This window comes from Scyliorhinus torazame, chromosome 5 (genome assembly GCF_047496885.1).
Source record: "Scyliorhinus torazame isolate Kashiwa2021f chromosome 5, sScyTor2.1, whole genome shotgun sequence".
NCBI classification, from domain to species: domain Eukaryota; kingdom Metazoa; phylum Chordata; class Chondrichthyes; order Carcharhiniformes; family Scyliorhinidae; genus Scyliorhinus; species Scyliorhinus torazame.
In genome coordinates this window covers 165,075,949-165,147,448 of record NC_092711.1, presented here as the reverse complement: position 1 = coordinate 165,147,448, position 71,500 = coordinate 165,075,949, and the positions used below count along the sequence as shown (strand labels likewise).

General features: G+C 46.7%; 2 protein-coding genes and 2 long non-coding RNA genes across 8 annotated transcripts; 2 read left to right on the top strand and 2 right to left on the bottom strand.

Moving 5' to 3' along the window:
• Positions 1-16,994: 16,994 nt before the first annotated feature.
• Positions 16,995-26,432, bottom strand: LOC140420454 (uncharacterized). Its single transcript, XR_011946378.1, has 2 exons — positions 26,240-26,432; positions 16,995-18,330 (listed from the first exon to the last, which is right to left on the bottom strand). It is a non-coding gene; the product is annotated as an uncharacterized lncRNA (long non-coding RNA).
• A 312-nt stretch (positions 26,433-26,744) lies between these two features.
• LOC140420448 (uncharacterized) lies at positions 26,745-43,900 on the top strand. 3 transcript variants are annotated; one of them, XM_072504453.1, is made up of 2 exons: positions 26,745-26,924; positions 37,854-43,900. In XM_072504453.1, the coding sequence occupies exon 2, from the start codon at positions 38,221-38,223 to the stop codon at positions 39,142-39,144; it is 924 nt and encodes a 307-aa protein (XP_072360554.1). In that variant the 5' UTR covers positions 26,745-26,924; positions 37,854-38,220; the 3' UTR covers positions 39,145-43,900. The 3 variants fall into 3 exon arrangements, with proteins under 3 accessions (XP_072360554.1, XP_072360555.1, XP_072360553.1); XM_072504454.1 differs by lacking the exon at positions 37,854-43,900 and adding an exon at positions 30,294-31,837; XM_072504452.1 differs by lacking the exon at positions 26,745-26,924 and adding an exon at positions 33,624-37,005.
• Positions 43,901-52,275: 8,375 nt separating this feature from the next.
• LOC140420443 (uncharacterized) lies at positions 52,276-55,356 on the top strand. Its single transcript, XR_011946375.1, has 2 exons — positions 52,276-52,371; positions 53,033-55,356. It is a non-coding gene; the product is annotated as an uncharacterized lncRNA (long non-coding RNA).
• A 1,696-nt stretch (positions 55,357-57,052) lies between these two features.
• On the bottom strand, positions 57,053-68,815 carry LOC140420441 (uncharacterized). 3 transcript variants are annotated; one of them, XM_072504440.1, is made up of 2 exons: positions 68,622-68,815; positions 57,053-65,762 (listed from the first exon to the last, which is right to left on the bottom strand). In XM_072504440.1, exon 2 carries the CDS (start codon positions 65,404-65,406, stop codon positions 64,393-64,395), a length of 1,014 nt encoding a protein of 337 aa, XP_072360541.1. In that variant the 5' UTR covers positions 65,407-65,762; positions 68,622-68,815; the 3' UTR covers positions 57,053-64,392. The 3 variants fall into 3 exon arrangements, with proteins under 3 accessions (XP_072360541.1, XP_072360540.1, XP_072360542.1); XM_072504439.1 differs by lacking the exon at positions 68,622-68,815 and adding an exon at positions 68,372-68,610; XM_072504441.1 differs by lacking the exon at positions 68,622-68,815 and adding an exon at positions 66,089-66,393.
• Positions 68,816-71,500: the final 2,685 nt, after the last annotated feature.

Sequence of the window (71,500 nt, the reverse complement as noted above, 5' to 3'; positions counted from 1 at the left end):
GAGCTGACTGGTGGTGATTTAACCTGAGGATCACCACACCCCAGGCGAGGGGCAATGTTGAGAAGGCGGGGCTTTCATAGATGACCTCAGCCAGTACGAGAGTTGAACCCGCACTGTTGGTGTCGCTCCACATCATGAAGCAGTTGTCCAGCCAACTGAGCAAATTGGCCCCCTGGTAAATATGTAATAATTCCGTAAATATTAGCTATTCTTTGTCTCCCATCAGTTTCCCAGTTCACCTCAGACAACTTGCCCCTCATCCTCTGATTGTTTCTCACAGCCGAAAACACTTAAATGTGTTAAAGAAATAAACCATGTAACGACCATATCAGATCTTCATGGCAAGGCGGCATAATTTTAGGGGTTCCCAAACAGAAATGGGAATGAAATATCTTCTACTTCCAAACACCCCTTCACTCTGTGATCTTTGTGAAATCTGAAACCAGGTTTTCTCAACAAGACAAAGAGCATCAGCCCATTGGAGGCAAAGTTGTGAGACCGGCCAGTCCAGCAGAAAGAAACCCTCCAACCCTCCCCATTCATCAACTGACAGAATGAACACAATGCAGTCCTGGATGTAATTCAGAACAGAAACAATAACAGCAGAATCCAACCCCTGTAGTCACTTGTGAATATGTTGGTGTCCCAGCAGGCGCCATGAATCACTGAATCCCTTCCCACATGGAGAGCAGGTGAATGGCCTCTACCCAGTGTGAAGTTGCCAGTGTCTCTGCAGGTGGGATGGATCAGTGAATCCCTTCCCCTACTCAGAGCAGGTGAATGGTATCTCCAAGATGTGAACTCGCTGGTGTTTCCGCAGGTTGCGTTCATGCATGAATCCCTTCCCACATTCAGGGCAGATGAATGGTCTCTCCCCGGTGTGAACTCTATGGTGTGTCAGCAGGATGGATGAAAGAGTGAATCCTTTCCCACACACTGAGCATAGAAATGGCCTCTCCCCAGTGTGAATTCGCTGGTGTCTCAACAGGTGCGATGAATCACTGAATAGCTTCCCACACTGAGAGCAGCTGAATGGCCTCTCCCCAGTGTGAACTCGGCGGTGTACCCGCAGGTGGGATAAGTGAGTGAATCCCTTCCCACACTGAGAGCAGGTGAACGGTCTCTCCCCAGTGTGAACTCGCAGATGTGCCTGCAGGTGGGCTAACTGAGTGAATCCCTTCCCACACTGAGAGCAAGTGAACGGCTTCTCTACAGTGTGAACTTGATGTGCCTCAACAGATGGGATGAATCACTGAATCCCTTCCCACACTGAGTGCAAATGAACGGCCTCTCGCCAGTGTGACTGCGCCGATGAGCTTCCAGCTCTGATGGGGCCCTGTATCCCTTCCCACAGTCCCCACATTTCCAAGGTTTCTCCATGCTTTGAGTTTCCTTGTATCTCTCCGTGTTGGACAATCAGTTGAACCCTTAACCACATACAGAACACGTGTACAGTCTCTCCCCGCTGTGAATGGTGTGATGTTTTTCAGGCTGTGTAACTGGTTAACAGTCAGTGCTCTGGAACACTCTCACTAGTGTGTGTGTTGTCTCGGTGATTTTCAAGTCGCACGAATGTTTAAAATGTTTTGAAGCCTACAGAGCAGTCAAACATTTCTTCAGGATTCAAAGGCGATGATATTCTGGTCCCAAGGAATCAAGAGATCTAGACATGATGTTTTGAGATTTCAGTCTGTAATTCCTCCTCTTCTACTATCCTGTAAAAACATTTTGGAAAGGACATCACTGTCAGTACAGGATAGAAATTCAGAACAGACATTTCTAGTTTGTATGGAACATTTTTCCCCCTCTCATTCCCAAAAACTGTAAGTCTCCATCCCACACACTCTCCCTCCATTCTCACTCTGCTGTATCTAATATTCACCCTCCCAATTGTCCTGAAAGTGCTGATTCAGGCTGATTGACAGATCCATGCTTCCTCTCCAGGATAGGGAGATCATAACAAATAGGCGCTGCAGTCGGCCATTAGGCCCATCGAACCTCGTCAACCATTTCATGAGATCATTGGCTGATTTACGTCAGCACCATTTTCCCACACTGTCCTCCACATCCCTTGATATCCTCAATATTTAGAAACCTATCAATCTCAGTCTTGAAAATACTTGGATGATGAAGCTCCACAGTCCTCTGGGGTAGAGAATTCCAAAGCTTCACCACATCCTTGAGTGAAGAAATCCCTCCTCCTGCCTGTTCCCCATAAACCTTAACTCCCTTGTCAATCAGAAATCTGTCCAACTCATTCTTGAATATATTCAATGACTCCCAGACTCCTCTCGGAGTTAAGCATTGCGGATAGCACAATTACTTCACAGCTCCAGGGTCCCAGGTTCGATTCCGGCTTGGGTCACTGTCTGTGTGGAGTCTGCACATCCTCCCCGTGTGTGCGTGGGTTTACTCCGGGTGCTCCGGTTTCCTCCCACAGTCCAAAGATGTGCAGGTTAGGTGGATTGGCCATGATAAATTGCCCTTCGTATCCAAAATCGCCCTTAGTGTTGGGTGGAGGTGTTGACTATGGGTAGGGTGCTCTTTCCAAGAGCCGGTGCAGACTCAATGGGCCAAATGGCCTCCTTCTGCACTGTAAATTCTATGATAATCTATGATTAATCTAGGACAAAGGTTCGGCACAACATCGTGGGCCGAAGGGCCTGTTCTGTGCTGTATTTTTCTATGTTCTATGTTCTAGTCCCTGAGGAAGTGAATTCCAGAGACCAACAACCCCCTGAGGAAAGAGAGGAAAGCAAATATATAATGTAGCTACAGTACAATGTTACACAACTGGAAATATCAATGTACTTTATTACAGAACCATAAATAATATTTGTAATCTGCACCTTATAACTAGACATATATCTCTGACCGATATTCATTTATTGTCCCCTTAAATGTCAGCCATCTCCTGGGGAAACCAGCCCATTAATTGGGAACATTAGGTAAGAGACCATCCTTTTCGCCAAATAAATGTGTCAAGCTAAGAGCAAAGGCTATCATTGTCTTTGATATGGAGATGCCGGCATTGGACTGGGGTGAGCGCAGTAAGAAGTCTTACAACACCAGGTTAAAGTCCAACATGTTTGTTTCAAACACTAGCTTTCGGAGCACATGTTGGACTTTAGCCTGGTGTTGTAAGACTTCTTACTATCATTGTCTTTAAGAGAGAGAGAAAGGGACCTGGGCCAAGTTTTCCAGAGTCTGCACCCTCCCTGGATTCACTTCCTTTCCTTTCAGTTGCTGCAAGTAACCAATTGAAGGTGAGAATGAGAAAAGAAATAGAAAGGGCGAGAAAAGAAAGTGTTTTACTCACAGATGTTGGAGACAGGAGGAGGTTTCAGTCTGTGTGAGCTCAATCTTCATTCACACAAAGCCCGCGGTCTGATTGGATAGAGGACCAGAGTCCTTCCGGTCTTAACTCTTCCCATTGCTCAACACCTCAGCAGGAAGGTCAGGGGGTGGGCCTTTTCTCGCACATGCGCAGCCTCTCCTCTCTTTCCTGCAGTCTTTCCATTGGTTATTTGGCGCCTGATGACAATGGACAACGGAAGTCACTGTTGACATCTGAAACGTCAGCTATTTGGCCAATACGAAATGCGTTGCTCCTCATGCGCAGCTTACCCTCTCCAGTGGACATGCGCAGTCCTGCACTTGCCGCGGGGAGTTGTGGGAGCTGTGAACCCAATTACTCGTCAGGAGCCCAGTCTCCAAACTCTTGGGACTTGGATGATGGGTGGGGGGATGGGGTTGGGGGGGCAGTGGATTGGATTGTGACGTCCCTCTTAACAAAATAGTTTGTTAACGTCAGGTGTAAAGATTTAGACACCTGGGTGACATATTGGGAAGGGCAATAGGTGAGAATGAAACAACCAGAGAGTCAGCACCTTCAGGGGAGGAGAATTGAGGGGAAAGCAGGAGGAGAATAGTGGGATGAATTAGTGTTAAAATAACTAGGTAGGAGGGAGTGTGTATGAGGCAGCACATTGCAGTAGTTAGCACTGCTGCCTCAGTGCCAGGGACCCGGGTTCAATTCTGACTGGAGTTTGCACTTTCTTCCCGTGTCTGCGTGGGTTTCCTCCGGCTGCTCCGGTTTCCTCCCACAATCCAAAGACATGCAGGTTAGGTGGATTGGCCATTCTAAATTGCCGCTTATTATTCAAAGATGTGTAGGTGAGGTTAAGGGGTTATTGGGATGTGGTTTGAGTGTGGGCTTGGGTGGATGCTCTTTCAGAGAGTCAGTGCAGACTCAGTGGGCTGAATGGCTCCCTTCTGCACTGTAGGGATTCTATAACAGAGATTTATAGTTTGAGAGAGAGAATGATTCTGATGTTGCTCCTGTGTAGGACAAAACCATATTGAGGTTTTAAAAATATAATTTGAGTACCAATTTTTTTTTTCCAATTATGGGGCAATTTAGCATGGCCAACCCACTTACCCTGCACATGTTTGGGATGTGAGCGGGAGACCCACGCAGACATGGGGAGAATGTGCAATCTCCACATGGACAGTGACCCAGGGCCGGGATCTAACCTGGATCGTCAGCGCCGTGAGGCAGCAGTGCTAAGCACTGCAAAACCTTGCCGCCTATATTGATTTTGACCCTTGGAGTTTAATTCTGCTGATGTTGGAGCCCCCTGTAACTGGGCTGGAATAAATTCTGGGTTTAGATCAACTGAACCAGGTTTGAATTGAACATCCTGTGAAATTTGCAGAAAGGAATAGAGGAGCAGGTGTAGGCCATTCAGCCCATCGAGCCTTCTACTCCATTCTTTAAGATCATGGATGATCTGGTTGTGATCTCAACTCCACTTTTTTGTCTGGCCCCCATAACCCTCCACTCCACTATCCAAACTCTGTCAACCCTGCCCTGAATATATTCAATGATCCAGCCCCCACTGCTCTCTGGGTTACAGAATTCCACAGACTAAACACCATCTGAGAGGAAAACATTCTCCTCAATATCGGTCTTAACTGTGGACTGCATATTGATAACCTGTGTCCCCTGGTTCTAATCTCTCCCACAATTGGACACATCCTCCTGATTTTTAACTTATCAATCACCTCAGGATGATAGAATCCCTACGGTGGAGGAGGAGTTAATTCGGCCCATCGGGTTTGCGCCAACCCTCTGAAAGAGCACCCTACCTAGGACCACTCCCCCAATCTATCTCCATAACCCAGTAACCCCACCTAACCTTTTTGTGGACAACAAGGGGAAAATGTACATGGCGAATCCACCTAAGCTGCACATCTTTGGACTGTGGGAGGAAACCTGAGCACCCAGAGGAAACTCACGCAGACACGGGGAGAACGCGCAGACTTCACACACAAGACAAGACAGACAAGATTGTACATGTTTCAATAAGATCACCTCTAAATTCCAGTGGGTACAGACCCAACATGTTCAACCTTTCTTCATGAGAAGCCTTTCAGCCCAAGAATGTATTAAGTGAACCTTCTCTGAACTGCAGCCAACACAATTCTATCTTTGTTTTTCAAACAAGGTGAAGGAACAGTGCACAATATTCCAATGTGGTCTCACAGAGGCCCTGCACCTCTGTAGATTCCTTTCCCCTTGTGAGAAACACCAATATTCCAGTTGCTTTTCTAATTAAATGCTGGAGCAGCACACTAACGTTTAGTGATTCCTGCAGCACACATTCATCTGTGACACTGAGTATTGCAATCTCTCATGTTTTGGGCATGTCCGAAGCTGAAGGGGGTTCTGGCACGGGTTCGCGGACGTAATGTCTGAGGTGTTGAAGGTGAAGGTGGCCCCGGGTCCGGAGGTGACGATATTTGGACGTCGGAAGACCTGGGAGCCCAGGGGGTGAAAGAGGCCGACGTCTTGGCTTTTGCCTCCCTGGTAGCCTGGAGACAGATTTTGTTGGGAGTGGAGGGACTCGGGGCGCCGAAAAAGGGTGTGTGTGTCAGCAACCTGGCAGAGTTCCTTAGGCTGGAAAAAATTAAGTTCGCCTTGAGGGTCAGTTGGTGGATTTACCCGGAGGTGGAAGCCGTTTATTGGCTTCTTCGGGGGGGGGGGGGGGGAGAGTTAAAGGGTTAGAATGGGGAAGACAGGATGGGTGCATGGGTACGGCAGGGAGGGTGGGGCAGTCGGGTATTATTTATTTGAGGTTTTTGTTCTGTTTAATGTATATACAAATGCTTTAATAAAACATTTTTAAAAAACTATTGCAATCTCTCTCCATTTAAATATGGTTTTGCTTCCCGATTCCTCCTGCCAAAGTAAACACTTTAATTTTGACATGAGCAATAGAGAGACAGGAAGGTGCCCGAGGCTCAAATGGGAAGTCGAAACTTGTGGCTCGAAACCAACACCTCAACATTTGTCAGTCAAATCCATGTTATTTATACTGGGGTTTTTATTATTAGATTTAGGCACTGGAGGGAAAGGGTGGGGGTTTTTAAAGGGTAACTTTCCCTTTCTAACTTTGTATTGTTATAGTGCTAGCCGTGCCTCAGTGGGTAGCTCTCTCACCTCTGGGTCAGAAGGTTGTGGGTTCAAATCCCAGTCCAGGGACTTGAAGACAAAAATCACATCCAACGTTCCTTGTCCCAGCACTGAGGGAGTGCTGCACTTTCAGAACAGCCTTCTTTCAAATAAGATGTTGAACTGAGGCCCTGTCTGCCCCTTTCAGGTGGATGTGAAAGTTCCCACAGCCACTATTTCTTGGTCAATATTTATCCCTCAATCAACATCACTAAAAACACATCATCTGTTCATTATCACGTTGCTGTGTGTGGGATCTTGCTGTGTGTAAATTGGCAGCTGTGTTTCCGACATTACAACCGTGACTATACTTCAAAAGTACTTCATTGGTTGTAAAGCACTTTGGGACGTCCGGTGGTTGTGAAAGGCGCTATAGAAATGCAAGTTTTTAAATTGAAGATTTATGTTATCTGATCTTGTTATCTGGAACTTAATTGTTTTCAGCCACACCCAACCTACCATTTAATAAATTCACTTTGGTTCAGACAAGACTTTAACCAATTAAAGCAGTCAGAATTCTCTGAATGGTAAATTTAAAAAGCTTATTAAATGAAAAAGGTTTACTGAATAACTTTAAGACATTGACTTTTACAACTTCATGCGGGTGATCAGTCTGTAGAAGTGTAACCCTCTCTGGCTCCTTTGACAGTAATTCTTGTGGAATTCAGCCTCGGGAGTCTGGCTCCTTCTTTGACAGTAATTTCCTTGGAACTCAGCCTCGGGAATCTTCAGTACTTAGCCTGCAAGGAAGACCTTCAGAACCTCTACTTTTATCCCCAAAGTGGCCATTACCTCACATCAGAGTTGGGCCTGTTGTAACATGACAATTGGTCAATTTGGCACCAGATTAATTTAATTGGATCCCCAATTACTGACTCCACCTTCTCTCATTATCTTAGACAGGAATACAATAAAACTGTTTCTTACTATCCCTTTATCTGATTCTATACTATCCCTTATTCAGACAGTTTCAAATGTTGAGGCAAATCAGAGTTTGAAGGTTTCTCTTACCAGTATATTTATCCTCCCTGCACTTTCTTTACATGCACAGCAATTAAGCTTTTACAATTTTTACAGCAAATGAAAATCAGGGCACGATCTAATGCCCTCGATGCGCAAGGCGCAAATCCAAGTGCGGCAGTTAGATCGCAGGAGAGTCCGAAATTGGACACCAAGCGCCGTTCGGTTTACAATCTTTTTTTTTCTTTTTTAATATAAATTTAGAGTACCCAATTCATTTTTTTCCAACTAAGGGGCAATTTAGTGTAGCCAATCCACCTACCCTCCACATCTTTGGGTTGTGGGGGCTAAACCCACACAAGCACGGGGAGAATGTGCAAACTCCACACAGACAGTGACCCAGAGCCGGGATCGAACTTGGGACCTCGGCTCCGTGAGGCATCAGGGCTAACCCACTGTGCCACCGTGTTGCCCTCGGTTTCCAATCTAACCGGCCTATTCCCATTGGCGAGATCGGGATACAATTAAGGCCAATTCTTGTGGAATTCAGCCTCAGGAGTCTGGCTCCTTCTTTGACAGTAATTTCCTTGGAACTCGGCCTCGGGAATCCTCAGTACTTGGCCAGCAAGGAAGACCTTCGGAACCTCTACCTTTATCCCCAAAGTGACCATTACCTCACGTCGGAGTTGGGCCTGTTGTAACATGACAATTGGTCAATTTGGCCTCTGGATCAATTTAATTGGATCCCCAACTACTTGCACCAGTTTCTCTCTTTGACAGGGGTGACACAGTGGTTAGCACTGCTGCCTCAGTGTCAGGGACCCGGATTCAATTTCGGCCTTGGGTCACTATCAGTGTGGAGTTTGTATCACCCCATGGGTTTCCTCCAGATGCTCCCGCAGTCCAAAGATGTGCAGGTCAGGTGGACCAGCCATGCTAAATTGTCCTTTAGTGTCCAAAGATGTGCAGGTTATGTGGGGTTAAGGGGTAATGGAGATAGGGTGGGGGAGTGGGCCTCGGTGGGATGCTCATTCAGCGGATCAGCGCAGACTCGATGGGATGAATGGCCTTCTACACTGTAGGGATTCTATGATCCTATGAATACAATACAACTGTTTCATACTATTCCTTTATCTGATTCTATACAAATCCCTTATTCATACAATTTCAAAAGTTGAGGCTAATCAGAGCTTGAAGGTCTCTCTTGCCAGAACATTTATCTTCATTGCACATTATTTATATGCACAGCAAAGAACGTTTTACATTTTGAAAGCAAATAAAACTCAGTCTTTCACTATAACTACTGATTCATTATTGATTCATTAATTGTAACACAATTAAGGCTCATTACTTATTCAGTCAACAGTTACTGACCTTTAGCCAATTAACACAGTAATCTTTCATTAATACTGTTGGATAATATAAGGTACATTGGTTCAAAGAGACAGTTTTGTGGAAGGCAATATCTTTCTTTCTTACTAACCTTGACTAGATTGAACAATGAGTCTTAGACTGAGCATGATATGATGTTCTGTAGCTTTATAAAATGCTGGAACAATGGTTTAAACAATTTCCACTAGTTCAGCAGTTTTGGTTGAAACAGTATTAATTTTTAAAATTAAGGTCCAGTCACATGTTAGAGTTTAACATGGTTTCTTTGGCCTTGTTACCTAAAACAATGAAGATGGACGAGTGATTGTTTTTAAAAATTAAATATTATTACCGAGTCATGTCTACAATTTCTGACATCTCAAAAGTACTTAATTGACTGGAAAAAGCTTTAGGAGAATCTGTGGGCCATGAAAGATGCTATAGAAATGTAAACTATTTCTAGAATTAGTCCCAAAACTCAGCCCACTTGCGACAATCAGCAATAAAATCTGAGTCTTGACTTTGTGCCTTTCGCTCCATTTCAAATAGCTCCTGAAAATCCAAACACAGTATATGAAATTATTAGACAAAAACCAGAACGAGTTGTTGCGAGTTGGGATTCAAAATAAACTTGGAAATAAACTAGGAAAATAGACTTGTAGGGCGGTGGAATTACTTAGATAATTGATCCAAAGAGCTAGCATGGGAATGATGGGCAGAATGGACTCCGGTGCTTTATGAGCCTCGTTTACATTTGAGGAAAGTAGGAAATATTTGGAACTCACTTCCTATGAGGGAGGGAGAAGCAGAGATGAAGGAATGTTTCCCAAAGGAAATTGGAAGGGCACTTGAGGGAAATAAAGCGACAGGGACACGGGAATAGAACGGGGAAATTATTTGATATGGGGAAAAAGGCACTGAAGTGGATGATCAGCCATGATCGTATTGAATGCCAGTGCAGACTCAATTGAATGGCCAACTCCTGCTCCTATGTTTCAATGATACAAAAATAGGGAGGAAAGTAAGTTGTGAAGAGAACATAAGGAGGTTAGAAAGGTATATTTTAAATGAGTGGAATAAAATCTAGCAAAATTAGTGTAATGTGGGAAAATGTGAAATTGTACATTTTGTCCGGAAGAAAAAGAAGCTTCTCATCGAACTAGTGAGAGATTGCAGAGCTCTGAGACTCAGAGGGATCTGGGTGTCCGAGAGCATGAATCACAAAAGGCGAGTATACAGGTGCAGCAAGTAATTAGGAAAGCTAATAGAATGTTATTGTTTATTGTGAGGGGAATTGAATACAAAAGGGAGGTTATGCTTCAGTTATACAGGACATTGGTGAGACCACATCTGGAGCACTGTGTACAGTATTGCTCTCATTTAAGGAATGATGTAAATGTGTTGGAAGCAGTTCAGAGAAGGTTTACTGGACTCATAGCTGGAATTGGATGCTGGTCTTATGAGGAACGATTGGACAGACTGGGCTCGTGTCCGATGGAGTTTAGGTGACTTGATTGAACCGTTTAAGATCCCGAGGGGCCTTGACAAGATGGATGTGGAAAGGATGCTTCCTCTTGTGGGACAATACAGAAATTGGAGTCACTTTAAAAGTAACAACTTGTCCATTTAAGGCAGAGGAAAACTTTTTTCTCTCAGAGGGTTGGGAGTCTTTGGAACTCTCTTCCTCAAAGGGCAGTGGAAGCATAGTCTTTGAATACTTTGAAGGCAGAGCTGGATAGATTCTTGTTAAGCAAGGGGGCGAAAGGTGAGTTAGACCATAATACCATAAGAAATAGGAACAGGAGTAGGTTATTCGGCCCATCATGCCTCCCCGCCATTCAATCATGGCTGCTCCAACATTTCTCTTGTCCACTTTCCTGCCCTTTCCCTGTAAGCCTTCATTCCCTCACTGATCAAGAATCTATTGCAGCTTTAAATATACACAAAGACTCTGTCCCCACAGCTCTCACAGTTCCAAAAACGCACAACCCTCAAAGAAGAAATTCCTCCTCATCTCAGTGTTAAATTGACATCTCTTTATTCTGAGACTATGCCCGCTGGTCCTAGACTCTCCCGTTAGGGGAAACATCCTCTCAGCATTTACCCAATTAAGCCCCTTAAGAATTCTGTATGTTTCAATGAGATTACCTCTTATTCTTCCAAATTCCAACCTGTTTAATCTTTGCTCTATGACAATCCCTCCTTATCGGGATTCATCCAACTGAACCTTCTCCAAACAGCTTCCAATGAAATAATATCTTTCCTTAAATAAGGGGATCAAAACTGCTCAGTTCTCCAGTTGTGGTCTCACCAGCACCTTGTACAGCTGCAGCAAGACTTCCCGACTCTTATACTCCAACCCCCTTGGAATCAGGGCCAACATTCCATTAGCCTTCCTGATTACCTGCTGCACCTGTCTGCTAGCTTTGTGTTTCGTGCACAAGTTCCCCCAAGTCCCTTTGTGTTGCAGATATCTGCAGTTTTTCTCCATTTAAATAATGTTCTTTTGTTCTCCCTTCCAAAATGAACAACTTCACATTTTCCCACATTATACTCCATTTTCAACTTTTTGTCCACTTACTTAACCTCTCAATATCTCTTTGCAAACTGTTTGTACCCCCCTCGCAACTTACCTGTCCACCTTTTTTGTGTTGTCTTCAAATTTGGGCACAGTACGTTCGCTTCCTTCCAAGTCATTAATATAAATTGTACACAGTTGCAATCCCAGGACTGATCCCTGTGGAACCCCAATAGTTATAGGTCACTGTGCCCCCACTCATTGTGTTGTGCCATTAGCCAATTCTCTATCTATCCCAATATACGAGTTCCAACACCATGGGCTCTTATCTTATGACTTTACCTTTTGTGAGATACCTTGTTGAACACCTTCTGGAAGTTTAAATCCACCAAACACATCTACTGGTCCCCCTCTATCCGCTCTGGTTGAGACTTCCTCGAAAAACGCTGCTAAATTAGTCAGACACGTTTTCCCTTTCACAAAGCCATGCTGACTCTGCTTGATTAGATTATCATTTTCCAAATGTCCTACTATTACTTCCTTAATTACTGCTTCCAAAATCTTCCCAACAATAAATGTTGGGCTAATTGGCCTATATTTACCCGCTTTTTGCCTCAATGCCTTTTTGAATAGTGGGGTCACATTGACAGTTCTCCAATCCTCCAGTACTTCTCCAGAATCCTAGGATTTTTGGAAAATCACAACCAGTGCATCCACTATCTCTGTAGCCATTTATTTTCTGATCCTAGGATGCAAGCCATTAGGACCAGGGGACTTGTCTGCCGTTTGTCTCATTATTTGCCTCTAAAACTAGTTTGGCAGGGTGGTGGGAACGGGAACAGCAGGCCAGTAAGTGTAGAGACTGGGGGGGAAAGTGAGACTGAGATAAACGTAGCGCAGAGTTAGAGCAGGCAGAGGGAAGCCGCAGGGCTCAGCGGGACTGTAGGTCTGGAGTGCATTTGCTTCAATGCAAGAAGTATATCAGGTGAGAGAGATGGACTGAGCGCCTGGATTACTGCATGGAACTCTGATGTAATTGCAATTAGGGAGAAATAGCTAAAGGAGGGACAGGACTGGCAGCTTAACATTCCGGATATCATTGTTTTAGACGGGACAGAAGGGGAAACTAAAGAGGTGGGGGAGTTGCATTGCTGAATAGGGAGCAGATCACAGCTGTGTTGAGGGAGGACACATTGGAGGGATCTTTCAATGAGGCATTATGGGTGGAGCTCAGGAATAGGAAGGGTGAAATCACAATGTTGGGAGTGTACGATAGACCTCCCAATAGCCCGCAGGAGACAGAGGAGCAATTGTGTAGTCAGATACTGAAAACGTGAAAAAAGTAGGGTCGTTGTGATGGGTGACTTTAACTTCCCCCATATTGACTGGGAATCACTTACAGCCAGGGCTCGGATGGAGAGCAATTTATTAGATGTGTCCATGAGGGCTTTTTCATACAGTATGTTGACAATCCAACCAGGGAGGGGGCCATACTAGACTTGGCATTGCGGAATGAGCCAGGCCAGATGATTAATGTTTCAGTGGGAGAGCATTCTGGGCTTAGTGACCATAATTCCATAAAATTTTGAGTAGTCATGGATAAGGACAAGAGTGGCCCGCGGGTGAGGGTGCTTAATTGGAGAGGGCCAATTACATCCAAATTAGACAGAAACTGGGGAATGTGGATTGGGAGCGGCTATTTAAGAGCAAATCCACATCTAACATGTGGGAGGCTTTTAAAGACCAGTTGATTGAAGTGCCGGGCAGGCATGTCCCCGCAAAAATGAAGGATAGAAATGGCAGGATTCGGGAACCATGGATGACAAATTGTAAGCTTAGTCAAAAGGAAAAAGGAAGCATACGATAGGTCTCAGCATCTAAAAACTGATCACGCCCTTGAGGAGTGTAAAGCCCTTGAGGAGTACAGTGAAAGTAGGAAGGAACTGAAACGGGGAATTCGGCCAGCCAAAAGGAGCCATGAAATGTCTCAAGCGAACATGGTCAAGGAGAATTCCAAGGCTTTTTATGCATATATTAGGAGCAAGAGAAAGAGTAGGCCCACTCAAGGACAATGGAGGGAAGTTCTGCGTGGACCCGCAGGAAGTGGGTGAAATCGTAAGGAGTACTTTGTATTCGGTATTCATTAGGGAGAAGCACATGATGGATGTTGAGGTCAGGGATAGGTGTGTGAAAGCTCTTGAGAACGTCAATATATCAAAGGGGGAAGTGTTGAGTATCCTAAATTGCATTAAGATAGACAAGTCCCCAGGGCCGGATAGGATCTATCCCAGGTTACTGCGGGAGACAAGGAGAGAAATAGCTGGGGCCTTAACAGATATCTTCACATCCTCTTTGACCACAGGTGAGGTTCCAGAGGACTTGGGAATAGCCAATGTTGTTCCTTGTTTAAGAAAGGAAGCAGGGATAATCCAGCAAATTATTGGCTGGTGAGCCTGACATCAGTGGTGGGGAAGCTTTTGGAAAAGATGAGGGACAGGATGTATGCAGATTTGGAGGAAAATGGACTAATTATTGACAGGCAGCATGGTTTTGTATGGGGAAGGTCATGTCTCACCAACGTGATCGAGTTGTTTGAAGAGCTGACAAAGAAAATTGATGAGGGAAGGGCGGTGGGTGAAGTTCATATGGACATTAGTATGGACAAGGCATTTGACAAGTCCCACATGGAAGACTGGAAAAAAAACTAAAATCACATGAGATTCGGGATGGGCTGGCGAGATGGATACAGAACTGGCTTGGTTATAGAAACTGAGAGTCGTGGTGGAAGGGTGTTTTTCAGAATGGAGATCTGTAGTTAGTGGTGTTCCACAGGGATCAGTGCTGGGATCTCTGTTCTTTGTAGCATTTATAAATGGTCTGGAGGAAAATGTGGGTAGTCTGATCAGTAAGTTTGTGGATGACACTAAGATTGGCAGATTTGCTGATGATGCTGAGGATTGTCAGAGGATACAACAGGATGTAGATAGATTGGAGACTTGGGCACAAAAATGGCAGATGGCGTTTAATCCGGACAAATGCGAGGTGATGCATTTTGGACTATCAAATCTAGGTATGAATTATACTGTAAATGGCAGAACCCTTAGCAGCATTAACAGGGATCTGGACGTGCAGGTCCACAGTTCCCTAGAAGTGGCAACACAGGTGGCCAAGGTGATTGAGAAGGCATATGGCATGCTTGCCTTCATCAGCCGGGGCATTGAGTAGAGGGGCGGAATTCTCCGGAAACGGCGCGATGTCCGCCGACTGGCGCCCAAAACGGCGCCAATCAGTGGGGCATCGCGCCGCCCAAAGGTGCGGAATGCTCCGCATCTTTGGGGGCCGAGCCCCAACATTGCGGGGCTAGGCCGACGCCGGAGGAATTTCTGCCCCGCCAGCTGGCGGAAACAGCCTTTGTTGCCCCGCCAGCTGGCACGGAAATGACATCTCCGGGCGGCGCATGCGCAGGAGCGTCAGCGGCCGCTGACAGTTTCCCACGCATGCGCAGTGGAGGGAGTCTCTTCCAACCATGGCGGAGGCGGAAGGGAAAGAGTGCCCCCACGGCACAGGCCCGCCCGCGGATCGGTGGGCCCCGATCGCGGGCCAGGCCACCGTGGGGGCACCCTCCGGGGTCAGATCGCCCCGCGCCCCCCCCCCCCCCCCCCCCCCCCCACCAGGACCCCGAGCCCGCCCACGCCGCCTTGTCCCGCCGGTAAGGTAGGTGATTTAATTTACGCCGGCGGGACAGGCAATATATCGGCGGGAATTCGGCCCATCTGGGCCGGAGAATCGAGCGGGGGGGCCCGCCAACCGGCGCGGCGCAATTCCCGCCCCCGCCGAATATCCGGTGCCGGAGACTTCGGCAACCGGAGGGGGCGGGATTCACGCCAGCCCCCGGCGATTCTCCGACCCGGCGGGGGGTCGGAGAATCTCGCCCCAGGAGTGGGAAATCATGTTGCAGCTATATAAAACCTTGGTTTTGTGGCATTTGGAGTATTGCATGCAGTTATGGTCACCACATTTTTAGGATGTGGAAGCTTTGGAGAGAGTGCAAAGAAGGTTCACCAGGATGTTGCCTGGTCTCCAGGTTCTTGGCTATGAGTAGAGGTTGAATAAACCAGGATAGTTTTCACTGGAAAGACAGAGACTGAGGGGAGACCTGATTAGGTCTACAAAATAGTGAGAGGCATAGACAGGGTGGATAGTCAGAGGCTATTTCCAATGGTGAAGTGCCAATCACCAGGGGTCACAGGATCAAGGTGAAAGGGGGAAAGTTTAAGAGAGATGTGCGAGGTAAGTTTCTCACACAGAGACTGGTGGGTGCCTGGAATGGCTGCCAGAGGTTGTGGTGGAAGCAGGCACATCAGCAACATTTAAGAGGCAACTGGATGGGTACATGAATCGGGACGAAGTCGAGGGATACGGACCAAATAAGGGTAGAAGGTTTTTTATTAGTTAGCACATCATGATCGGCACAGGCTTGGATGGCCGAAAGGCCTGTTTCTGTGATGTACTTTTCTTTGTTTTTACTACATCTCTAGTGATGGTATTTAATTCCTTACCCGTATTTATTTTAGCATTAATGGAATATTCGACACTGATGCAAAATATCTGTTTAACTCCTTTGCCATTTCCTTGTACCCCATAACTATCTACCCAGATTTATTTTCTAAGGGGCCTCTGTGGAGTTGAGGTTACAATCAGATCAGCCGGGAACTTATTGAATGGTGGAGCAGGCTCGAGGGGCCGAGTGGCCTACTCCTGCTCCTAATTCGTATGTTATCACATCCTTTATAATAGATTGTAGCATTTTCCCTCCTACTGATGTCAGGCTAATGGGTCTGTGGTTCCCCGTTTTCTCTCTCCCTCCTTAAATATTGGGGTTACATTTACCACCTTCCAATCTGCAGGAACCATTCCAGAATCCATAGAATTTTGAAAGATGATCACCAATGTATCCTCTATCTCTACAGCCACCTCTTTCAACACTCTGGGATGTAGAGCATCAGCTTTTGGGGATTTATTAGCTTCCAACCACATTAATTTCTCCAGTACTGCTTTTCACTAATACTAATCTCTTTCAGTCCTTCGTGCTCGCTAGTTCCTTGGTTCTCTAGTGTTTTGGGGACAATTTCTGTATCTTCCTCCGTGAAGACAGACACACATTGTTTAGTTTCTCTGCCATTTCCTTATCCCCCATTATAAACTCTCCTGTCTCTGCCTGGAATGGACCCACGTTGGTCTTTGCTAATCTTTTTCTTTTCACATTCCTATAGGAGCTTTTCCAGTCGGTTTTTATGTTTCTCACCAGTTTGCTCTCATATTCTATTTTCTCTTTAACAGTTTCTTGGTCCTCCTTTGCTAAATTCTAAAACAAGTTCCCAGTCCTCAGGCTTCTTAAAAGAATCAATATTTTATGTAACTATGTAACACATCCTGAAATGTTCGTGCTTGCCTGTCTAACGTTTATTGTAAGTACCCAATCTACCACATACAACTTGTTCCTCAGACCTTGGCAGTTTCCTTCTGTGAGAAACACCCAGATGAATTAAACAGATTAACCGTATAACCACTTCATGTGCCCATCTTCATGGCAACATGGCTGCATTGGGGTACTTCCAAACAGAAATGCAAAATTAATAAACCTTTAATTTCCAAACACCCTTTCACTCTGTGAACCTCGTGAAATTTGAAGCCAAGTATTTGCCACAAGGCTCAAGAGCATCAGCCCACTGGAGGCAAAGTCGTGAGACCGGCCAGTCCAGCAGAAAGAAACTCTCCGACCCTCCCGATTGAGCAACTGACAGAATGAATGAAATCCAATGCTACATTGAACTGAGAACAGAAACAATAACAGCAGAATCCAACCCTGTAATCACTTTGAACTTGTTGGTGTCTCAGCAGGTGTGATGAATCACAAAATCAGTTCCCACATTGGGTGCAGATGAACTCGCCGCCGTCGAGGCAGCTGGGATGGATCGCTGAATTCCTCCCTAATCAGAGCAGGTGAACGGCCTCTCCCCTGTGTGAATTCGCTGATGTCTCTGCAGGTTGGATGAATCACTGAATCCCTTCCCACACTGAGAGCAGGTGAATGGCCTCTCCCCAGTGTGAACTCGGTGATGTTTCGGCAGGGTGGACGAATGTCTGAATCCCTTCCCACACAGAGAGCAGGTGAATGGCTTCTCCCCAGTGTGAATTCGCTGGTGTGACTTCAAGCTGGATAACTCAGAGAATCCCTCCCCACATTGAGGGCAGGTGAACGGCCTCTCCCTAGTGTGAACTCGCTGGTGTCTCTGCAGGTTGGATAACCGGGTGAATGCATTCCCACAGTGAGAGCAGGTGAACGGCCTCTCCCCAGAGTGAACACACTGGTGACTCTTCAGGTTGGATAGACGAGCAAATCCCTTCTCACACTGGGAGCAAGTGAAAGGCTTCTCCCCAGTGTGGGCTCGCTGGTGTGGCTTCAGGCTGGATAATTCAGTGAATCCCTTCCCACACACAAAGCAGGTGAATGGCCTCTCCCCAGTGTGAATGCGTCGATGGATCTCCAGTTTAGATGGGACTCTGAATCCCTTCCCACAGTCCCAACATTTCCATGGTTTCCCCATGTTTTGGGTCTCCTCGTGTCTCTCCAGGTCAGACAATCAGCCAAAGCCTTGTCCACACACAGAACACGTGTACGGTCTCTCCCCGCTGTGAATGGTGTGATGTTTTTTCAGGCTGTGTAACTGGTTAAAGCTCTTTCCACAGTCAGTGCTCTGGAACACTCCCACTCGGGTGTGTGTGTCTCGGTGCTTTTCCAGTCACACTGATGTTTAAAATCTTTTAAAGTTGACAGATCGGGCAAACATTTCTCCTTCTAGATTCAAAGGCCGTGATATTCAGGACGATGAATTGAGTGACTCTGTCAAATCGCGAAGTGACCTTTTAGATTTCTGTCTGTATCTCCTCCTCTTCTAATATCCTGGAAAAACAATTTACAGAAGTCATCACTTTAAGACAGGATAGAAATTCAAAACAGACAATTTTTCTTTTCTCTCTTGTTCCCCCGTAACTGTAAATCTCCATCCCACACACTCTCCCTCCATTCTCACTCTGCTGTATCTAATATTCACCCTCCCAATTCTCCTGAAGGTGCTGATTCAGGCCGATTGACAGATTCATGCTCACTGCTTCCTGAACTGGACACAGAGATCAGAATAAATAAGAGCTGTATTCGGCCATTCGACCCATCAAGCCTGCTCAACCATTCAATGAGATCATTGGCCGATCAACCTCAGCACCATTTTCCCACACTATCCTCATATCCCTCGATATCTTCAATATCTAGAAACCTATCAATCTCTGTCTTGAAAATACTCGAGAACTGAGGCTCCACAGTTCTCTGGGGTAGAGAATTCCAAAGCTTCACCACATCCCCATCTCCATTTTTCTGCCTGTTCCCTAGAACCCTTGACTGTCTCGTCAATCAGAAATCTGTCTGGGGGGTCCACGCGAGGCGGATGTGGGAGTAGCTGCTTTTCCGCAGGTTATGGTGCCACTCGCCTAGAATCCATCATTTATCCTGATTGGCCAGCACTCATCTACCTCATCCTTGAATTAATATTTGTTCTCATATCCCTGAAAGACTTCAGGGGTAAGGTTTGGTGAGATTCTGCCGAAGAACCTTATGAAATCAGTCGATAAAAGAGCGCAGGATTCATCAGGGGCAGAGCCGCCTTTTCAACATGGCGGCCTGACCTTCAGGAGGTTTCTTGACCCCGCGCTCTCGGAGGTGGTGAAAATGATGATTGACCAGAGGCTGCCTGTGCTGACTCAATATCCGAGAGCTTATGTGGCCGAGCTGTAAAATACCATGAAGAGGCTCGATGATCCGGAGGAGAGAATCCTGAACTTTTGAGCAAGATGCCTCCTCGGCTGAGGCAAAACTTCAATCCTTGGCAAACCGTCTTAGTGACGTGGCGGAGGTCCTGGAGGACTTGGAGTACTGATGGTCAGAGAAAGAACATTCGAGTCGTCGGCCTGCCAGAAGGTGTGGAGGGTAAGGCTCCCATTAGGTTCTTCGAGGACCGGCTGCCATGTTTTCCCCAAGCTGGATGTGAAGCCTGGGTGTTTCAAATTAGAAGGGGCATCAGATCCTGTCTTTGGGCCTGAGGGATAGTTTTCATCCCAGGTCTGTAATCATTCACTTCCACAACTTGAAAGATCACCAGAGGGTCCTGGAGACGGGTAATGTGAGGTGGGTCCTGGCTCCATGAGGGAGTAAGTTTTTCCTTCTTCCAGGACTTTTCGGCAGCAACGCAAATGGAGCATCGAGGCTTCGATGAAGTTTGAAGGGAACTCAAGGCTGTGGGAGTGAATTATGTCGCTTTATCCGGAGACCCTGAAAATTGTATCTGGCAACTCTGTCAAGTCTTTCGATAATCTGACTGCAGCCTTGGCCTTCGTTAAATCCACGAAGGGCAAGGATTTGGAGGGATGGTTTGCAGCTCAGACTAACTCAGGATCTCATCCGGACTCGTTCCCCATCATTTAAAAAAAAATATTGAGAGTATCCAATTATTTTTTACCAATTAAGAGGCAATAATTTAGCGTGGCCAATTCACCTACCCTGCACATCTTTTTGGGTTGTGGGGGTGAGACCCATGCAGACATGGAGAAAATGTGCAAACTCCACACAGATAGTGACCCGGGGCCAGGATCAAACCCGTTGGCCTCCGCTTGTGATTTGAAGACTGAGAATTTCGGAGATATTGTATTCTGGGTATTTGGTGCAGTAAGGATTAAAAGCCGGAGTTAGTGTGTGTGACTTCTGCAGTCATGTTTCTTAAATAAATCCTAGTTTGAAAGACAACTAAATTTTGGAGCTAGAGGTGCAATTAAAGCATCATAAAAAATGTGGGCTAATGGAGATCGAGGGGATTCCCTGTGGAGTTAATTAGATTTCAGCTTGTAAAATGATGTAATTACTGGGAGGAACCACGGTTTCAGGCTTTTTGCAGCAAAGCAGTGTTTTAGTTGAGGATTAGTTCAAGATGTGAGCAGAGGTCAAGCATCTCAGTTCAGTTGAAAAGATATGTCTGTAGCTAGATTTGCAGTTTCTTTCCAAGCAGTTCCGAAGAGTGTCATTAGAAGACGAGCTGAAACAAGCTGAAACAGCTTCCCAAGTTTCTTCATGGTTCTGACAGGATTCAGATCTTTTCTTTAAAGCGGTGACACAAGATCTCTCTCTCTCAAAGAACCTGTCAAGCAGGTATTGCTCAGGGCTAACTGTGTTTAATGGTGGATTGAGAGCCGAGATGTGTTTTTGTTGTTTGAGTGGGAATAAAGGTAGCAGTTAAGGGTTACTGTATTCACTGTATTGATTAGCATTGTTTAAGGGCTAATTGTCAGCTGTTTTCTGGTGTGATGTTAAACATATTTTAATATTGTGTCAGGAATAAAGTTGGTTTTCCTGTAGCACAGCCCTATTTTGTGTGAAATCACTCCTGGAGTGAGGAATCCTTTCCTCACAGTCTGACAAAACACAAATAAAATATTGGGGTTTGTATCCAGTATCCGAGCCACTGTTCGGGTCTGGTCCGGGATCATAACAGTGAGGAGGTGGGTTATGTGGATGTTTAGAGAACTTTGTACCCGAGGAGCAGAGATTTTACCTTCTTTCCAGCCCCACATCAATGTCATACAAGAAACGACAATTTGTTTGTGCCGAGGATGATCCTACACCTGGTGTCCACTTGCACCACAGGGAGCATCGTAATCGCAGACCTTCCCCCGTTTGTCTGGAGTTTCTGCTCGAGGGCTCACTCCTAGGTCGAGAATATGGAGGTTTGGAGCCTCCCTGAAAGGAGATACATCATTTACCATGCACTTTACGGAAGAGTTTAAGTTCTTCCTTTCGGTTAATTCGACCCCTGGTATTTACCACTCCATTTTGTGGGAGACGTGTAAAACACACTGCTAATAAAAAGTGCAGCATTCTGGAGAACCAGTGGCGTCTGGAGGTTTGTTTCGCGAACGCGGAAGAGAATTATAAGAAGGCTCCTAGTAAGCTATTGCTGAAGGAGGTTAACGCAGCAAGAGTGCCTTTGGACTCCCTGTTGACTCAGCTGGTTGAGAAAAGTTGAGAGTTTGTGAGGCATACGTTGTACGAGTTTGGGAATAAACCGACCAAATACTTGGCTTGTTTGAAGGGGGGGGGGGGCTTCAAGGGTAAGCCCTCTTTTCTTGCTAAGTTACCCTTCAGATGGTTCCCCATGGGATTTAAATATCTGGGCATGTCAATTACCCCCCTCTTTCAGACAGCTATATGGGGCCAACTTTCCACAGCTGATGGTGACTATTAGGTGGGACCTTGCCCAGTGGTCGGCTCTTTCGATTTCATGGTGAGGGAGGATCGCCTTCATTAAAATGAATGTGTTGCCCAGACTGTTGTACCCTCTGCAGATGCTGCCTGTACTGCTGTTGTTAAAGAAATTAATGGAACAATTAGCACATTTATCTGGAACAAAAATAAACCTCGCCTCAAGTTTGTTCAGCTCCAATCACCAGGAGCTAAGGGAAGGTTGGGTCTCCTGAATATCAAGTTTTATTAATTGGCCTCTCGTCTTCGGTTCATAAGAGATTGGGTTAGGATGGACCCAACATCCATCTGGCTCAATACAGAAGCAGACCAGTCAGGTCCCCCTCTATCCAAAACTGGGATAGGCTGATTATGGAATGCATCTCCATGCAATTTTTAATGTCCGTGATTCATTCTGAGTCTGATGCATTGGGTGAAGTATGGGACTCCTATCTCAAATACATAGGCTCCAATTTGACTGACTTGCTCCTCCTGGGCATTCCATGAGTGAATTCAATTTAACTTTGGCCAGGAGTGGGGCACAGTGGGTAGCACTGCTGCCTCACAGCACCAGGGGCCCAGGTTTGATTCCTTGAGTGGCTGTCTGTGTGAAGATAGACATTCTCCCTGTGTCTGCGTGTGTTTCCTCTGAGTGCTCCGTTTTCCTCCCACAGTCCAAAGATGTGCAGTTAAAGTGGATTTATCATGCTGAATTTCTCCTTAGTGTCCAAAGAGGTGTTAAAGAAATTACTGCAACAATTAGCACATTGATCTGGAACAAAAAGTAACCTCGCCTCAAGTTTGTTCAGCTCCAATCACCAGGAGGGTTAGGTGGGTTGACCATAATTAATGCACAAGGTTACAGGGATAGGGCAGAGAGTGGATCTTATTGAAGTGTTCTTTCCGCGGGTCAGTGCAGATTTGAAGGGGCAAATGGCCTCCTTCTGCACTATATAAATTCTATGTCATCTCTGTTCTGTTATTCATTTGAATTTGACTATAGTCTGTTTTAGAATATATTGGGGTGTGCGACCTGCATCGTTATCTTCCGTTTTTATATAATCTTACCCTCTTTCCCCACTCACTATGTTAACCTGTTAACTGGTTGTTCACTGATCTGGCATTTCATCTAAAGGTCCCTCAAATATCCTGTTCCAAATTAATTCTGCAATGTGTTGTAGTTATGCGGCAATAGCTCTTGTTCTGCTCTGTGACCATTTTCCACCAGTTTTTCTGTTACCCTGCTGCATTCATTGTTTAAAAAATGGTTACAAAATATATATATATATTAAAAATCTGTCTAACTCATCCACTCATCCATGAATATATTTAACTACCCCCAAGCCTCCACTGGTCCCCGTGGAAGAGAAATCCAGAGACTAACAACCCTCTGAGGGAAGAGATGACTGGAAATATATAATGTAGCTACAGCACAATATTACAAGGCTAGAAATAATAATAAAAGTACTTTATTACTGAACCATAAATAATATATCTAATCTGCACCATCTAACAACACTGGACATCTCCGTCTGATAGTAATTTATTGTCCCCCTTAAATGTCAACCATCTCCTGGGGAAACCAGCCATTTAATCATGAACATTAGAAAACTGACCATCCTTTTAGCCAGACAAACAAATGTATCAAGGGCGGCACGGGTGGCACAGTGGTTAGCACTGCTGCCTCACAGTTCAGGGACCCAGGTTCAATTGTGGCCTCGGATGACTGTCTGTGTGGAGTTTGCGCTTTCTCCCCGTGTCTGTGTGGGTTTCCTCCGGGTGCTGTGGTTTCCTCCCACAGTCCAAAGATGTGCAGGTTAGGTGGATTGGCCATGCTAAATTGCCCCTTAGTGTCCAAAAGGTTAGGTCGGTTCACTGGGTTACAGGGATAGGGTGGAGGCGTGGGCTTAACTGGGGTGCTCTTTCTAAGGGCCGGTGCAGACTCGATGGGCTGAATGGGCTCCTTCTGCACTGTAAATTCTATGATTCTATGAAGCTGAGGGAGTAAAGGATGTCAATGTTTTTAAGAGAGCGACGTGGATCAAGCTTTCCAGAGTCTGCACCTTCCCTGGATTCACTTCCTTTCCCTTCAGTTGCTGCAAGTGAACAATTGAAGGAGAGAATGAGAAAAGAAATGGAAAGGGGGAGAAAAGAAAGTGTTTTACTCACAGATGTTGGAGACAGGGGAAGTTTCAGTCTGTGTAAAGCTCAATCTTCATTCGGTGAAAGACTGCGGTGCGGCAACCGAAGTGGAAAGGGTTGAATTGGACCCTCCGGAAGGTCGCTGCCCTAGACTCGACATGTATGCTCAAGTCGTCAGGAGTTGCGTCAATGCCAGATTCATCAGTCGCATTCACAAGACAGCCCCGAACATCACCCAAGCACAACGCAATGCCATCCACGTTCGAAGACCAACCGCAACATCGTCATCAAACCAGCAGACAAAGGAGGGGCCACCATCATACTGAACAGAACGGACTACTGCAAAGAAGTGTACCGACAACTCATCAACCAGGAACACGTCAGACATTACCTGCAGATCCGACCAAGGAACACACCCGCCAACTCAATAGACTGATCAAGACCTTGGATCCAGACCTTCAGAGCACCCTACGTGCTCTCTTCCCACGTACTCCCCGCGTTGGAGATCTCTACTGCCTCCCGAAAATACACAAGTCCAACACACCAGGCATGCCTATCGTGTCAGGCAATGGGACCCTGTGTGAGAACCTCTCTGGCTACATCGAGGGCATCTTTGAAACCCATCGTACAAGGAACGTCCAGCTTCTGTCGCGATATGGCGGCTTCTTACAGAAACTCTGCACCCATGGGCCAATCGAACCAGGAACATTCCTCGTCACAATGGACGTCTCGGCACTCTACACCAGCATCCCTCATGATGACAGCAATGCTGCAACAGCCTCAGTACTCAACACCATTAACTGCCAATCTCCAGATGCAATTCCGCAACTCATCCGCTTCATTCTGGATCACAACGTCTTCACCTTAGTCAACAAGTTCTTCATCCAAACACACGGAACAGCCATGGGGACCAGATTCGCACCTCAATATGCCAACATCTTCATGCACAAGTTTGAACAAGACCTCCTCACCGCACAGGACCATCAACCAACGTTATACACCAGATACATTATTGACATTTTGTTCCTTTGGATCCACAGCGAACAATCACTGAAACGACTACATGATGACATCAATAAGTTCCATCCCACCATCAGACTCACCATGGACTACTCTCCAAAATCGGTTGCATTCTTGGACACACTCATCTCCATCAAGGATGGTCACCTCAGCACTTTGTTTTACCGCAATCCCACGGATAACCTCACAATGCTCCACTTCTCCAGCTTCCAACATAAACATATTAAAGAAGCTATTCCCTATGGACAAGCCCTCCTATACACAGGATCTACTCAGACGAGGAGGAGCGTAACTGACATCTACAGATGCAGAAAGATGCTCTTGTACGAATGGGATATGGCACTCGACTCATCGATCGACAGTTCCAACGCGACATAGCAAAAAAAACGCACCAACCTCCTCAGAAGACAAACATGGGACACAACCGACAGAGTACCCTTCGTCATCCAGTATTTCCCCGGAGCGGAGAAACTACAACATCTTCTTCACAACCTTCAACATATCATCGATGAAGATGAACATCTTGCCAAGGTCATCCCCACACCCCCACTACTTGCCTTCAAAGAACCGTGCAACTTCAAACAAACCATTGTTTGCAGCAAACTACCCAACCTTCAGAACAGTGACCACGACACCACACAACCCTGCCATGGCAATCTCTGCAAGATGTGCCAGATCATCGACATGGGTACCACCATTACACGTGAGAACACCACCCACCAGTACATACTCGTGCGACTCGGCCAATGTTATCCACCTCATACGCTGCAGGAAAGGATGTCCCGAAGCATGGTACATTGGCAAGACCAAGCAGACCCTGCGACAATGGATGAAGCGACATCGCGCAACAATCACCAGGCAGGAATGTTCCCTTCCAGTCGAGGAACACTTCAGCAGTCAAGGGCATTCAGCCTCTGATCTCCGGGTAAGCGTTTTCCAAGGTGGCCTTCAGGATGCGCGACGATGCAGAATCGCCGAACAGAAACTTATTGCCAAGTTCCGCACATATGAGTATGGCCTCAACCGGGACCTTGGATTCATGTCGCAGTACATTCACCCCCCCCCCCCCCCCCCCCCCCCACCACCCCCACCATCTGGCCAGGGTTTGCGAAATCCTACCAACTGTCCTGGCCTGAGATAATTCATATCTCTTTAACCTGGGATTACCCCTCTCTGGATCTGTAGACTTAATTACCTGCAAATGCCCGCATTCAAAGCATTGTCTTGCATCTTTGACTGTGTCTATATATGTTTCTGGAACCTACCTCTTCATTCACCTGAGGAAGGAGCAGCGCTCCGAAAGCTAGTGACATCGAAACAAACCTGTTGGACTTTAACCTGGTGTTGTAAGACTTCTTACTGTACTCACCGCAGACCAACGCCGGCATCTCCACATCACTGTCTTTAAGAGAAAGAGAGAGAGAGAGACCTGGGCCAAGCGTTGCAGAGTCTGCACCCTCCCTGGATTCACTTCCTTTCCGTTCAGTTGCAGCAAGGGACCAACTGAAGGCCAGAATGAGAAAAGAAAGTGTTTTGCTCACAAATGTTAGAGACAGGAGGAGGTATCAGAGAGTGTGAAGTTCAATCTCCATTCACACACAAAGCTCGCGCTGATTGGCTGGAGGAGGAGAGTCCTTCCGGTCCTAACTCTTCGCATTGGTCAACGCCTCAGCAGGAAGGTCAGGGGGTGGCCTTTCCCTCGCCTCTCTCTTGGACATGCGCAGTCCAGGGCCGGGGGAGAAAAAAATCACCGAGAGGCTTCTCGCTCTGGCCGGAGCTGTCAGCCGGTTGCCTGGAAACCTTGTCTTGAGGAGGGGGAACAATGAGTGGGTCGGAGCTGCTGTGTCTGCCGGACCTGCGCACTGGACCCTGAGACGTCACCGCGGATTCCTATGCGTGCATCAGAAAGTTGTTGACCAATGGGAAGAGTTGGTGAACCGGAAGGACTCTCTTCCCCATCCAATCAGCTCCCCCATTGTCTGAATGCGGAAGCTGGACACAGAGCAAAACTGGGGCCTCACACAGACTGAAAACGTCTCCTGTCTCCAACATCTGTGAGTAAAACACTTTCTTTTCTCCCCCTATACATTTTTTTCTCATTCTGAAGGGAAAGGAAGTGAATCCAGGGAGGGTGCAGACTCTGCAAAGCTTGGCCCAGGTCTCTCTCTCTCTTAAAGACATTGACACCCTTTGCTCCCTCAGCTTGACACATTTATTTGTCTGGCTAAAAGGATGGTCTCTTTCCTAATGTTCACAATTAAAGGGCTGGGTTCTCCAGGCAATGGCTGATATTTAAGGGGACAGTAAATTAATATCAGACAGACAAGTTTTGTGTTGTTATATGGTACAGATTAGATATGTTATTGATGATTCTGTAATAATGTACATTTATTATTATTTCTAGTCTTGTAATATTGTACTGTGGCGACGTTATATATTTCCAGTCATCTCTTCCCTCAGAGGGTTATTAGTCTCTAGATTTCTCTTCCACAGGGACCAGTGGGGTGTGGGGGTCATTGAATATATTCATGGATGAGGTGGACAGATTTGTAATAAGTTATTTTTGTAAATCATTCTTTAAACAATGAGTGCAACAGAGTAACAGAAAAAATGGTGGGAAATGGGCACAGAGCAGAACAAGAGATATTGCCAACATAAATACAAGCAACACACTGCAGAATTTTATTTTTTTAATTTAAAAATGTTTTCATTCCAGGTTTTTCAATAATTTTTACAAAACACTCCAAAAAGGAAAATAATACAATGAAAACAGGGCAATATGCCAACGAAACAAAACAACTTAACCCTCTAAACGATTAACAATTTAACACACATCTCAAAGCAAAATGGGGCATGCGCCCCTTACAAAAAGCAAAATAAGTCAGCCTGTCCCGTCCCCCCCCTCCCTCCTCCTCCCCCCCTCCCCCCACCCTCCCCCTGGGTTGCAGCTGCTGCTGACTTCCACCTAACGTTCCGCGAGAAAGTCAAGGAACGGTTGCGACCGCCCGGAGAACCGCTGCAAGGACCCTTGCAAGGCAAACTTTATCTTCTCCAACCTAAGAAACACCGCCATGTCATTGACCCAAGCCTCTACGCTTGGGGGCTTCGCGTCCCTCCAAATTAACAAGAGCCTTCTCCAGGCTACCAAGGAGGCAAAGGCCAGAACTCCGGCCTCTTTCGACTCCTGCACTCCTGGATCGTCCGATACCCCAAATATCGCTATCTTCTAGCTCGGTTTTACCCGAGTATCCAAGACCTTGGACATAGCCTTTACGAAGCCCTTCCAAAATTCCGTAAGCGCTGGGCATGTTCAAAACATATGGGCATGGTTTGCTGGGCTCCCCAAACACATCACACACCTGTCCTCTACCCCAAAAAAACTTACACATCCTCGCCCCCTGTCATATGTGCCCTGTGCATCACTTTAAACTGGATCAGGCTGAGCCTGGCACAACATGAGGAGGAATTGACCCTGCCCAGGGCATCAGCCCACAGGCCCTCATCCAGCTCCTCCTCCCACTTGCCCTTCAGCTCCTCCACCGAGGCTGCCTCCGCCTCCTGCAGCTCCTGGTATATCTCCGATATCTTACCCTCCCCGACCCACATGCCCGAAACCACCCTGTCCTGTATCCTTCGGGCAGGCAGCAGCGGGAATTCCCCTACCTGCTTTCTCACGAACGCCCGAACCTGCATATACCGAAAGGCATTTCCCGGAGGTGACCCAAATTTATCCTCCAGCGCCCTCAGACTGGCAAAAGTCACATCGATTAATAAATCCCCCATCCTTTTAATTCCCGCTCGGTGCCAGCTTTGGAAAACACATTGCAGAATTAATTTGGAACAGGATATTTGAGGGACCAGAGCCTCAAAATGAAATGCCAGATCAATTGAACAACCAGTTAACAGGTTAAAATAGTGAGTGGGGAAAGAGGGTAAGATTATATAAAAACAGAGAACAATTCAGTTTGTAAAATATTACAAACAGACTAACAGCATATACAAATTAAAATGAATAACACAACATAGATGACATAGAACTCCTACAGTGCAGAAGGCAATTCACCCCTCAAGTCTGCAGTGAGCCTCAAAAAGAACACTTCACTGAAGCCCACTCCCCATTCTATCCTCGTAACCCGGTGCATTGATCATGGTCAATCCACCTAACCTACACATCTTGGACACTAAGGGGCAATTTAGTGTGACCAATTCACTTTAGCACAGTGGAACCACCCTTTTGGCAATGGCACCACTCGGTTCTGCCATGATTAACGCTCGGATAATAGAAGAAAGATGATGGATAATAAGCACACGGCACATCTACCATAACTGAGATAAGATAATCCGAGTCCCTGGAACACTCGAGAAGAAGAAGACATTCAATTGGCGCTCACAGAATAACAACTCCCTTCAACAGGATAAAAGATAACAATTTCAGACAACAACACCATGATAGGGAAAGAGTCCGGATTAGAGCCTAAGTTAGTCTGAGCAGCAAATCATCGCTCCAATCCTAGCTCTTCAAGGATTTACCGAAGACCAAGGCAGTAGTCTGATTATTGAAAGACTTGACGGAGTTGTCGGATACAATTTTCAGGGTCACAGGATAAAGTGACATAATTCACTGTAAGGTGAGGTGGGAGCCAGGTCCCACCTCACCTTGCCCGTCTCCAGGACCCTCTGCTGATCTTTCAAGTTGTGGAAGTGAATGACCACAGGCCTGGGATGAAAACTATCCCTTGGTCTCAAAGACAGGATCCGATGCCCATTCTAATTGGAAACACCCAGGCTTCACATCCAGCTTGAGAAAACGTGGCAGCCAGTCCTCGAAGAACCTAACGGGAACCTGACTCTCCACATCTTCTGGCAGTTCTTTCTCTGACCCTCGGTTCTCCAAGTTCTCCAGGAGTCCACCACACCACTCAGCCGGTTTTCCAAGGATTAAATTCTGCCGAGGAGGCATCTTGCTCAACATTCAGGATTCTCTCTTCCGGATCATTGAGCCTCTTCATGGTGTTTTACAGCTCGGCTTCATGAGCTCACAGATATTGAGTCAGCTCACTCAGCCTCTGGTCAATAATACGGAGAATGTCGCTGACATAGATCGGCCAATGATCCCACAGAATAGACGAGCAGGCTCGATGGGCCGAATGGCCAACTGCAGCTCGTATTTGTTATGATCTCTGTGTCCAGGACAGGAAGCAGTGAGCATGGATCTGTCAATCAGCCTGAATCAGCACCTTCAGGAGAATTGGGAGGGTGAATATTAGATACAGCAGAGTGAGAATGCAGTGAGAGTGTGTGGGATGGAGATTTACAGCTTTGGGGAATGAGAGAGGAAAGAATGTTCTCCAGGAACTAGAATTGTCTGTTCTGAATTTCTATCCAGTGCTGACAATGATGTCTTTTGTAAATTGTTTTTACAGGATATTAGAAGAGGAGGAATTACAGACAGAAATCTCAACCGTAACCTCTCGATCTGACAGTCTCTCAATTCCTTGGAACTGAAAATCACCGGACATTGAATCTAGAAGGAGAAATGTTTGTCTTTTCTGTCGGCTTCAAAAGATTTTAAACATCAGTGTGACTGGAAAAGCACCGAGACACACACACCCGAGTGAGAGTGTTCCAGAGCACTGACTGCGGAAAGAGCTTTAACCAGTAACACAGCCTGAAAAAACATCATACCATTCACAGTGGGGAGAGACCGTACACGTGTTGTGTGTGTGGACGAGGTTTCAACTGATCGACAAACCTGGAGAGACACGAGGAAACACGCACCCTGGAGAAACGGTGGAAATGCGGGGACTGTGGGAAGAGATTCAGGGCTTCATCTCTACTGGAAACTCATCGGCGCAGTCACACTGGGGAGAGGCTGTTCATCTGCTCTGTTTGTGGGAAGGGATTCATTCAGTTATCCGCCCTGCGGACACACCAGCGAGTTCACACTGGGGAGAGGCCGTTCACCTGTTCTCAGTGTGGGAAGGGATTCACTCGGTTAGGCAACCTGCAGATGCATCAGCAAGTTCACACTGGGGAGAGGCCAATCATCTGCTCTCCATGTGGGAAGGGATTCACTCGGTTAGACAACCTGCGGATACATCAGCGAGTTCACACTGGGGAGAGGCCGTTCACCTGCTCTCAGTGTGAGAAGGGATTCACTGCTTCATCGAGCCTGCTGAAACACCAGCGAGTTCACAGTGGAGAGAGGCCGTTCACCTGCTCTCAGTGCGAGAAGGGATTCACTACTTCCTCGAGCCTGCTGTCTCACCAGCGAGTTCACACTGGGGAGAGGCCATTCATCTGCTCTCAGTGTGGGAAGGGATTCACTCGGTTAGACAGCCTGCGGATACATCAGGGAGTTCACACTGAGGAGAGGCCGTTCACCTGCTCTCAGTGTGAGAAGAGATTCACTCAATCATCCGACCTGCAGAAACACCAGCGAGTTCACACTGGGGAGAGGACGTTCACCTGCTTTCAGTGTGAGAAGGGATTCGCTCGGTTAAAGAACCTGCAGATACATCAGCGAGTTCACACTGGGGAGAGGCCGTTCACCTGCTCTCGGTGTGAGAAGAGATTCGCTCGGTTATCCAACCTGCAGATACATCAGCGAGTTCACACTGGGGAGAGGCCGTTCACCTGCTCTCAGTGTGAGAAGGGATTCACTCAGTTATCCCACCTGCAGAGACACCAGCGGGTTCACACAGGGGAGAAGGCGTTAACCTGCTCTTAGTGAGAGAAGAGATTCAGATATCCATACACCCTGCAGGAACAGTAGCAAGTTCACACCTGGAAGAGGCCATTCACCTGCTCTTAGCAGGGGAAACATTCAATGATCCGGAGACACTAGCGAGTTAATTCTGGGGGGAGACCATTCATCTGCCCTCAATGTGGGGAGGGATTTTGTGATTCATCGCATCTGTTGTGACTCCCAACAAGTTCACAATAAATTACAGATGTTGGCTCCGTTGTTATTGTTTCTGCTCTCACTGACATCCAGGACTGCATTTTGTTCATTCTGCCATCTGGTGAATGGTGATGATTGGAGGGTTTCTTTCTGCTGGACTGGTCGGTCTAACACCTCTGCCTCCGGTGGGCTGACCATTTTTGAGGCTAGTTGCGATTTCCTGGTTCCAAGTTTGACGAGGAGCACAGAATGAAAAGGTGTTTGCACGTTGGAAGATATTTAGTTCCCAAAGCAGCCATGTTGCCATGAAGATGGGCTATGGTGGTTACAGGGTTCTTTTGCCTAATTTACCTGGGTGTTTCCCGCAGAAGGAAACTGTCACGGTATGAGGGGCAAGTTGTCTGGTTGATTGGGAAATTACAATAAACGTACCACGGAAAGTGGCAACGCAAGTGGATAAGTTAGCCAAGAAGGCATACGGCCTGCTTGTTCAGCACGGTAGCATAGTGGTTAGCACAATTGTTTCACAGCTCCAGGGTCCCAGGTTCGATTCCCAGCGTGGGTCACTGTCTGTGCGGAATCTGCACATTCTCCCCGTGTGTGCGTGGGTTTCCCCCGAGTGCCCCGGTTTCCTCCCGCAGTCCAAACATGTGCAGGTTCGGTGGATTGGCTATGCTAAATTGCCCTTAGTGACCAAAATTGCACTTCGTGTTGGGTGGGGTTACTGGGTTATGGGGATAGGGTGGAGGTGTCACCTTAAGTAGGGTGCTCTTTCCAAGAGCCGGTGCAGAATCGATGGGCCAAATGGCCTCCTTCTGCACTGTAAATTCTATGATTCTATGGTTGTCTTCATTGGTCAGGGCATTGAGTATAAAAATTGACAAGTCATGCTGCAGCTGTACAGAACCTTAGTTAGGCCACACGTGGAATATTGCCTCCAATTCTGGTCACCACATTACCAAAAGGATATGGAGGCTTTGGAGAGAGTACAGAGGAGGTTTACCAGGATGTTGCCTGGCCTGGAGGGCATTAGCTGTCAGGAGAGGTTGGATAAATTCGGATTCGAAACTCGAGCGACGGAGGTTGAGGGACGACCTGATAAAAGTTTACAAAATTATGAGTGGCACGGACAGAGTGGATAGTCAGAAGCTTTTCCCAGGTTGGAAAAGTCAATTACCACGTGACATAGGTTTAAGGTGCGAGGGGCAACGTTTTAAAAACATTTTATTGAGGCATTTATGCTTTTATAACAATAAGCGATACAAATGTAAACATAGTTCAGTGCGTAAACATCCCTCCATCTCCCACTGCTCCCGCCTACTCTAGACACAACATAGCCGAACTCCCCCCCCCCCCCCCCACACACACACTTTATTGCCTCTGCTGACAGTTTAGTTTTCTCTGAAGGAATCGATAAACGGCTGCCACCTCCGAACGAACCCTAACGTTGATCCTCTCAGGGTGAACTTAATTTTCTCAAGTCTAAGAAACCCGGCCATGTCGCGAACCCAAACCTGATTTCGGGGGCTTTGAGTCCCTCGATGCTAACAATATCCGTCTCCGGGCTACCAAGGAGACAAAGGCCAAACCGTCAGCCTCTCTCTCCCCCTGAACTCCCGGATCTTCCGAAACTCCAAAAATCGCCACCTCTGGACTTGGCGCCACCCTTGTTTTTAGCATAATGGACATGACATCCGCAAATCCCTGCCAGTGTCCCCTAAGCTTCGGGCATGCCCAAAGCATGTGGACATGGTATGCGGGCCCTCCCGCGCACTTCACACACCTGTCCTCTATCCCAAAAAATTTGCTCATCCGGGACACCATCATGTGTGTCCGATGAACCACCTTGAATTGTGTCAGGCTGAGCCTGGCACATGATGAGGACGTGTTGACTCTGTTCAGAGCATCCTCCCACAGACCCGCCTCTACCTCCCCTCCCAACTCATCTTCCCATTTATGCTTTAGCTCACCTAACTGGGTTTCCCCCATTCCATACGTTCTCTGTAAATTTCTGAAACCTCCCCCTCCCCCACCCCCGTTCCAGAAACCACCTTGTCCTGTATCCCCTGTGGCGGTAGAAGCGGAAAGGTCGAAACCTGCTTTCGCGCAAAATCCCTTATCTGCAGATATCAAAACCCATTCCCTCCCGGCAATTCAAACTCCTCCAAATCCTCTAAACATGGAAAGCTTCCTTCAATAAATAGATTCCCTAGCCTCTCAATCCCTGCTCTCTGCCACCTCCGAAACCCTCCATCCAGCATCCCCGGGACAAACCAATGGTTGCCACAAATTGGAGCCCACACCGATGCTCCCCCCACTCCCGTATGCTTCCGCCACTGCCCCCAAACTCTCAGAGCCGCCACTGCCACTGGGTTTGTGAAGTACGGGGCTGGGGAGAACGGCAGAGGAGCCGTTACCAATGCCCCAAACTTGTGCCCTTACATGATTCCACCTCTACCCACTCCCACACTGACCCTTCACCCGCGACCCACCTCCTGATCATGGCAATATTTGCCGCCCAGTAGTAGTTACAAAGGTTTGGCAGCACCCCCACCCCCGCCCCCGCCCGGCTCCGCTCTAACAGCACCTTCTTTACTTGCGGGGTTTTACCCGCCCACACACAACCAGAAATCACCCTGTTCACCCGCTTAAAAAAGGCCTTTGGTATAAAAATAGGGAGACACTGGAAAACAAACAGAAATCTCGGGAGGACTGTCATTTTTACGGTCTGTACCCTCCCCGCCAGTGACAACGGGAGCCTGTCCCACCTCCGAACGTCCTCTTTCTTTGTTCGACTAACGGGGTCAAATTTAATTGATGTCACTGCTCCCATCCCCGTGACACCTGAATTCCCAAGTAACGGAAACTCCCACCATTTTAAATGGCAGTTCCCCCAGTCTCCTCTCCTGCCCGCTCGCCTGGATCACAATCTTCCTAACGACCTTGGCCTTAAACAGGATACCCCCACCCCCCCATGACCGCTTTCAGAGCCTCCCAAACCACCGATGAAATGCTGAGCAGAATCTGAGTTGACACCTTGAACCACAATGTCTGAAGAATGGATCTGTGGCCTCATTCTGCTCCTATATTTTATGACCTTATGAAAGGGGGAGACATTGATTTGCTCCCAGATGTTGCCCAGAGGAGGAAGTTTTAGTCTGAAACTTATTGTACAACCTCCACATTGTGACATCACAAAGAAACTCGTCCTCTAAATCAGCCAATAGGAATAAATCCGCTCCGCGGTGACGTCACTGCCCAGCGCGCAGACGCGGGAGTCCCGCCCCTACCCATTGTTCCCCTCCCCCACATATCCTCGAGACAAGGTTTCCAGGCAACCGGCTGACAGTTCCGGCCGTCGGTTCTCTACCCCTCCCCTGACCCAGGACTGCGCATGACTGAGGGAAGGGGGCGCTCACTTCCGCTGACCTGACTGCGAACGTGTTGCCCAGTAGGAAGATTGGAGGGCCGGAAAGATTCTGCTCCTCTACCAATCAGAGCTCCCCCATTGTCTCAATGCGGAAGCTGGACATGGAGGTTTCTCCCGAGCAAGTTCCTCCAACCCTGAATGAGCTTGAGCTTCAGACAGACTGAACCTTCCTCCTGTCTTCAACATCTGAGTAAAACACTTTCTTTTCTCCCTCATTCCATTTATTGTCTCATTCTGACCTTCAATTGGTCACTTGCAGCAACTGAAGGGAAAGGAAGTGAATCCAGGGAGGGTGCAGACTCTGGAGAGCTTGGCCCAGGTCTCTCTCTCTGGCTGTCTGAAAGACATTGACATCCTTTGCTCTCTCAGCTTGACACATTTATTTGTCTGGCTAAAATGATGGTCTCTTTCCTAATGTTCACAATTAAAGGGCTGGTTTCCCCAGGAGATGGCTGACAATAAAGGGAACAGTAAACAGGACAAATCAAACCCAACCAATTACTTCCCTGTCGGAATACTCTCCACCATCAGCAAAGTGATGGAAGGAGTTATTAATAGCGCTATCAAGTGGTACTTACTCAGCAAAACCTGCTCACAGACGCTCAGTTTGGGTCCAACCAGGGTCACTCAGCTCCTGACCTCATTACAGCCTTGGTTCAAACATGAACAAAAGAGCTGAATGCCAGAGGTGAGGTGAGAGTGACTGCCCTTGGTATCAAGGCAGCATTTGACCGACTGTGGCATCAAGGAGCCCCAGCTAAACTGGAGTCAATGGGAATCGGAGAAAACTCTCCGCTGGTTGGAGTCATACCTGGCACAAAGGAAGATGGTTGTGGTGGTTGGAGGTCAATCATCTCAGCTCCAGGAGTTCCTCAGGGCACACTCCTAGGCCCAACCATCTTTAGCTACCTCATCAATGACCTCCCTTTCATCATAAGGTGAGAAGTGGGGATGTTTGTGGATGACTGCACAATGTTCAGCACCATTCGTGACTCCTCAGATAATGAAGCAGTCCATGTCCAAGTGCAGCATGCCCTGCACAGTATCCAGATGTTGACTGATAAGTGGCAAGTTACATTTGTGCTACACAAGTGCCAGGCAATGACCATCTCCGACAAAGGAGGATCTAACCACCGCCCCTTGACATTCAGTGGCATTAGCATTGCTGAATCCTCCACAACCAACATCCTGAGGGTTATCATTGATCAGAAACTGAACTGGACTAGCCATATTAATATGGTGGCCACCAGGGCAGGCCAAAGACTACAGCGAGTAACGCACCTCCTGACCCCCAAAGCCTGTCCACAAGGCACAAGTCAGGCATATAATAGAATAATCGCTACTTGCCTGGTTGAGTGCAGCTCCAACAACACTCAAGATGCTGCTCTACACCATCCAGAACAAAGCAGCCTGCTTGACTGCTCCCCATTTCATGAATATTCAAACACTCCACCACCGATAACCAGTAGCAGCCGTGTATACCATCTACAATGTGCACTGCAGTAACTCACCAAGGTTCCTCCGTCAGCACCTTCCAAACCCACGACTACTACTATCTAGAAGGACAAGAGCAGCAGATACCTGGGAACCCCACTACCTGGAGGTTCACTCACCAGATGGACTTGGAAATATATCGCCCTTCCTTCATTGTTGCTGGGGCAACATCCTGGAACTCCTTCCCTGTCAGCACAGGGGATGTACCTACAACTCGAGGACTGCAGCGATTCAAGAAGGCAACTCATCACCACCTTCTGAATGGATGGGCAATAAATGCTGGCTGAACCAGCGACTCTCACATCCCGTAAATGAATTTGAATTTTTTAAATATCGGACAGAGATATATCTAGTGTTACGTGGAATGTATTAGATATATTATTGATGGTTCTGTAACAAAATACATGTATTATTATTTCTAGTTTTGTAATATAGTACTGTACCTACGTTATATATTTCCAGTCATACAATCATTGCAGCACTGACGGAATCCATTTATGAACTCGAGTCAATGCTGACTCTCTGTACAGCAATCCAGTTAGTCCCATTCCCAATCGACATCCCTGTTCCCCTGCAAGTTTATTTTCTTCAAGTGACTATCCTATTTTATTTTAAATTATTGATCATCTGGACTTCCACAACCCTTGTGGGCAGTGAGTTCCCTGTCATGACCACTCCATGACTAAATAAAATTCTTCCTCAGAATTTCCCTATCTCGAATCAGTAAATGTACTTATATGGAGATTCTCTACTCTTGTACAGGTTTTAGTGAGTTTAGATTTGTTGATCAGCACCTTCAGGAAAATTGGGAGGGAAAGTAAGTGAATACAGTCTGTATATTACACACATTTTTCATCCAGTGATATAGACATATATCTGTCTGGCAGCCTGCATGAAGATTTTCAGGTCTCTGTGTCCAGGACAGGAAGCAGAGAGCTTGGATCTGTCAATCAGCCTGAATCAGCACCTTCAGGAGAATTGGGAGGGTGAATATCAGATACAGCAGAGTGAGAATGGAGGGAGAGTGTGTGGGATTGAGATTTAGAGCATTTCAGCGAAAGAGAGAGGAAAGAATGTTTGATATAAACTAGAATTGTCTGTTCTAAGTTTCTATCCTGTACTGACAATGATTACCATTGTAAAATCTGTTTGCAGGAAGTTCGAACGAGAGGAGTTTGAGGCCGATACCTCAAAGTAAATATCACGTCAAGAACTGACTGAGTCACTCAATTCTTGGGAACTGAAGATCATCGGCCTTTGAGTCTAGAAGGAGAAATGTTTGTCTATTCTGTCTGCTTCAAGAGATTTTAAACATCAGTGCGTCTGGAAAAGCACTGAGACAGACACACACACCCGTGTGAGACTGTTACAGAGCACTGACTGTGGAAAGAGCTTTAACCAGTGACACAGCCTGAAAAAATACTACGCCATTCACAGCAGAGAGAGACTATATAGGTGTTCTGTGTGTGGACCAGGCTTCAACTGATCGTCCAACGTGGTGAGACGCAAGATCATCCGGACCATGGAGAAACCATGGAAATGTGAGGATTGTGGAAAGGGGTTCAAAGGTCCGTATGGACTGGAAAGGCATCAACGCAGTCACACTGGAGCGAGGCCGTTCACCTGCTCTGTGTGTGAGACAGGATTCACAGCCCCGTGCCAGCTGGAAAGGCATCAACGCAGTCACACTGGAGAAAGGCCTTTCACCTGCTCTCAGTGTGAAAAGGGATTCACTGACATTGGCAACCTGCGGAGACATGAAAGAGTTCACACTGGAGAGAGGCCTTTCACCTGCTCTCAGTGTGAAAAGGGATTCACTGACATTGGTAGCCTGCGGAGACACGAACGAGATCACACTGGAGAGAGGCCTTTCACCTGCTCTGACTGTGGGAAGGAATTCACTCGGTTATTCCACCTGCAGAGACACCATCGAGTTCACACTGGGGAGAGGCCGTTCACCTGCACTGTGTGTGGGAAGGAATTCACTCAGTTACCCAACCTGCAGAGACACCAGAGAGTTCACACCGGGGAGAGGCCGTTCATCTGCACTGTGTGTGATAAGGGATTCACTCGGTTATCCCACCTGCAGAGACACCAGAGCGCTCACACTGGGGAGAGGCCATTCACCTGCACTGTGTGTGATAAGGGATTCACTCGCTTACCCCACCTGCAGAACCACCAGCGAGTTCACACCGGGGAGAAGCCGTTCATCTGCAATGTGTGTGATATGGGATTCACTCAATTATCCAGCCTGCTGAAACACAATGTCACTCACACCAAGAGCAGGCCCTTTAAATGCTCTGAATGCAGGAGGGGTTTCAAAAGCTCACAGCTACTGATGTCCCACCAGCGCGTTCACTCTGAGGAGAGACCGTTCACTTCTCCGACTGGAAAAAGCTTCACTCGGTCATCACTTGCTGAACCACAATGTCACTCACAGCAATGAGAGACCCTTTAAATGCTCCGACTGTGGGAGTGGATTTAAAAGCTCTCGGGTACTGAGGGAACACCAGCGCATTCACACTGAGGAGAGACCGCTCAGCTGCTCTCACTGCACAAAGAGATTTCAAACATCATCCACATTGCGGAGACACCAGCGAGTTCACACTGGAAAGAAGCCATTCACCTCTCACTGTGGGGAGGGATTCAGTCAGTCGTCCAACATGCGGAGACACCAAAGGGTTCACAAGTGATGACTGGTTAGATTCTGCTATTATTCCTGCTGTTAATCACATCCAGGACTGAACCTGGAGTGGGTGAAGGAGTTTGCCTCCTCGTCAACTCCTCCTGATGCTCGGATGTGGCGACCCTGGTGAACTACTGCTCCCCGGACCTGGAATACCCGACTGTGAAGTACAGTCCATACTGCCTTCCACGGAGTTCACTTCTGCCATCATCACGGCGGTCTACATCCCACCCCAGGCGGAAGTGAAGAAGGCCCTTGATGAATTGTAACCGCTATAAATAACAATGACGCAGAATACCTGGCGGCCTTGTTCATCGTGGCCGGGGACTTTAACCAGGCCAACCTCAAGTGTACTGCCAAAATTCCACCAACACATCTCCTGTCCCGACAGGGGCCCCAACATCCTTGACCACTGCCACACAAACATCAAGGGCGCCTGATGATCCATCCCCTGACCGCATTTCGTAAAATTGGACCACGATATGGTGCTCCTTCTCCCAGCATACAAGCAGAAACTTAAGCAGGAGAATCCGTTTAAGAAGGTTGATGCAACGGAAGAGCTCCTACGCGACTGCTTAGTGTCAGTGGACTGGTCCATATTCAAGAACAAGGGCAGCATGGTAGCACAAGTGGATAGCACTGTGGCTTCACAGCACCAGGGTCCCAGGTTCGATTCCTTGCTGGGTCACTGTCTGTGCGGAGTCTGCACGTTCTCCCTGTTTCTGCGTGGGTTTCCTCCGGGTGCTCCGGTTTCCTCCCAAAGACTTGCAGGTTAGGTGGATTGGCCATGATAAATTGCCCTTGGTGACCAAAAAAGGTTAGGAGGGGTTATCGGGTTACAGGGATAGGGTGGAAGTGAGGGCTTAAGTGGGTTGGTGTAGACCCGATGGGTCGAATGGCCTCCTTCTGCACTGTATGTTCTATGTTAACTCAGCAGCCAACCTAGACGAGTATGCCAGCACCGTCACAGACTTCATCAGTAAATGTGTAGAAGATTGCGTGCAAAAGAAGGTAGTCTGTACGTTACCCAACCAGAATCCATGGTTTCATTGGGAGGTTCACTCCCGACTGAAGGTGTTCAAGGCAGGCAACCCTGACATATTCAAGAAATCTATATATGACCTCCGCAAAGCCATCAGGAACTCCAAGTGACAATACCAAACTAATCTTGAGTCGCAGACTAACGACAGGGACTCTCATTGGTTGTGCCAGGTCATGCACCCAGATCCTGCACTGACCCACTGGCAGGTGTGTTTGCGGACATCCTCAATCTCTCCCTCCTCCGTTCCAAGGTTCCCATCGGCTTCAAGAAGACCACCATCATACCGGTGCCAAAGAAGAACCAGGCAACGTGCCTTAATGGCTACCATCCGGTGGCCTTGACATCAATCATTATGAATTGCTTCGAGATGTTGGACACATCAACTCCATACTCGCAGCATTCCTTGATCCACTGCAATTCGCATACCGCCACAACCGGCAGATGCCATCTCCCTGGCCCTATACTCGCCCCCGAAGCATCTCGACACCAAGGACTCCTACGTCAGACTCCTATTCATTGACTACAGCTCCGCCTTCAACGCCATAATCCCAGCCAAGCTCATATCAAAACTCCAAAACTTCGGACTAGGCTCCTCCCTCTGCACTGGATCCTCGACTTTCTGACCCACAGACCACAATCAGCAAAGATAAACAACAACACCTCCTCCATGATAGTTCTCAATTCAGGAGCCCCGCAAGGCTGCACTGCCTATACACAAATACGACTGCATGGCAAAATTTAGCTCCAAATCCATCCACATGTTTGCTGATGACACGACTGTAGTGGTTCGGATCACGAACATGTCCATGATAGTCCTCAATACCGGGGCCCACAAGGCTGCGTACTTAGCCCCCTACTACGCTCGTTATACACACACACGACTGTGTGGCAAAATCTGTTCCCGCTCCATCTACAAGTTTGCTGATGACACGACGTAATGGGTCGGATATCAAACAACGATGAGTCAGAGTCCAGGAGAGAGATAGAGAACCTAGTGGCATGGTGTAATAACAATCTCTCCCTCAATGTCAGCAAAACTAAGGAGCTGGTCATTGACTTCAGGAAGCAAAGTATCGTACACACCCCTGTCTGCATTAATGGGGCTGAGGTGGAGATGGTTAGCAGCTTCAAATTCTGAGGTGTGCACATCACCAGCATTCTGTCCTGGTCCACCCACATCGACGCTACGACCAAGAAACATATACTTAGGAAACTAAGGAAATTCAGCATGTCCACACCGATTGCCACATGGGCGGCACGGTAACACATGGTTAGCATTGTTGCTTCACAGCGCCAGCGTCCCAGGTTTGATTCCCACTTGGGTCATTGTCTGTGCAGAGTATGCATGTTCTCCCCGTGTCTGCGTGGGTTTCCTCCGGGTGCTCCGGTTTCCTCCCACAAGTCCCGAAAAACATGCTTGTCAGGTGAATTGGACATTCTGAATTCTCCCTCAGTGAACCCGAACAGGCGCCAGAGTGTGACGACTAAGAGATTTTCACAGTAACTTCATTGCAGCGTTAACGTAAGCCTACTTGTGACAATTATGAAGATTATCATTGACTTTTACCAATTATTACAGGTGCACCAACTTTTACAGGAGCACCATAAAAAACATCTTATCTGGCTGCATCATAGCTTGTGTTTCATAGTTTCATAGAATTTACAGTGCAGAAAGAAGCCATTTGGCCCATCGAGTCTGCACCGGCTCTTGGAAAGAGCACCCCACCCAAGGTGTTATGGGCCAGTGTTCAGAAAACTCCAAAGTATATCATGGAGTTCACCTGACCTACAATTGTTTATTGATTTTGGTTCCGATGAGTACAAGGGCTGCCTTTCAGGTGTTATTCAACAGAGGCCTTAACCACTTTTAATCAAAACAAGAATTATTCTCCGAATTTAGTTAATATTTTTATAAACACACACAGTAAGCATTTTTCTCAATTACAAACATAAATACCCCACACAGCTACAGTAATCTATGTATAACCCTTAATAAATTCCCCCCTTTAACTGTTCCAATTTAATAACAAGATCCATAAACCAGTACCTCCTTTTCAAAGGTGTGGTCCAGCACACAGCACTCAAGACCTGGTATGGATGCTCTTGTTTCCTTTCCAAAACAGCAGGTTTGAATTCCTTCCAGAAAGCAATTATTTCTTTTCAAGTTATCAAGCCGCCTGGAAACAGCTTTTAAAATAAAGATAGAGAGAGAGGCCAAAATACTCCTCTTTCTGAGTACAGCAGCCAAAAATGTGAGAACGAAAGCAGAAAGCTCAGAGACACAAAACAGCCCTAAACCAAAGCGAAAGTAAAACCAACTCCCAGAGCCACAGCCCAGCTCCACCCACACAATGACATCACAGAAGCCATGTGATAAGACAAAAACATTTCTTAAAGGGACACTCCCATGACACTTGGTATGGCAACTGCCCAGCCCAAAACTGTAAGAAACTACAGAGAGTTGTGAACACAATCCAGTCCCTCACATGAACCCGCCTCCCGTTCATTGACTCTGTCTACCCCTCCCGCTGCTTTGGGAAAGCGGGCAGCAAAATCAAAGACCCTCCCACCGAGGTTATTCTCTTTTCCAATCTCTTCCATTGGGCAGGAGATACAAAAGTCTGAGAACTTGCAATAACAGATTCAAAACAGCTTCTTCCCCGCTGTTACCAGATTCTGGAATGACCCTCTTATGGACTGAACTGATCTCTCCACACACCTTCTCTACTGAGTAGCACGACACTCCGTATGCTTCACCCGATGTCTACGTATTTATATTATGTATTTATCATATGGCCTATGTTTTCTCATGTATAAAATGATCTGCCTGTATTGTACACAGAACAATACGTTTCACTTTACCTCGGTGCACGTGAATAAATTTAATCAAATCAAACTTTGTTCATTCTGACACTTGGTGAAGTGGGAGGGTCAGAGGGTTTCTTGCTGCTAGATTGGCTGGTCTAATGGCTTTGCTTCCAGTGGATTATGATCTTTGAGCCTGGGGGAGAACACATTTCCACTGGAATGATCCACAAAGGCTGAAGTACATTTATTTTATCCTGGATAGTAAATACTGTTATTCCCCCACCACAGGTGGATCTAAAATAAACCAGATGGGTTTTTACAACTATCGACAATGCTCTCATGGTCATCGATGACTTTTAATTCCAGATTTTGTATTAATTTAAATTTCACCATCTGCCGAACCTGGATCCCTATCGCATTACCCTGGGTCTCTGGATTACTGATCTGGCTATTGTTTTCCGAGATGTGTTTTGTGAGAGATGAAGTCACTGTAGCCGTTTTCGAGTTGTTTCTTTTACGTCCTGTACTTTCCCACTAACCTGCAGACAAAACAGCTGCAACTGTACTGTGTATAAACGTGTGTTATTGTAACTACTCCTTGAGATGATTCGATTCGCTGAAGCATTCCCTGCATGTTTGTAATAAAGATTCCTAAACTTTAACCAACTCTAGACTCCGAGTGACATTTGTCCCACAACAGTCTGGTGTCAGGAACAGGATCCACTGACGGCTCTAATTAAAGGAAAGTCCCCGTGGACAGCAGATACCGGGGTGAGTATTGTTTGTTTTATACCACCCGTGTTTAGTTCAGTCTGACTGACCACTGGGGACTCCTCAGAACCTCAGGGATCTGTTTCTGGTCTGTTTCTTTGACATCCATTCAATGTAATTTCAATAACTGGAACATTTCAGGCAGGGAATTATCGGTTTTACACCAAGGATATGTTTGGGGGCGATGCTGAAGTCCCCGTGACTGAGAGGGTTTTGTAGCTGCTGACAAATGAGGGGATAAAGCCGTACGGGAGGTGAAACAGAAAGAGTTAGGCAGTTGGACAGAGTTTGGCGTGTGTTCAGAGGTCCCAGATAGGGGTCAGCCAGCATCATCACATCGATGGATCTGCACAGAAAAGGTCCAACCAGATGGAACTTATAAGGCCCAAGGTGAGGTTAGTGGTGCGGGGATTTGAAGAAGCTTTGGGAGATAAAGAGGTCAGAGTGGACTCACCCACAGCAGGAAAGGTAATTTTGAAATTTCTTTGGTCCTTTTCGTGACATTTTCTCGGAACGTTCAGTCAAGAAACATAAAAGCTGCATTTGCGCTGGGGGATCACCTCCAGAGGGCGGTGTTTCTACAACCTCCTAAGGTGCCAGATGTAGATGGAAGACTTTGGAAGTTCAATAAGTTTGTCTATGTTTTGAACGATGTTTCAGGGTGTATGGCACTTCTCAGTTCGATCAGTTTTGTGCAAGTCGGGTTGTCCCTACCTGAAGGCAGAAGCTGCCGTGCTTTATTGGTACGAAGGCAGGAAACTCTCGGGCATCTTTAAGATGCATGTTGATGACTGCCTATGTGGTGATACTAGTGAGTTCCAAAATAATGTTACTGACAGGATCAGAACAACATTTAAGGTTTGGAGTCGGGCTTCTGGGACCTTTAAATAAATTAGATTGGAAATCGGGCAGTGTGGGTCTGACGTAACTTTACATCAACAATCTCAGGGAGACAGTATGAACCCTGTCACAGTCAATGGGGCCGGGGCCTCACACAGAAAGAGGAAGGTGTTTCCAAAGCTGGGACTGAGCTGCTGCAAAGTTGAATTGACGAATGGGGCACACAGGCAAGGCCGGATACAAGTTTTGATGTCTTTGAGCTGAGTTCTGTAATGAAACATCCAGAGGTCAAGGATATTTAAAGTGCAAACAAAAATTAAAAAATACAAGATGGAGAAATGTGTGCTGAAATTTCCATCTTTGAGAGGGGAAAGGTCACCGCGGGGTCAACAAAGAAGATGGAGGCTGGAGCACCAGGGGAGGCCGCAGTGCTTACGGCTGAAGAACTAACTAAGGTGATGGCTGCGGAATTCCAAAAGCGGCGCAGATTGAGAAATGTATGGAGATGGTGAGGAAGGAGATGCAGGAGGTTTTGAGTGTGCTGGTGGAGGAGGCGGTTTCCCCGGTGAAGACGGCGGTGGCGAGCGCAGTGGCGGAGGTGCGAGAGCAAGGGGAGGCGCTGAAGGAAGTGGAGGAGACGGTATTGCAGCACGGTGATCAACTTGCGTCGATGGGGAAGGAGATGCGGAAGGTGATGGACACGAACAAGAATCTGCGAGGAAAAATGGAAGATCTGGAAAACAGATCCAGGCGACAGAATTTGAGGGTCGTGGGGCTGCCCGAAGGAGTTGAAGGACCGAAGCCGACTGAGTATTTTGCCGCGATGCTGGCAAAACTACTGGGGGAGGGGGAGGACCCCTCCCAATATGAACTGGATCGGGCTCATCAGTCGTGGAGGCCTGTACCAAAGGCGAGTGAGCCGCCAAGGGCAGTGACTCTGTGCTTCCGTAGGTACAGTGTGAAGGAGAAGGTCCTGAGCTGGGCCAAGCAGAAGCGGGTGGTGCAGCGGGCTGGAGCTGGTATACGTGTATACCAGGACTTTACGGTGGAGCTGCCGAGGAGGTGGGCTGCCTTCAACCGGGTGAAGACGGCACTGTACATTGGCAAGGTGCAGTGTGGCATTGTATATCCAGCGAAGCTGAGGGTGACTTACAAGCTCAGGGACTTTTATTTTGGAACGGTGGAAGCAGCGGAGGAGTTTGCGAGGGCAGAAGGACTGTGGCAGAACTGACAAATTGAGGAATGGTCATGTGCCGATGTAACCTCAGGACTGTATTTTCTTTTTTTTTGTTTTTTTGTATCACTGCGCGCGGGGGTAGAGGCTAAAGGAGCCAATGTTGCATAGATTTGGACAAGGGAAGGGACGGGACTTTCATTCGAAAGGAGGGCTCTTTGGGGTGTAGGTGGATATGCGGGGTTTGTGTGCTAAAAGGGGATCTTTGGGCTTTCCTAGGGCCGGGCAAGGGGGAAAGGGACCCGGGTGGGGGCCTCCACGCTGGCCGGTTTAAGCCGGCCAGTGAACGGGAGTGAGGTGGGGGGAGGGGCTGCGGCCATCGGAGCCTGACAGAACAGGGTCCGAGTGGTCTCGCCGCGGTGGAGAGTTGGGGGTAGGGATCCGAGGTTGGGGGAGGGAACCGAGGTTGGGAGGAGGAGTTTTACAAGAGCCAGTGGATGGGAAGAGCTGGAGACGTTGGGGGGGGCGGGGTACAACTGTGGGGTATCATGCACGGTACTCTCTTAGAGGCTGGATGGCGTTGGGTGGGGGGGGGGGGCGGGGGGTGGAGAGCCGTGTAGATTAAGGGTGACTACGGGTAATCCCTGATTCCTTTTTGTCATTTGTTTATGTAAACATGTGGGTTGAGGTTTGGGGGTTGGTGGGCGGATGGGATCGTTGTTATTATGGGGATTGACATATCTTGTTGATTATTGTTTATTGTTGATGGGTGTAAATGTGGGAGAAAACGTGAAAAAGGAGAATAAAACATTTTTTTTTTAAAAAGAAAGAAATTTCCATCTTTGGGTGAGCTGCAAAATGTAAAATGGATTTTTTAATCCATTTTAGGCAGCGGAGATTCGGCGGGGGCGGGAATCGCGCCGCGCCGGTTGGCAGGCCCCCCCCCGCTCGATTCTCCGGCCCGGATGGGCCAAAGTCCCGCCGCTAAAATGCCTGTCCCGCCGGCGTAAATTAAATCACCTACCTTACCGGCGGGACAAGGCGGCGCGGGTGGGCTCCAGGGTCCTGGGGGGGCGCGGGGCGATCTGGCACCGAGGGTTGCCCCCACGGTGGCCTGGCCCGCGATCGGGGCCCACCGATCCGCGGGCGGGCCTGTGCCATGGGGGCACTCTTTCCCTTCCGCCTCCTCCACGGTCTCCACCATGGCGGAGGCTGAAGAGACTCCCTCCACTGCGCATGCGCGGGAATGCTGTCAGCGGCCGCTAACGCTCCCGCGCATGCGCCGCCCGGAGATGTCATTTCCGCGCCAGCTGGTGGGGCACCAAAGGCCTTTTCCGCCAGCTGGCGGGGCGGAAATTCCTCCGGCGCCGGCCTAGCCCCTCAATGTTGGGGCTCGGCCCCCAAAGATGCGGAGCATTCCGCACCTTTGCGGCGGCGCGATGCCCGTCTGATTTGCGCCGTTTTGGGCGCCAGTCGGCGGACATCGCGCCGTTTCCGGAGATTTCCGCCCAGTGTTTTTCAAACTTTTTTTCCGGGGACCCATTTTTACTAACTGGCCAACCTTCGGGACCCACGCCGGCCGATCTTCGCGACCCACGTCAGCCGACCTTCGCGACCCACCATTTTCTCTTCCATTGTTTGCTGCTGACAAAATGGAGGGATTACAATCTCGCCCAAAGCACATGACGGCGACGTTCGGGGGCTGTGACCTGCTCTCTGCCTCCCTCAGGCAGGAAGATTATATAGAATTTTTTTTTAAATCTTCTGCGTCTCCGATTGTGCAAATTTTCGATCCTCAGCCGCAGCAGCCGGCTTTTACATTCAATTTTTATTTATTTTTTGTAAATTGTAACAATGTTGTTGCACGGCACGTTTAATCAGAGACCAAAGCCCATGTCATCGTCAGACTCTTCAGATTCTTCCTGTTTCTTCTCGTCCTTTTCCTCTTCAGCAGCAACATGGGCAGCGGTGGAAACAACTGCTGCAGCAGCTGGGGCACGGCTACCAGCACCAACGTTGCAGATCAAACTATTGACGTCAATATTAGCCAATGCCTTGGCAAACAGACTAGGCCAGAAAGGCTCAATGGTCACACCAGCTGTTTTAATCAGGACATTGAGTTTGTCTTCGGTGACGGTGACCTCGTCGTTGTGCAGGATGAGGGTGCTGTAGATCCAGGCGAGTTCCGAGGTGGAGGCCATGGCGCTGGATCTCTGCTGGTGGGTCCGATGGTGCTAGTCGCCGGGGGGGAAACTCGGCCTTAGCTTCATTCAGAAGAACCAAGCACTTACGAACCAGACAGAGCGAGCAGCAGCCGGCTTTTAACTATGACAGCTGTGAGCGGCCCTTTTACCATATAAAAGAAATGCTGCTGCACTGCGCATGCGTGCCTGATCATCGCACAGTGCGGCGCACTTTTTTATATGGTAAAAAGGCCGCTCGCAGCTGGCATAGTTAAAAGCTGGCTGATGCGGCTGTTGCGCGCAAATTTGCGCAATCGGGAGTGCCGTGACGGACGGCTCCGCGACCTTCCCAACACACGCCCACGACCCCCTAGCGAGTTGCACCCCCGACTTTGAAGATCACTGTTCTAAACCTCTTTTTGCAGTGCGAACAGTTTAATGGTCTCTCCTCGGTGTGAACCCGTTGGTGTTTCATTATTTGGGATGAATCACTGAATCGCTTCCCACAGTCAGAGCAGGTTTAATGGCCTCTCCCCGGTGTGAACTCGCTGGTGTCTCCCCAGGTGGCCTGACTGACTGAATCCCTTCCCAACACAGTGCAGGAGAGCGGCTCTCCCCAGTGTGAACTCGCTGGTGTTTCTGCAGGGCGAATGACGTTCTAAACTTCTTTGTGCAGCGAGAGCAGCTGAACAGTCTCTCCCCAGTGTGAATGCGCTGGTGGGCCATCAGTACCTAAAACCATTTGAAGCCACTCCCACAGTCAGAGCATTTATAGGGTCTCTCCTAAGTGTTTGTGACGTGGCTCAGCAGGTTGGGTAACTCAGTAAATCCCTTCCCACTGTTGTTGAAAACTCACCACTATTCTTAGAAGTCCTCCTATACCAAAAAGGGCCAACATTCTAAATGGTGAACAGAGATTCTCACTCCCTGACTCCTATGCAGGCTTCGGTGGGTGCTTTTCAGGTGAAACTATGTTTTCAAGTTATCCCCCGGTATAACCCATCCCTTCACAGAAGATTTCATCTACTTATCACTTAGTAGCATCGATCCTGGGTCCCGCATTGCTAAGTAAGTAAAGTAGACTTAGGAATAACCACTGTTTCAGGTTAAAACTTTTAAGTTATTTTATTATTATATTTTTTCTTTTAAAAGCTGCAATCACTGTCTTTACAGAAGGGTAAAAAGATCTTGCTTCTGGATCCTTCTGGTTGGTTGAAGGGACCTTCAGGCCCAACTTGACAATCAATCTTTTTTAAAAGTCTGGTCTTCTTTAGATGTATTCACTGTTCTGCTCGGTTGCTATGTCCTATCTTTCCCATGTACTGAGCTATGAGAGCTGGCTCTGCTGGCTGTCTCTGAGCTGACTCTGCCTCCTCTTTAAATTCTGGTCTTCCTTAGATGTATTAGCTATTTTAGCTGGGCTACTTTGCTTTGTCCCTTTCCCATGACCGAGCTGACTGTAAGCTGACTCTGCTTGCTTCTCTTGTTCCTTCTCTGTTTCTCTCGTTCCTTCTCTGCCCCTCTCTGCCTCTCTCTCAGGCTTATATATTTTTCTGACAGTTATTAAGTTATGACTTTATTGTAAAGTAACTTTTATTTCTCTTGGATTGGAAAAGGTACCTTTAATCTGAATTTTTCTAACACGACGAAGTATTAATTTTGGGCATGGCCTCAGCCTACAGATCCCTGATTATATTGTTTCCTTTGTGATGTTCAACGTTCCTTTATGATATTCAAAAATGCTTTGATTTCAATAGGGGTGTGAATTTTGGTTCCTGTCATTGCTATAGTTTTATTATTGAATTGTGGCCCCAGCTCATAATTTTGACTTTGATTTGGGTCTAATTTGTGTTCTCGTAGACATGTTGTCTCCAGTTTTCTTTAATTTACCTGATTTCAGCAGAGCTACACACCTATATATTTGACCCCCTAGTCATTATTTTCTATCTGTTGATTTTACTTCAATGAAGGTGTGAATCATTGCTTTTAGCGTAATGCTAAAAATCCACTTGGTTATAACTTGAAAAGTTTACATTTATCACCTAACTCAATTGAAACCCTCATCCATGCTTTTCCAGATGCTTACTAAGATGATTAATTTCAATGAAGGTGTGAGCCATTGCTTTTAGCTTCATACAAAAATCCTGTTTGTTTGCTAAGCCTGTTTGGGAGAAGGAATCTGTATTTTATAATCCTGCTCTTTGCAGCTGCTGTTAACCCTTCATGGGATCTTTCCCTGTATCCTCTCATGTTTCTCTCAGACCAGATATTGCCAGACTTCCATGTTTCAAATGACACATCTTTCCATATTTTCAATACCACCACCGACAGAGCAGTTCAGCGGTGTCTCCACGGTGTGAACTTGTTGGTGTTTCATCATTTGGAATGAAGTACTAAATCCATTCCACAGTCAGAGCAGGTGAATGGTCTCTCCCTGATGTGGACTCTCTGGTGTTTCTGCAGGTGGGTGAACCACTGAAGCCCTTCCCACAACAGAGCAGGTGAATGATCTCACTCCGAGTGTGAATGTGTCGAATTTTCAGATGAGATGGGTACCTGAATCCCTTCCCACACTCTCCTCATTTCCACCGTTTCTCTAAGGTGCTGGATGTTCTGGTGTCTCTCCAGGTTAGACAATCAGTTGAACTCTCACACAGAACATGTGTACAGCCTCCTCCCGCTGTGAATGGTGTGATGTTTTTTCAGGCTGTAACTGGTTAAAGCTCTTTCCACAGTCAGTGCTTTGGAACACTCTCACTTGGGTGTGTGTGTGTCTCGGTGCTTTTCCAGTCACACTGATGATTAAAATCTTTTGAAACAGACAGAATAGAGAAACATTTCTCCTTCTAGTTTCAAAGACAGGTAATATTCCAGACCCGTGGAATCGAGTGACTATCAGATTTTGATATCATGTTTGGTTTGAGATTTCCGTCTATAATTCCGCCTCTTCGAATATCCTGGAAAAGGAATTTACAAAAGACATCACTGTCAGTACAGGATAGAAATTCAGAACAGACAATTCTAGTTTCTCTGGAACATTCTTTCCTCTCTTATTCCCCAAAAACTGTAAATCTCCGTCCCACACACTCTCCCTCCATTCTCACTCTGATGTATCTAATATTCACCCTCCCAATTCTCCTGAAGGTGCTGATTCAGGCGGATTGACAGATCCATGCTCACTGCTTCCTGTCCTGGACACGCATGCAGGCTGCCACACAGATGAATGTCTGTATTACTGGACTAAAACGTGTTTCATGGACAGGGTAGATCGATCAGAATATTGAACTTGTTGCCTATGAGGTTAGTCGAGTACAGATGATCAATAATTTGTGAAGGAAATTGGATGGGTACTGCAGTGTTACAGGAAGGCTCGTTGAGAATTACAGAATTGCTTGAGAGTCGGCATGGATTCGAGTTGTCAAATGGACGGCTTCTGTGCCATCATGACTCTATGACTGGAAATATATAACATAGTTGCGTACAATATACAACTAGAAATAATAATAAATGTACTTTACATAACCATAAATTATAGATCTAATCTGTACCATATAACAGTAGACATTTCTCCATTCAATATTAATTTAATGTCCCCTTAAATGTCAGCCATCTCAAACCAGCCCTTTAATTGTGAACATTAGGAAAAAGGCCATCCTTTTAGCCAAACAAATAAATGTGTCGAGCTGAGGGAGCAAAATATGTCAATGTCTTTAAGAGAGAGAGAGACCTGGACCAAGCTTTCCAGAGCCTGCACCCTCCCTGGATTCACTTCCTTTCCCTTCAGTTGCTGCAAGTGACCAATTGTAGGTCAGAATGAGAAAGAAATGGAAAGGGGGAGAAAATAAAATGTTTTACTCACAGATGTTGGAGACAGGAGGAAGTTTCAGTCTGCGTTAAGCTCAATCCTTATTCACACAAGCCCGGGCTCTGATTGCCTGAAGGTCGAGTCCTTCCGGTCCCTCAAGTTTTCCCATTGGTCAAGCCCTCAGCATGAAGCGCGGGAGGGGGACACTGCACATGCGCAGTTTCCCCTGTCCCTTGAATTTGCGCATCACGGCTTTTGGGCTGGGAGACGAGCACGCAAGCGCAGTTGTTGAACTGTTTGGAGGATGCGCGTTGGCCCTGTTCGTCCTGTAGAAGACGAGGAAAACTAAGGAGATGGTGGGAAGGTTTGGAAACACTTTGTGGTCGGCTAAGCCCTATTAAAAATTGTCAGCTCACCTGGTTCGCTCCTTCGGAATTTCTCCCTCCCGGAACTTGGTCCAGGTTAACGGCCGCCATCTCGGTTAAGTGAGTGGAGGATTCAGGGGGGGAATCAAACAATGAGAATAGGCCCCGCCCCTATTTACTCTGATTGGCTGGAGGACCAGATGCCTGTCTCAGTCATCCAGACCCGCCCCCTGTTCCCATTGTTCCGGGAGGGGAAGGGTACAATAAATCAGAGGTTCCACTTTGGGCTCAAATCAATGAGGATTCTGATCTCTGGGAAGGAAGGAAACCCTGGGAGGTGGGCGAGGAGGATTCAGAAACACCCGCTGGAGGCCCCAACCTATCAATTAGACTCATTGATTTTATTGTCAGTCTGCAGACAGGAGCTGGAGAACTGAATCCAGGGAGAGGGAAGGTGAAAACTGGGAGTGGAGGGAAGAAATGGTGCAGATGGTGAGATGGGTTTGGATTTCAGCCCAGGGAGGAGGGAGAGCGTGCGAGACGGAGATTTGCAACTTTAAGGGAAAAGGAGGAAAAATATATTCCATAGAAACGAGAATTGTCTCGTCTGAATTTCTATCTGCGACTGACAGTGATGATTTTTGTAAACTCATTTTCCAGGATATTACAAGGGGAGGATTTACAGATGGGAAACTCAAATCAGACTTCACATCAAGATTTAACAGAGTCTCTCCATTCATCAGGACCTGAATATCATCGAGATGTGAATCTGGAAAGAGAATTTTTAGTCTGTGGGAAAAGACTTTGAACATCGTCGTGACTGGAAAAGCACAGAGACACACACAAACCCAAGAGAGTGTTCCACTGCAGTGACTGTGGAAAGAACTTTAACCAGTTTCACAGCCTGAAAACAACATTGCAGCACTCACAGCGGAGAGCGACCGGAAACGTGTTCTGTGTGTGGACGAGCTTTCAACTTTTGTCAAACTGGAGCCTCACAAGCACACCCTCACCATGGAGAAACGGTGGAAATGTCGGGACTGTGGGAAGGGATTCAGGTCACCATCTGAGCTGGAAATTCATCGACGCTGTCACACTGGAGAGAGGCCATTTACCTGCTCTGTATGTGGGAAAGGATTCAGTGATTCATCCAACCTGCGGACACACCAGCGGGTTCACACTGGGGAGAGGCCATTCACCTGCTCTCGGTGTGGGAAGGGATTCACTCAATTACCCCATCTGCAGGCACACCAGCGAATTCACACCGGGGAAGGACCATTTACCTGTTCCACGTGTGGGAATGGATTCAGTAATTCTTCCCAACTGCTGACACACCAGCGAGTTCACACTGGAGAGAAACCATTTACCTGCACCGTGTGTGGGAAAGGATTCACCCATTTATCCAGCCAGCGGAGACACAAAGTCACTCACACAAATGAAAGACCCTTTAAATGCTCTGACTGTGGCAACAGCTTCAAAAGTTCTCGAGAACTGATGTACCACCAGCACATTCACACCGAGGAGAGACCGTTCAGCTGCTCTCAGTGCACAAAAAAGTTTAAAAGGTCTTCCAACCTGCGGGAACACCAGCGAGTTCACATGGGGACGAGGCCATTCACCTGCACAGTGTGTGGAAAGGGCTTCTCTCAGTCATCCCACCTGCTAAGACACCAGCGAGTTCACTAGTGATGACAGAGTTTGGATTCTACTCCTTTAGCTGCTGTTAATCACATCCAGGACTGAATCATGTTCATTCTGACACTTGGTGAAGTGGGAGGGTTGGAGGGTTTCTTTCTGCTGGACTGACCGGTCTCATGACTTTGCTTCCAGTGGGGTGATGGTCTTTGAGCCTGGGAGAGCACATTTCCACTGAAACGATCCACAAAAATTGAAAGTACATTTATTATAACTTTCACAATAAATATTTTCCTGATTTCAGGCAAATCTAAAATACAGACAGAATTGGAAAAAAGTCTGGCAGCATCTGTGCTGAGAGAAACAGAAGTTTCACGTCCAATGTATCTCTACTTCAGAACTAAAGAGAGGGAGAAATGTGTTGGGTTTGTTGCGACCATCAATTCACTCGAAGACACGTGGAGAAGTAAACTGTGGTTTTAATCAGCTTAGAACTGAGCCTGCCTGTGACTGGTACAACACTGAAGGTGGCCCCGCAGGTCAGCAGCTCTTATACTTCCTGTAAAGGGGGTGGAGCAGTGGGCGGAGCCCGTACATGCCCCAACATATCCCCTGTGGATGAAGCCACACAATGGCCCATAGGTAGAGCCCACAGGGTGAATAACATAACACAGTGCATTGGTGAATTATCAGTAATTATACATTCACCACACTGGTGAAAGAGGGGGAAGGTCAGGTAGAACAAAAGGGAAAGTCAGTGATTGGTTAGAGGGTGGGTAAGATTAAATTACAAAAATGTTCTGGAACAAAAGGCAAAGGGAGAGGTAATGGTTGTGGGAAAGAAACAAAGCATTGGTCCAGAGTAAGTGTTAATGGCAGAATAAAGGACAGCTCTGTCTGGAAGCAAAAAACATGAAAACAAGATGCAGACTGGCACTCAGTAAAAAAACAAATCAAAATGGAGGAGAGAGTCCAGGGTCTGAAGTTGTTGAACTCAATGTTGAGTCCAGAAGGCTGTAAAGTGCCTCATGGGAAGATGAGGGGCTGTTCGTCCAGCTTGTGTTGGGCTTCTCCGGAACATTGCAGCAGGCCGAGGACAGAAATGTGAGCCTGAGAGCAAGGTGGTGAATTCTAATGGCAGCAAGCGGAAGGTTAGGGTCATGCTTGTGGACTGATGAGAGGTGTTCCACAAAGAGGGCAGGGAACCGGCTACAGATGAATTAAAGAGAAACCATTTGGGTCCAGAACATTGTGAATATCCTTTTACTCTGGTTGTCTTTGATCCTCAAGTCATTTTGTGTTTTTTAACCATGTTCTGTTTCATTAATAAACTTTTATCAGTAAAAATATTAGATTTTTCTGGACTTTTCGTGATTAGATTACTGCACTTTAGGAAAAGTGGGTGAGAGGGCTGACAGGCTCTTTCACAGAAAGTGAGTCCCTTTGAGGTAATTGGCAAAGGAGCCAGAGGGGGAGATGTGATTTTATTTTATTTTTTGACACAGCAAGTTGTTCTGATCTGCCTGAAATCAGATTCAATTGTATCTTTCCAAAGGGTAAATGCTTGAAAGGGAAGAATTTGCAGGGCTGTGGGGAAAGGGCAGAGCAGTTGGATGAATCAGAGAATCCTTTGAATGAGATAGCAGGGGCAAGATGGGCTGAATGGTCTCCTCCTGCAGCCTGTGAATCTGAGCCTCCTGCTTTTGTGCAGGTTTAAAGGGACAGATTTCATTGCAGCCTCTTCTCTGTATATGTATTTAAAGAGTTTCTCTTTAGCTCTGAGTGACCGATTTAATAATCGTTTGGAGGCCCATTTTCCAGTCAGACCTCCAGCACTTTCCTGTCTATTAGTGCGACATGCATGGAAGTTTCCCAACTGGGCACAGGCCCCAATTATTCTCAGCTAAATTCAGCCTCAGCTCCGTCGCCTGGCTGTCATTGACACGAGCAATAGAGACAGAAAGGTGCCCGAGGCTCAAATGGGAAGTCGAAACTAGTGGCTCTAAACCAACACTTCATCATTTGTCAGTCAAACATGTTATTTATGCTGGGGTGTTTGTTAATAGATTTAGGCACTGGAGGCAAAGGGTGGGTGGGGTTTTTAGAGGATAACTTTCCATTTCTAACTTTGTATTGTCTATAGTGTCAACTGTGGCTCAGTGGGCAGCTCTCTCACCTCTGAGTCAGATGGTTGTGGATTCAAATCCCAGTCCAGGGACGTGTGGGCTAAATTCAGTTTCATTGTTCCTCATCCCAGCACTGAGGGAGTGCTGCACTGTCAGAACAGCCTTCTTTCAAATAAGATGTTAAACTGAGGCCCTGTCTGCCCCTCTCAGGTGGGTGTAAAAGTTCCCACAGCCACTATTTTGAAGAAGAGCAGGGGAGTTATCCCCGGTGTCCCGGTCAATATTTATCCCTCAATCAACATCACTAAAAACACATCATCTGCTCATTATCACATTGCTGTGTGTGGGATCTTGCTGTGTGTAAATTGGTTGCTGCTTTTCCAATATTAGAACATAGAACATACAGAGCTGAAGGAGGCCATTCGGCCCATCAAGTCTGCACTGACCCACTTAAGCCCTTACCTCCACCCTATTCCCGTAACCCCTCCTAACCTTTTTGGTCACTAAGGGAAGTTTATCATTGCCAATCCATCTAACCTGCACGTCTTTGGACTGTGGGATGAAACCGGAGCACCTGGAGGAAACCCACGCAGACAAGGGGAGAACGTGCAGACTCCGCACAGACAGTGACCCAGCGGGTAATCGAACCTGGGACCCTGACGCTGCAAAGCCACAGTGCTATCCACTTGCGCTACCGTGCTGCCCAACAGTGACTACACTTCAAAAGTACTTCATTTGCTTTAAAGCACTTTGGGATATCCTGTGGTTGTGAAATGTGCTATAGAAATTCAAGTTTTTAAATTGAAGATTTATGTTTTCTGAACTTGTTATCTGGAACTTTATTGATTTCAGCCACACCCAACTTACCATTTAATAAATTCACTTTGGTTCAGACAAGGCAATTAAGGCAAAGGCAGAATTCTCTTGATATTAAATTTAAAAAGTTTATTCAAAGAAACTTTTTAGACATTGAATTTTACAACTTCATGCGGGTGATCAGTCTGCAGGAGCGTTACCCTCTCTGGCTCATTTGACAGTAATTTCCTTGGAACTCAGCCTCGGGAATCTTCAGTGCTTGGCCAGCATGGAAGACCTTCAGATGTTCTGCTTTTATCCCCAAAGTGACCATTACCTCACGTCAGAGTTGGGTCTGTTGTAATATGACAATTGGTCAATTTGGTCACTGGATTAATTTAATTGGATCCCCAATTACTGACACCACCTCTCATTATCTTAGACAGGAATACAATAGAACTGTTTCATACTATCCCTTTATCTGATTCTATAACAATCCCTTATTCATACAGCTTCAAAAGTTGAGGCTAATCAGAGTTTGAAGGTCTCTCTTGCCAGTACATTTATCCTCATTGCACATTCTTTCCATACACAGCAATTAAGCTTTTACATTTTTACAGCAAATAAAACTCAGTCTTTCACTATACCTACTAAATCATTTTTGATTCATTAATTGTAACTGAATTAAGGCTCTTAATCAATCATCTGTTACTGACTGGCAGCTAATTAATACAGTAATCTTTAATTAATACGTTTGGTTAATACAATATCCACTGGTTGGAAAAGACTGTTTTATGGAAGACAATCACTTTCTTTCTTACTAACTTTGATTGGATTGAACAATGGGTCTCCGATTTGAGCCAGACTTTGGCAATATATGATCTTCTATAGCTTTACAAAATTCTGGAACAATTTGTTCTTTAAACAATTTTGCCTCATTCAGCAGTATCTAGAAACAGTTTGGTTTATACAGAATGAATTTTTAAAATAAAGGTCCAGTCACGTTTCAGAGTTTAACATGGTTTCCTTAACCTTGCTACTTATAACAGTGAAGATTGACGAGTGATTGTTTTTTAAAACAAAATATTATTAATGAGGCATACCGAGAGTTTCCGACATTACAACAGTGACTACACTTCAAAAGTACTTCAAAGGCTGTAAAAAGCTTTAGGTGATTGTGTGGTCACGAAAGGTGCTATAGAAATAGATACAGAATCCCTTAAGTGCAGAAGGAGGCCATTCAGCCCATCGAGACTGCACCGACCCTTCAAAAGAGCACTCTACCCATATCCACTCACCCGTAACCCCATAACCTAACCTGCACATCGCTGGACACTGAGGGGCAATTTATCAGGGCTAATCCACCTAACCCATACATTTTAGGACTGTGGGAGGAAACCAGAGCACTCGGAAGAAACCCATACATTCACGGGGAGAACATACAAACCCCACACAAGTGACCAAGGTCAGAATTGAACATGGGTCCCTGGTGCTGTGAGGCAACAGTGCTAACTACTGTGCCATTGCGCCACTCAAATAAATGTAATTTATTTTCAGAACTAGTGCCCAAACCTGGACATATCACACTCGGTCCACTCATGAAGATCATCAATAAAGACTGAGACTTGATTTTGTACAACCATGTCTTTCTCTCCATTTCAAATCCCCCGTGAAAATCCAAACACAGTGTATCGTGAAAGTATTTAAAACAGAACGAGTTGTGATTTGGGATTCACTGCCTGACAATGGTGCAGGAAGTAAATTCTACTGTAACTTTCAAAAGGGAACTGAATAGATTCTGTAGGAAAATAAACTTGCAGGGTGATGGGACCAAATCGATTGTTCATTCAAAGAGCTAGCATGGGAATGGTAGACTGAATGGCCTCCTTCTTTGCCCTCTGGTTCTCGTTTACTTTTGAGGAAAATCTTGAACCAGAGTTTGGCAGTATTTGGGAAATACCTGAAACCCACTTCTGAGGAGGGGGGTAGAAGCGGAGATGATGGACTGTTTCCAAAAATAAATTGGGTGGGCTTTTGAGGGAAATAAACTGGCAGAGATATGGGAATAGAACAGGGCAATCATTTGATCAATAGAAATTGACAAGTTGTGAATCTTTGGAATTCTCTAGCCCAGAGGGCTGTGGAAGCTCAGTCATGGAGTGTGTTTAAAGCAGAGACTGACAGATTTCTAAATACCAAGAACAAAGGGATATGGGGATAGTGTGGGGGGAAAGGCATTGAAGTGGATAATCAGCCATCGTATTGAATTGTGGAGCAGGCTTGATGGGCTGAATGGCCAACTTCTGCTCCTATGTTCCAAAGGTACACAGATAAGCAGGAAAGTAAATTGTGAAGAGGACATAAGGAGGTTACAAAGTTATATGTTAAATGAGCAGGAAAAAATCTGGCAAATTGAGAATAACATGGGAAAATGTGTCATGGTCCACGTGGCAGGAAGATTTAAAAAGCTTATTATCTAAATGGTGAGAGATTGCAGAGCTCTGAGATTCAGAGGGATCTGGGTGTCCGAGAGCATGAATCACAAAAGGCGAGTAACAGGTACAGCAAGTAATTAGGAAAGCTAATAGAATGTTATTGCATATTGTGAAGGGAATTGAATACAAAAGTAGGGAGGTTATGCTTCAGTTGTACAGGACATTGGTGAGACCACATCTGGAGCAGCGTGTACAGTATTGCTCTCATTTAAGGAATGATGTAAATGTGTTGGAAGCAGTTCAGAGAAGGTTTAATGAATTCACACCTGGAATTGGAGGCTGGTCTTATGAGGAATGATTGGACAGGCTGGGCTTGTGTCCGATGGAGTTTAGGTAACTTAATTGAACCATCTCAGATCCTGAGAGTCCTTGACAGGGTGGATGCGGAAAGGATGTTTCCTCATGTGGGAGAATCTAGAAATTGGAGTCACTTTAAAAGTAACAACTTGCCCATTTAAGGCAGAGAGTTTGGAGTCTTTGGAACTCTCTTCCTCAAAGGACAGTGGAAACAAGGTATTTGAATATTTTGAAAGCAGGCTGGATAGATTCTTGAAAAGCAATGGGGTGAAAGGTTATCGGGAGGGTACGCGGGAATAAGACCATACTAAGACCAGACATAATAGGAACAGGAGTAGGCCATTCGGCCCTTCCAGCCTGGTCCATCTTTCAATAGGATCACAGCTGATCTGACATTTCTCACGTTCACTTTCCTGCCCTTTCCCTGTAATCCTCGGTTCCCTCACTGATCAACAATCTATCTCGGCCGTAAATATACACAAGGACTCTGTCCCCACAACTCTCAGTTCCAAAGACTCTCAGAAGACTTTCCTCCTCATCTCAGTCTTAATTTGGCTCCTCTTTATTCTGAGACGATGCCCTCTGGTCCTAGACTCTCCCATGAAGGGAACCATCCTCTCAGCATTTACCCTGTGAAGCTCCTTAAGAATCCTATATGTTTCAATGAGATCACCTCTCATTCTTCTAAATTCCAATGAGCAGAGTCCCAACCTGTTCAACCTTTGCTCCTAAGACAATCCCTCCATACCTGGGATCATCCTCGTGAACCTTCTCTAAACAGCCTCCAATGAAATAATATCTTTCCTTAATAAGGTGACCAAAACTGCTCTCAGTTCTCCAGATGTGGTCTCACCAGCACCTTGTACCGCTGCAGCAAGACTTCCCGACTCTTATACTCCAACACCCTTGGAATCAGGGCCAACATTCCATTAGCCTTCCTGATTACCTGCTGCACCTGTCTGCTAGCTTTCTGTGTTTCGTGCACAAGTCCCCCAAGTCCCTTTGTGTTGCAACTTTCTGCAGTTTTTCTCCATTTAAATAATACTGTTCTTTTGTTCTCCCTTCCAAAATGAACTTCACATTTTCCCACATTATGCTCCATGTGGCAACTTTTTGTCCACTTGCTTAACCTCTCAATATCTCTTTGCAAACTGTTAGTATCCCCCTCGCAACTTGCCTTTCCACCTATTTTTGTGTTGTCTGAAAATTTGGGCACAGTACGTTCGCTTCCTCCCTCCAAGTCATTGATATAAATTGTACACAGTTGCAATCCCAGCACTGACCCCTGTGGAACCCCACTGGTTACAGGTCACCAACCTGAAAAAGAGCCCCTTATCCCCACTCACTGTTTCCTGCTCATTAGCCAATTCTCTATCCACGCCAACACCATGGGTTCTTATCTCATGACTTAACGTTTTGTGAGGTACCTTGTCAAAGGCCTTCTGGAAGTTTAAATACAACACATCTACTGGTCCCCCTCTATCCAGTCTGGTTGAGACTTCCTCGAAACACTCTGATAAATTAGTCAGACACGGTTTCCCTTTCACAAAGCCATGCTGACTCTGCTTGATTAGATTATGATTTTCTCAATGTGCTGCTATTACTTCCTAATAATTGATTCCAACATTTTTATCAATAATAAATGTTAGGCTAATCGTCCTATAGTGTCTCATTTTTGCCTCCCTCCCATTCTGAATCGGGGGTTGTCACTTTGGCAGTTTTCCAATCCTCTGATACTTCTCCAGAATCCAAGGATTTTTGGAAAATTACAATCAATGCATCCCCTATCCCTGCAGCCATTTCTTTTAGGATCCTAGGCTGCAGTCATCCAGGGGACTTATCTTATCCCCATTAGTTTGTCCAATACAACTTCTCCAGTGATGGTATTTAATTGCTTCCTCCACATCCTTTAGTATTGATGGGATATTTGAAGTATCTTCCACCGTAAAGACTGATGCAAAATATCTGTTTAACTCCTCTGCCATTTCCTTGTTCCCCACAACTGACACAGCGGCACGGTGGTTAGCACTGTTGCTACACAGCTCCAGGGACCTGGGTTCAATCCCGGCTTGGGTCACTGTCTGTGCGGAGTCTGCATGTTCTCCCCAAAACTGCGTGGGTTTCCTCCGGGTGCTCCGGTTTCCTCCCACAAGTCCCAAAAGACGTGCTTGTTAGGTGAATTGGCCATTCTGAATTCTCCCTCTCTGTACCCGAACAGGTGCCTGAGTGTGGCGACTAGGGGATTTTCACAGTAACTTCATTGCAGTGTTAATGTAAGCCTACTTGTGACAATAATAAAGATGATTATAATAAAGAATATTCTTATGCTCTCCCAAGATTTATTTTCCAAGGAGCCTCTGTGTAGTTGAGGTCACAATCAGATCACCGGAAACTTATTGAATGGTGGAGCAGGCTCGAGGGGCCGAGTGGCCTAGTCCTGCTCCTAATTCGTATGTTATCACATCCTTTGTAATAGATTGTAGCATTTCCCCTCATACAGATGTCAGGCTAATGGGTCTGTGGTTCCCCATTTTCTCTCTCTCTCCTTAAATATTGGGGCTACATTTACCACCTTCCAATCTGCAGGAACCATTCCCGAATCTATAGAATTTTCAAAGATGATCACCAATGTCTCCACTATCTCTACAGCCACCTCTTTCAACACTCTGGGATGTCGAGCATTAGCTTTTGGGGATTTATTAACTGTCAATCCCATTATTTTCTCCAGTACTGCTTTTTCACTAATACAAATCTCTTGCAGTTCCTCGTGCTCAATAGTTCCTTGGTTCTCTCGTGTTTTTGGGACGATTTCTATATCTTTCTCTGTGAAGACAGACTCACATTGTTTAGTTTCTCTGCCATGTCCTTATTCCCCATTATAAACTGTACTGTCTCTGCCTGGAATGGACCCACATTGGTCTTTGCTAATCTTTTCCTTTTCACATTCCTATCGGAGCTTTTCCAGTTCTCCTCAGTTTGCTCTCATATTCTATTTTCTCTTTATCAGTTTCTTGATCCTCCTTTGCTGAATTCTAAAACAAGTTCCCAATCCTCAGACTCACTACTATATTGTCTCCTCCATTGATCTAATGGAATCTTTAACTTTTCTTATTCGCCACGATAGCTTCACTTTTGCTGTTTAATTTTTGCTTCTTAAAGGAATCTATATTTTATGTAAATAAAATGCGAGTGGTTGCCTGTCTATTGTCTATTGTCATACAAAGAACAGCAAAGAACAAAGGACAGTACAGCACAGGAACAGGCCCTTCGGCCCACCAAGCCTGCTCGGATCATGATGTCTGACTAAACTAAAACCTTTTGTGCTTCCAGGGTCTGTATCCGTCTATTCCCATCCTATTCATGTATTTGTCAAGGTGCCTCTTAAACGTCACTATCGTACCTGCTTCCACCACCTCCTCCGGCAGCGAGTTTCAGGCACTCACCATCCTCTGTGTAAAAAATTTCCCTCGCACATCAACTCCAAAATTTGCCCCTCGCACCTTAAACCTATGTCACCTGGTAATTGACTTTTACAACCTGGCAAAAAGCTTCTGACTATCCACTGTGTTCATGCCATTCATAATTTTGTAAACTTTTATCAGGTCGTCCCTCAACCTCCGTCTTTCCAGTGAAAACAATCTGAGTTTATCCAACCTCTCCTCATAGTTAATACCCTCCAGGCCAGGCAACATCCTGGTAAACTTCCTCTGTACTCTCTCCAAAGCCTCCACAACCTTTTGGTAATCTGGTGAGGACCAGAATTGTAGGCAATATTCCACGTGTGGCCTAACTAAGGTTCTGTACTGCTGCAGCATTAACATGACAATTTTGTGTACTCAATTCCCACATCAATGAAGACAAGCATGCCGGCTGCCTTCTTAGCTCCTTATCCACCTGCGTTGCCACTTTCAGTGATATGTTTATTGTAATTTTCCAATCTACCACAGACAACTTGCCCCTCATACCATGTGTTATGGGCCAGGGTTTAGAGAACCCCAAAGTGTATCATGGAGTTCACCTGACCCACAACTTTTACTAGATTGTGGTATGGGGAGCACACGGCCCACTCTACAGGTGTGGTGCAGCAGAAATTTAAAAGTAATTTTTAAAGTAAAACAATGTTTATTCTATGAACTCAGTTAACCTTTTTAAAACATACAGTGAACATCTTAGCACCCATCAATTCAAATACACCCCCAAAAGAATTCAATACTATAAGTAATCCTTAAAATTTCCTTTTAACATCCGTAAGACAAAAATCCTTTTTACAGAAGAACATCAGGTTTAAATTCTCTACTGAGAGCAGTCATCACTCTGAATTCACCAAATGATCTGGAGATAGTCTTTAGATGGCAGAGAGAACAGAATTACACCTTTTTCTGGTCAGTGAGAGCAGAAACAATGACAACGGAGCCAACATCTGTAATTTATTGTGAACTTGTTGGAGTCACAACAGGTGTGCTGAATCACAAAACCCCTCCCCACATTGAGAGCAGGTGAATGGTCTCTCCCCAGAATTAACTCGCTAGTGTCTCGGTAGTTAGGACGGATCATTGAATGTTTCCCCTGCTCAGAGCAGGTGAATGGCTTCTTCCAGGTGTGAACTCGCTAGGGTTCCTGCAGTGTTTGGATATCTGAATCCCTTCTCTCACTAAGAGCAGGTTTACGGCTTCTACCCTGTGTGAACTCGCTGGTGTGTCTGCAGGCTGGATAACCGAGTGAATCCCTTCTCACACTCCGAGCAGGTGAAAGGCCTCTCCCCAGTGTGAACTCGCTGGTGTATCCGCAGGCTCGATGAAGTCGTGAATCTCTTCTCACACTGAGAGCAGGTGAACGGCCTCTCCCCAGTGTGAAGTCGCTGATGTATCCGCAGGCTCTTTAAAGTAGTGAATCTCTTTGCACAATGAGAGCAGGTGAAAGGCCTCTCCCCAGTGTGAACTCGCTGGTGTATCCGCAGGCTCGATGAAGTAGTGAATCCCTTCCCACACTGAGAGCAGGTGAATGGCCTCTCCCCAGTGTGAACTCGCTGATGTATCCGCAGGGTGGATGAATCACCAAATCCTTTCTCACACTGAAAGCAGATGAACGGCCTCTCCCCAGTGTGAACTCGCTGGTGTGACTGCAGGGCGGATAACTGAGTGAATCCCAACCCACACTGAGAGCAGGTGAATGGCCTCTCCCCAGTGTGCACCCGCTGGTGTATCTGCAGGTCGGATGATTGTGTGAATCCCTTCTCACACTGAGAGCAAGTGAACGGTCTCTCCCCAGTGTGAATTCTCTGGTGTGACTGTAGGCTGGATAACTGAGTGAATCCCTTCTCACACTTAATACAGGTGAATGGCTTCTCCCCAGTGTGAACTCGCTGGTGTGTCTGCAGGGCACATAACAGAGTGAATCCCTTCCCACACACAGAGCAGGTGAATGGCTTCTCCCCAGTGTGAACTCGCTGATGTATCCGCACGCTCGATAAAGTAGTAAATCCCTTCTCACACTGAGAACAGGTGAATGGCTTCGCCTCAGTGTGAACTCGCTGGTGTGTCCGCAGGGCGGATAACTGAATGAATCCCTTCTCACACACAGAGCAGGTGAATGGCCTCTCCCCAGTGTGAATGCGTCTATGAGCTTCCAGCTGTGATGGGGCTCTAAATCCCTTCCCACAGTCTCCACATTTCCACGGTTTCTCCATGTGTTGGGTCTCCTCGTGTCTCTCCAGGTCGGGCAGTCAGTTGAAGCCTCATCCACACACAGAACACGTGTACGATCTCTCCCCGCTGTCAATGATGTGATGTTTTTTCAGGCTGTGTAACTGGTTAAAGCTCTTTCCACAGTCAGTGTTCTGGATAACTCTCACTCGGGTGTGTCTGGATCGGTGCTTTTCCAGTCACACTGATGGTTAAAATCTTTTGAAGCCGACAGATCAGACAAACATTTCTCCTTCTAGATTCAAAGTCCGGTGATATTCAGTTCCAAGGAATTGAGACACAGTCAGATTGAGACGTAAAGTTTGAGATTTCTGTCTGTAATTCCTCTTGTTCTACTGTCCTGTAAAATCAATTTACAAAAGACATCACTGTCAGCACAGGATAGAAATTCAGAACAGACAATTGTAGTTTCTATCGAACATTCTTTCCTCTCTCAGTCCCCAAAAGTTGTAAATCTCCATCCCACACACACCATTCTCCATTCTCACCCTGCTATATCTAATATTCACCCTCCCAATTCTTCTGAAGGTGCTGATTAAAGCTGATTGACAGATCCATGCTCACTGATTCCTGTTTCTGGACACAGAGACCATAACAAACAGGAGCTGCAGTCAGCCATTCAGCCCATCAAGCCTGCACGTCTATTTTGTGGGGTCATTGACCAACCTATGTCAGCGACATTCTCCGTGTTGTTGACCAGAGGCTGAGTGAGCTGACTCAATATCTGTGAGCTCATGAGGCCGAGCTGTAAAACACCAAGAAAAGGAATGACAAACCCAAGGAGAGAATTCTGAACGTTGAGCAAGATGCCTCCTCGGCGGAGGCAGGAATTAAATCCTTGGAGAACCGTCTGAGTGCCGTGGGGGAGGTCCTGGGGGACTTGGAGAACCAAGGGTCAGAGAAAGAACATCCGAGTCGTCGGCCTGCCAGAAGGTGTGGAGGGTGAGGCTCCCGTCAGGTCCTTCGAGGACCGACTGCCACGTTTTCTCAAGCTAGATGTGAAGCCTGGGTGTTTCAATTTAGAAAGGGTATTGGATCCTGTCTTTGAGGCCGAGGGATAGTTTTCATCCCAGGCCTGTAATCATTCGCTTCCACAACTTGAAGATCACCAGAGGGTCCTGGAGACAGGTAAGGTGAGGTGGGACCTGGCTCCATGAGGGAGTGAGGATTTCCTTCTTTTGGCAGCCACACAAACGAAGCATCGAGGCTTCGATGAAGTTTGAAGGGAACTCAAGGCTGCGGGAGTGAATTCTGTCGCTTTATCCTGAGACCCTGTAAATTGTATCCGACCAGTCCGTCAAGTCTTTTGATAATCCGACTACTGCATCGGCCTTCATTAAATCCATGAAGCGTAAGGATTTGGAGGGATGGTTTGCAGCTCGGACTAACTAATCCAGACTCTTTCCTTATCACTGTTTTGTTGTCTGAATATGTTATCTTTTATCCTGTTGAAGGGAGTTGTTATTCTGTGAGGGCCGATTGAATGTCTTCTTCTCCTCCCTCGAGTGTCCCAGGGACTCATATTATCTTATCTTAGTTATGGTAGATGTGCCGTGTGCTTATTATCCGTCGTCTTTCTTCTATTATCCGAACGTTAATCATGGCAGAACCGAGTGGCGCCATTGCCAACGGGTGGGTGGTGGTGGATGCAGGTTTTCACGGGTGGGTCTAAAATGTGGGAAGGACATTCGATCCCCATTCCCTTGTTGGCCCTTCTTTTCTTCTCCTCAGTTTATAGAAGGTATCCCGAGGGTAATAGTCTGGCAGTGGGGTTAATCCTCCGGGTCCTCAGTCATATTGAGGAATGTCCCCTTGAATCTGTTGTGGTGGTGATTCTTTTGTCTTTTTGTTATTATGGGAGGGTTTATGTGTTGTTGACTTATCCTACTCTGGTACAGACGGGACATTTATCCGGGAAAGGAGCAGATTGGGGAGATTTTGGTGCCTTTGGTGTAAAATGAGTTGGAGGAGGGGGTCATGGCGCATACCCGACTGTGGTGTGAAAATCTGTTCCTGTTCTCTCTGTCGTCTAGCTAATGGCGGCAGTTAATCTGCAAATTTTCTCAGGGAATGTAAGGGGCATCCATCACCCTATCAGAAGGAAAAAAATCCTCTCCTTTCTTAAGGTGAAAGTCGACATAGCTTTATTGCAGGAATCTCATCAAGCTTAAACTCATTTGGTGCAGCAAGGTGGCACAGTGGTTAGCACAGCTGCCTCACAGCACCAGGGACACAAGTTAAATTCGGGCCTCGAGTGACTGCCTGGGTGGAGTTTGCACCTTCTCCTCATGTCTGCGTGGGTTTTCTCTGGCTTCTCCCACAGGGCAAAGATGTGCAAGTTGGGTGGATTGGCCCCTTAGTGTTCAAATAGGTTAGGTAGGGTTACTGGGGGACAGTGACACGGTGGAGTCATGGGCCTAGGTAGGGTCCTCTTTCAAAGGCAGATGCGGAATCGATGGGCTGAATGGCATCCTTCTGCACTGTAGGGATTCTATGATGAGGTACACTGTAAATTGAGGCTGGATCGGTTGGGAAGGATTTTCTTTGCCTCTTTGTCATCAAGTAGCATGGGTGTGGCAATCCTTATTAATAAAAATATCCCTTTTAAGGTTGAAACCTGTACCAAGGACAAAGGAGATGGATATGTGATCATTAGAGGTTTGGTGCATGGAGATGTTGTTTCAATAATGAATGTTTATGGATGTCCGAACGACTCCCCGGAGTTCATTGCGAAGGCTTTTGTGGATTTTGCTGTTAGCTTCGACTAACTCTTTTGTGGTTGGTCACTTCAACGGCCACATATATCCTCTGGTGGATAAGCTCCTGGTTACCTGGTTACCAGGCACCCCCCCCCCCCCCCCCACAAGCTAGGGCGTTGGTCTCGGCTTGTGAGGAGGTGGGTTATGTGGATATTTGGGGAACTTTGCACCCGAGGCGCGGAGATTTTACCTTCTTTCCCGTTCCACAGCAATGTCAGACGAGAATCGCCGACTTCTTCGTGCCGAGAACGACCTGGTGTCCGCTTGCACCACAGGGAACATCATAAATACTGCCCATCCCCCCCCCCCCCCCCCGGTTTTCTGGAGGTTCTGCTGGAGGGCTCACCCCCAGGACGAGAAAGTGGAGGTTTGATGCCTCCCTGATCAGAGATACTTCATTCACTGCACATTTTCAGGAAGAGTGTGAGTTCTTCCGTTACCTCGGCCCCTGGTATTTCCCCCTCCAGACGTGTAAAGCTCATGCCCGGGGGGGGGGGGGGGGGGTGGGGGTGATCATTTCTGTCACTGCTGATGAAAGGTGCAGAATGCTGGAGAACCAGCGGCGTCTGGAGGTTTGTTTGATGAAGGCCCAGGAGGAAGTTTCCGCCGGAGTGAAGCTCAGTCACACCAACCCCGCGCTCTGATTGGCAGGAGGACCAGAGTCCTTCCGGTCGCGCAACTCTTCCCATTGGTCAATGCCTCAGCAGGAAGTGAGCTCCTCCGCACATGCGCAGCATCCACTCTCCTTTAGACATGCGCAGTCTCAGGCACGGGGGAGATCACCGAGCGGCTTCCAGCTCTGGTCGGAGCCGTCAGCCGGTTGCCTGGAAACCTTGTCTCGAGGAGGTGTGGAGGGTGGGTGGGTTGAACGGGCGGGGCTCCCACGTCTGCGCACTGGAACCCAGTGACGACTTCGCGGAATAGAGTAATTCCTATTGGCTGATTCAGGGAGGGCTCCATTGTGATGTCACAGCGGAAGTGAAGGTAAACCTCCTCCTGTCTCCAACATCTGTGAGTAAAACACTTTCTTTTCTCCCCTTTTCCATTTCTTTTCTCATTCTGACCTTCAATTGTTCACTTGCAGCAACTGAAGGGAAAGGAAGTGAATCCAGGGAGGGTGCAGACTCTGCAAACCTTGGCCCAGGTCTCTCTCTCTCTCTCTCTCTTAAAGACATTGTGTGGAGATGCCGGCGTTGGACTAGGGTGAGCACAGTCAGAAGCCTTGCAACACCAGGTTAAAGTCCAACAGGTTTGTTCCGATATCACTAGTGCTCCGAAAGCTAGTGATATCGAAAGAAACCTGTTGGACTTGAACCTGGAGTTGTAAGACTTCTTACTGTCTTAAAGACATTGACATCCTTTGCTCCCTCAGCTTGACACATTTATTTGTCTGGCAAAAAGAATGGTCTGTTTCCTGAAGTTCACAATTTAAGGGCTGCTTTCCCCAGGATTTGGCTGATATTTAAGGGGACAGTAAATTAATATCTGACAGAGATATGTCCAGTGTTGTTATTTGGTACATATTAGATATATTATTTATGGTTCAATAATGAAGTATATTTATTATCATTTCAATCGTGTAATATTGTGCTGTAGCTACGTTATATATTTACAGTCATCTCTTCCCTCAGAGGGTTGTGATTCTCTGGATTTCTCTTCCAAAGGGACCAGTGGAGTCTGGGGGTCACTGAATGCCGGTGGGGAGGGGTTGAGGGATAAGGCCCCTCATCTTGCTAACTTCCCCTTCAGATGGTCCCCCTTGGGATTTAAATATTTGGGAATGTCAATGACCCCCCCCCCTTTCAGACAGCTATATGGGGCCAACATTCCACAGCTGATGGTGACTATTAGGTGGGACCTTGCCCGGTGGTCGGATCTTTGGATTTCATGGCGAGGGAGGATCGTCTTCATTAAAATGAATGAGTTGCCCGTCAACTGCTAGGGGGGAGGGGAGAGGAGGGGAGGTGGGGAGGGGAGGGAGTGAGGAGGGGAGGGGAGGGAGTGAGGAGGGGAGTGAGGAGGGGAGGGGAGGGAGTGAGGTGGGGCGGTTGGTTCGGGAGTTGGGGGTTGGGTGGGTTTGGGGGTTTTGTGGTGGTTTTATTTTGCAATGTTATAAGAACATAAGAACTCGGAGCAGGAGTAGGCCATCTGGCCCCTCGAGCCTGCTCCACCATTCAATGAGATCATGGCTGATCTTTTGTGGACTCAGCTCCACTTTCCTGCCCGAACACCATAACCCTTAATCCCTTTATTCTTCAAAAAACTATCCATCTTTATCTTAAAAACATTTAATGAAGGAGCCTCTACTGCTTCACTGGGCAAGGAATTCCATAGATTCACAACCCTTTGGGTGAAGAAGTTCCTCCTAAACTCAGTCCTAAATCTACTTCCCCTTATTTTGAGGCTATGCCCCCTCGTTCTGCTTTCACCCGCCAGAGGAAACAACCTGCCCGCATCTATCCTATCTATTCCCTTCATAATCTTATATGTTTCTATAAGATCCCCCCTCATCCTTCTAAATTCCAACAAGTACAGTCCCAGTCTACTCAACCTCTCCTCGTAATCCAACCCCTTCAGCTTTGGGATTAACCTAGTGAATCTCCTCTGCACACCCTCCAGTGCCAGTACGTCCTTTCTCAAGTAAGGAGACCAAAACTGAACACAATACTACAGGTGTGGCCTCACTAACACCTTATACAATTGCAGCAGAACCTCCCTAGTCTTAAACTCCATCCCTCTAGCAATGAAGGACAAAATTACATTTGCCTTCTTAATCACCTGTTGCACCTGTAAACCAACTTTTTGCGACTCATGCACTAGCACACCCAAGTCTCTCTGCACAGCAGCATGTTTTAATATTTTATCATTTAAATAATAATCCCTTTTGCTGTTATTCCTACCAAAATGGATAACCTCACATTTGTCAACATTGTATTCCATCTGCCAGACCCTAGCCCATTCACTTAGCCTATCCAAATCCCTCTGCAGACTTCCAGTATCCTTTGCACTTTTTGCTTTACCACTTATCTTAGTGTCGTCTGCAAACTTGGACACATTGCCCTTGGTCCCCAACTCCAAATCATCCATGTAAATTGTGAAATTGTTATCTGCTGTAAACTTTAAAATGCTAAAATCTGAATAAAAATACTTTTTAAAAAAAAATCTATCCACTACTCCAATAATGGCTGGACTGAAACACTGGAGATCGACACAAACAGCAGCCCGTCATCTGCACACAGAGTGATCTTGTGCTGCCTCACCCCACCCCCCAGTCCTGATATCCGATGATCAGATCTAATATCCTCCGGCAAGGGCTCAA

Excerpts from the sequence above, each read along its gene's own strand:
- LOC140420448 (XM_072504453.1), top strand. The coding sequence starts at position 38,221 with ATGGAGAAACCATGGAAATGTGAGGATTGTGGAAAGGGGTTCAAAGGT.
- LOC140420441 (XM_072504440.1), bottom strand. The coding sequence starts at position 65,406 with ATGGAGAAACCGTGGAAATGTGGAGACTGTGGGAAGGGATTTAGAGCC.